The 65,441-nt window shown below is 47.7% G+C and overlaps 6 protein-coding genes and 1 pseudogene across 6 annotated transcripts; 1 reads left to right on the forward strand and 6 right to left on the reverse strand.

The window, feature by feature from the left end:
- Positions 1-37: 37 nt before the first annotated feature.
- On the reverse strand, positions 38-1,532 carry LOC120694787 (F-box protein At3g07870-like). The gene is made up of 2 exons (XM_039978058.1): positions 443-1,532; positions 38-274 (listed from the first exon to the last, which is right to left on the reverse strand). Exons 1-2 carry the CDS (start codon positions 1,445-1,447, stop codon positions 248-250), a joined length of 1,032 nt encoding a protein of 343 aa, XP_039833992.1. The 5' UTR covers positions 1,448-1,532; the 3' UTR covers positions 38-247.
- Positions 1,533-16,400: 14,868 nt separating this feature from the next.
- LOC120694788 (probable serine/threonine-protein kinase At1g54610) lies at positions 16,401-21,599 on the forward strand. The gene is made up of 7 exons (XM_039978059.1): positions 16,401-17,082; positions 17,184-17,468; positions 17,549-17,866; positions 18,855-19,082; positions 19,715-19,815; positions 20,711-20,825; positions 20,959-21,599. The coding sequence occupies exons 1-7, from the start codon at positions 16,684-16,686 to the stop codon at positions 21,238-21,240; spliced, it is 1,728 nt and encodes a 575-aa protein (XP_039833993.1). The 5' UTR covers positions 16,401-16,683; the 3' UTR covers positions 21,241-21,599.
- On the reverse strand, positions 21,577-24,151 carry LOC120694789 (protein GAMETE EXPRESSED 1-like). The gene is made up of 6 exons (XM_039978060.1): positions 23,640-24,151; positions 22,807-23,521; positions 22,552-22,738; positions 22,275-22,431; positions 22,110-22,189; positions 21,577-21,942 (listed from the first exon to the last, which is right to left on the reverse strand). Exons 1-6 carry the CDS (start codon positions 24,101-24,103, stop codon positions 21,725-21,727), a joined length of 1,821 nt encoding a protein of 606 aa, XP_039833994.1. The 5' UTR covers positions 24,104-24,151; the 3' UTR covers positions 21,577-21,724.
- Positions 24,152-25,441: 1,290 nt separating this feature from the next.
- LOC120694790 lies at positions 25,442-31,204 on the reverse strand. The gene is made up of 11 exons (XM_039978061.1): positions 30,905-31,204; positions 29,757-29,870; positions 28,944-29,095; positions 28,337-28,430; positions 28,038-28,108; positions 27,856-27,962; positions 27,328-27,449; positions 26,909-26,997; positions 26,597-26,656; positions 26,212-26,316; positions 25,442-25,988 (listed from the first exon to the last, which is right to left on the reverse strand). Exons 1-11 carry the CDS (start codon positions 31,107-31,109, stop codon positions 25,872-25,874), a joined length of 1,236 nt encoding a protein of 411 aa, XP_039833995.1. The 5' UTR covers positions 31,110-31,204; the 3' UTR covers positions 25,442-25,871.
- Positions 31,205-31,545: 341 nt separating this feature from the next.
- LOC120694791 (GDSL esterase/lipase At2g23540-like) lies at positions 31,546-33,435 on the reverse strand. Its single transcript, XM_039978062.1, has 3 exons — positions 32,446-33,435; positions 32,101-32,356; positions 31,546-31,998 (listed from the first exon to the last, which is right to left on the reverse strand). Exons 1-3 carry the CDS (start codon positions 33,094-33,096, stop codon positions 31,775-31,777), a joined length of 1,131 nt encoding a protein of 376 aa, XP_039833996.1. The 5' UTR covers positions 33,097-33,435; the 3' UTR covers positions 31,546-31,774.
- Positions 33,436-33,916: 481 nt separating this feature from the next.
- LOC120695609 (cysteine-rich receptor-like protein kinase 19) lies at positions 33,917-37,127 on the reverse strand. The gene is made up of 7 exons (XM_039978812.1): positions 36,308-37,127; positions 35,781-35,882; positions 35,528-35,709; positions 35,202-35,415; positions 34,774-35,011; positions 34,507-34,660; positions 33,917-34,390 (listed from the first exon to the last, which is right to left on the reverse strand). Exons 1-7 carry the CDS (start codon positions 37,125-37,127, stop codon positions 34,097-34,099), a joined length of 2,004 nt encoding a protein of 667 aa, XP_039834746.1. The 3' UTR covers positions 33,917-34,096.
- A 15,711-nt stretch (positions 37,128-52,838) lies between these two features.
- On the reverse strand, positions 52,839-60,739 carry LOC120695610 (annotated as a pseudogene).
- Positions 60,740-65,441: the final 4,702 nt, after the last annotated feature.

Here is a 65,441-nt window from a genome sequence, read left to right on the forward strand (position 1 = left end):
GACGATTCTAGTTGCAACATCTTAAGCAAACACTGAATGAAATGAAATACGAAAGTGTGACGCCTGCACTAGGCTATTTATGCTGCACTTGATCTCACATGATTTTTCAGGTACAATGATAAACATCCAATGCAAATTGCCACGTCTTTTTAAAGGAAACAAAAGTTGCAATATGCTCAAGGAAGTGACAATAATATCAATTACACATATCCAGGATAGCACTGCACTAACAACACCCAGTAATTACTTAGCTCCAAGAATGGATCAACGGGAAGTCGTCGGAATTCGGCGCGGAGAAGCACGGGTGTTGCACAAGGCTCCCCTTGAACACATGCATCGACACGAACACCCTGTTCTTCCGCTGCACCGCCGAGTCGACCGTCCTCAAAGTCTTCTTCATCCTCGTGCTGTAGACTACTAACGCGTCGTTGTTGCCGACAATGACGTTGCCTTCCTCGTCGCCCGCCACGGCCACAGACTGCATACCCCAATGATTACGCGGCCTCCCTTGGCTGCCATGTTTCCACGGTGCGAGGGCCCGGTAGCGGTGCGCCCACCTCTCGCCGACGTAGTCCTCGAGGAACCACAAGTCGACGAGCTTCTCCTCCCCAAAGTCGGCCACCGCGAGCAGCCCCTCCATCTCGAACAGCTTCACCATCCTGGGCGCCCTCGACTTGGGCCCGGCAATTTGGAGGAACGTCTCCGACACGGTGTTGAAAGCCATGATCCTCGATTCGCCGCCGGCGCAGAGCCACAGCGGCGGCCAGTGCAAGTTGCCGTGGAGAGGCACGGGTATCGCCGCCGTCGTGAGCAGGGGGCGTACAAATTCGTTGATGAGATCCGGGTCGGGGTTCGCTTCCAGGTGCCGGGGCCCGGCGGCGCCGGTGGAGACGATGTACCAGACGCGGCGCGTGAGGCTGCAGCAGAGGATCCGGAACTCGCCGGACGGCTGGTGGAAGTAGAAGCCGTACTCCGGGTCGCGGTCCCGGCAGTAGTCGTCGGGCAGGCGCGGCAGCTCGGCCCACCGCCGCGCGACGGGGTTGCAGAGGAGGTAGAGCCCCGCGGCCTTCCTGAAGAGCAGCACGCCGGCGCACGAGGCGAGCAGGCGGCCGCAGTGCGCGGGGATGGTCGCGGGGTAGCGGACGAGGCGCCGGCGGTCGTCCTCGGGGGAGGCGACCGGGAGCGCTTCCAGCGCGGTGTCCTCCTCGGAGCCGAAGCCGCCGGGCAGGCCGCGAGCCCATGGTGCCGAGGGCAGGTACGCGTGCGCGAGGATCGAGACCGGCTGGTGGCGGCGCGCGCGCTCGGCGAGGAAGTGCGGGGAGGTGGTGATGCGGCGCCAGGCCCTGCAGACGGCGCCGGAGCGGAGGATGTACTTGGACGGCAGGCGGAGGAGGATGTCGGCGATGGCGTCCTCGGGAAGCCGGCGGAGCGGCGTCGTGTCCTCCATCCCCGCCGCCGCCGCCGCCGCCGCTTCGATTCAGATGCGTGCGGGTGACTAGGGTTTGGTGTCCGGGTCAAGCACGGCTTGATGATTTTTTTTGGTTTTTTTATTCTTGCCATTACAATTTTTCGACTTTGGAAGAATACCATTACAATTCAACTATTTTGAAACTTGTCATTACAATTCTTCACTTCTTTGAATCGTGCCATTTTATACGTCTTTGATGCCATTGGACCCACTTGCAGACAAACGTATTTCCGTATGACCCAAAATACCCCTGCAGCTTCTCTACCTTCAACTCACTGACGTGTGGGACCCACACGTCAGCTTTTTCTTCAACCTCCTTCCTCCTCTCTCCACCAGACCACCGTTCTCGTTCACCGGGAGCGGGCTCGCGGCGGCGGGGACCAAGAGCGGGGTCGGCGCTGCTGTCCGGGATGCGGCTGACGACGCGGAGCGTGCTCCCGCTGTGGGGGCAGGGCGAGCCTGCGGTTCAATTGGGGCCTGCGCGTGCCGCCGGAGCTCCTCGCGGACGGCGGCGGCAGCCGCAGCAGCAAGGGCGCGCGCGCCCGTCAACAAGATGCCGCTGCTGGTCATGAGCAAGCTCTCCATCGAGCAGTCCCCGCGCGCCGACGTGGGCAGCAGGAACCCCTCCCCGCTGTGCGTGGACGCGCCGGACGGCCCGGGAGACGGCGAGGCGGCGGCGTTCTCGCTGGTGAGGCGGCAGCTGGAGTCGTTGAACGTGGACAACATGCTGTTGCGCCGCGCCGTGGAGGACCTCCACGCCGAGATCCGGAGCGGCAGCAGGAGGAGCACGCCCGCGGCTGTCGCCGGCGCCAGAGGCGAGGGTAGGGTGGCGGCGACCGCGCCGCCGCCGCAGCCTTACCACGCGTTCCCCGCGAAGCCGGACCGCCCCGGGGTGCCGCGAGGGAACCCGCGCCCGAGAAGGCGGCCGCGCGCGGACGACGTGGGCGAGGAGCTCAAGAAGGCATTGGAGGCCGCGCCGGACGAGGATGAGGAGGAGGACGTCGAAGGGGAGGCTCTGCAGCTGGGCGCAAGCGTCGAAATACCCGGCGACGGCAGGGGGAGGTGAGCAGCGCGTGGTGGTCTGGTGGAGAGAGGAGGAAGGAGGTTGAAGAAGAAGATGACGTGTGGGTCCCACACGTCAGTGAGTTGAAGGTAGAGAAGCTGCAGGGGTATTTTGGGTCATACGGAAATACGTTTGTCTGCAAGTGGGTCCAAGGGCATCAAAGACGTATAAAATGGCACGATTCAAAGAAGTGAAGAATTGTAATGGCAAGTTTCAAAATAGGTGAATTGTAATGGCATTCTTCCAAAGTCGAAAAATTGTAATGGTAAGAATAAAAAAACCCTTTTTTTTTTAGGAACAGCACGGCTTGATGATCTGAACTTCACTTGGTTTTAGCTGGGCCGAATAGCCAACGGTTTCCTTCTCAACGGGCCGTCTTGCAGAGAACTACAGTACGATCAATGGGCTGCAATTTTTAAGGCCCAGTTTACGTTCTGTACGGCAGAGAACTAGACAGGCCCACGTGGCAGTGGCCCCATGGGCACAGAAGTTTAGTTCAACTGTTCAAGGCCTGACTTGCTAGGAGAGAATGGAATACCCACTTTTAGCACTAGAAAAGGTTGATTGGACCTGGGTGACTGCATGGATCCTATTTAGCAAGTCAAAATTAAAGGGACACCAAACCCTGCTATGGGAATCTAGGACATCTGAATACCACTTCTTTCGGTTTCGGCAGTTGCAGCACGGCAACTACTACTCCATGATGCAAATCCTGCAACCAACCTTGCACCTACACACACCACTGAACCCAACCAGTGATTGAGTTTTCTGTATCCATCCATTGTAACCAACAACAGTTAGCCTGGCAGATCCCTTTCGTTGCAGCAGTTGGCCTGAAAGATGTGGATCCGCGAGGATCTAAAGATGTGGACGACCAGAAGGTGGCCAGAAAACTAGCACCGTTTTGGTGCAAATGGAGGGTGCAGTGTCAGAGACACACGAGGAGGAGCAAGAACATGGAGTATGCGTGTGAGTGGGACCAGCATGTCAGTCGGTTACTGCGCTGCATGCCTCAGTCCAGTTCAGTTGACTCCTTGCCAGTTTGGCTGAAGGTGGCACAGAATATACCCGGGGAGAAAGTGACACGAGAGGAGACGAACAGCCCCTTCACTCAGACGAGTTGATGATTCGCCATTTAGCTTCTTAATAATCAAATTTCGCTGTCAATACAATACACGTGTCATGAAAATTTTAATACTCTTCATGATACCACCAGTGGAATCATCATCCATCGTTTGCGTTTACAACCTTTTTACATGTAAAAATTGATCTCTGCAATTTGATGAATTTCTTACAAATATAAAAGCTGCCGTTAAATCTCTATGAGCCCGCTTAGTTACCAAAAATTTTCACCTCCCCTTTGAACACATGTATGAAGCACTAAATATAATTAAATAACAAAACTAATTACACAGTTTGGATGTACACGACGAGACGAATCTTTTGAGCCTAATTAATGCATGATTAGTCATAAGTGCTACAATAACCCACATGTGCTAATGATGCGGTCAAAGGCCTCAAAAGATTCGTCTCGCGGTTTCCAAGTGAGTTCTGAAATTAATTTTTTAATTAGTGTCTGAAAAACTCTTCCGACATCTGGTTGTTTGACATATAAAACTTTTCGTTTTTGGAACTATATGTTGGGAACAGATCACTGGCAACTGCGTCTAGTACTAGGCCGCTCCATGGATTCAGGCTCCGTGTAGTGTGTACTACCTCCTCCGGCAACGGTTTGCAGTAACTCCAAGAGGTGGCGCTGTACGGCCGGGTAGAAGATGCACAGCCTGCCCCCGGCCGTAAGCGTAAGGTAAGGCTGGCTCCGTGCTCCAATGGACGAGCTGCTGGTATGCGGCGCAGACATGTTGACACAGTGAGGTGGGATTACTTGCAGGAAGTGCTCGAACAGTTTGATTTTGGACAGAGATGGAGGTCCTGGATTACAACTTTGCTGGGAACTTCGAACTCATCAGTTCTTTTGAATGGATCAAGGGGGAATTTTTTCAGCCACAGGACAGGCCTCAGACGGAGCGACCCACTTTCACCAATGCTGTTTATTTTAGCCATAGAGCCACTACAAATTATGCTGTTAAAGGCCACTGAGCAAGGGATGCTGACACCAATTTGCAACAGAAAAGCTAAGTTCAGAATAAGTCTGTTTGCAGATGATGTAGCGATTTTTCTCAACCCAGTGCAGCAGGAGGTAGAGGTGGTGAAGAACATTCTGAATTCATTTGCCAGTGCCTCAGGGCTCATCACTAATACAGTTAAAAGTGCTGCTTATCCGGTGAAGTGTGAGGGACTTGATCTGCAACATATTATGGAACCTTTTAAGTGCCCAGTAAAATCTTTCCCGTGCACATACTTAGGCCTACCTTTACATGTCAAGCAAGTCCGGCGAGTCGACATCCAACCGTTGATAGATAAAGTGGGAAAACGGTTGTCAGCTTGGAAGGGAAGGCTGTTGAATAGAGCAGGCAGGTTAAGACTAATCAACTCTGTGCTGACAGCAATACCAACCTACTACCTCACGGTGTTTAGAATGCAAAAAGGGGCAATCAAGAGAATTGACAAGCTAAGAAGAAATTTCATGTGGAAGGGATCAACCGAGGCTAATGGAGGGCACTGCTTGGTGAAGTGGGCAAAATCAATGAGACCGAAACGTTTTGGAGGACTTGGAATACTGGACCTAGACCTTTTCAGTAGGGCACTATGTCAGACCCGGGACAGCGAGACTGCTTATAGACATAGAATGTTCGAGAGTAAAGAATCGCTCATGGATGTACCTTACCTCTTTTGTAACTACCCGAATAGACATAGAACTAGCTGCAGTACAAAGAAAACTACCCGATTGTGTTGTAGTAGGACTCCAACTGTACTTGGCTATGACTTTCCATGTAACCCTGTCCCACCGGATATATAAGGGCGGGCAGGGACACCCTCCAAACAATCATCAACACCTAAGGCAATACAAACCACACAGGACGTATGGTATTACGCAAACTCGCGGTCCGAACATGTCTAAATCTTTGTGTTCCTTGTACCATCGAGTTCTAGAGCAGTCGATCCCTACCTACAAACCCTACTGCTAAGGGTATCCCTGAGCAGGCTTGGCGGTAAACACCGACAGCTGGTGCACCAGGTAGGGGATTCGGCGAGTTCACCAACAAATTCGATGGCCGGATCAAGTAACGCCAACAGCATGCCAGAAGGCACGACTTTTCGGTTCCTGGGCTTGCACGGCTGATGGAACAGGAGGCTTTTCCAGCTACCTTGTCACGCCTAACTCGCCTAAATCGAAAACTCACTCCCAACTCGCCGACATTCGCGAGTCCGCGGATCTCGACGAAAAAAGAGTTCCACCCGAACTCAACTCGGACAACCCAGGAAACGTGACAACTCAAAACCGAACTCTTGGTTTGGTCGAGTTCGGCACAAATTCTGATTCCGAAAAGCCTTACTTTTCCAAAACTCTTGGAAAATACCTGGCTCATCTGAAGACAATCAAACGCCCTAAGATCAAAAACTCAGAACTACTCGTCGGAGTGGATCAAGTTTCATGATCGATAGAGGGCTGCATCAAACTTGCAGAAACTGCTCTCAGCCCATCTGCGCTACAGCAGAACCCGAAAGCACTAAACCCACCGTAGAAGAGGTCGGGCGACATGCTCTCAGGGATCGATTGGGTAAATTCAAAGCTTGCTAACTGCATCAAGGTGGCTGAAAGCACTCTGCAAAACAAAGAGCAGAAATTGGGAGGAGGAATCTGCGGGGGAGCTGGTGAGACAAACCCCCGGCTTGTTCGGATGGGACCGTCTATCTCCAGGATACCTCAGAGTCCTTCACCGAAACCTGCTCGCACTCGGACTCCGAAACCAGTCGAGTCCAAGTTTGATTAGGACTTTGATCGCTTCATGAACGGTCTCGAGAACTTTGAACCCTTTGACGATCTCGAAGAATGGTCAGATAATGTCGAGCTGTTCATGAACACCATGGCCAAACCAACCGAGCATGCCGACGCTCTTTGGGAACTGGCCAAGCTTAAAAAACAAAAAGCCAAGGTCCCAGAACAATCCAGCGACTCAATCTATGACAAACCCTGGATTAAGGAGCCTGAGGGGCTAACTCCTACTCAATCATGGCTATACTGGATGAACGAGAACGCCCTCCGTGTAGAAATGGGCATACCGCATCTCGCTCACCCAAAGCATATATACTCAAAAATCGGTGGGCTAATAGACTCCGAATCCGAGTACTCCTCCGACCCGGAGGAACAACTGGACGACCTAATCCAGTACAGTAAACAAGTCGAGTCCAACTCGGCTAAGAACCTCAAGTCCAATCAGGACTCCCTCCCTAACCTGATTATATATGCAACGCCGCAAGGACGGACAGTGCACCTCGGGAAGGCACAAGATCCCAACGCTTCTGCCTCACAGCTAGAGGATCTGCCCTACCAGCAGAGCACTCCTTTCGACCCGTCCCCAAGCAAACAAGACCAAGAAGTTCAAGACCTCTGCCGTGAAATCCTCATGGTTCGTATCGCCGAAGAACCTGAGAGCGATCCCACGGAGCGTCTTAACCTCGACGACTACAATTCTGATGATTTCAACGAGTACCTTTCCGACAACATGGAAACTACTCCTCCTACAATCACAGAAGCCCAAGTTACTATCAAGGAGAATCTACCTGCTCCTCCTCCTCCTATTCCAGTGGTGACCGTCACCGTCCAACTGGACGAGCAGCATCTAGCAGAAGATTTCTACTAACGTCATCGCCAGCTCAACCAGAAGAGGGCGTTCAGGCGTCAGCGCCTTTCTAACGGCCTCCAGGAACAGCAAGGTGACGACTGCGACTACTCCAACTGCGATCTCCGCAGTGTGATCAACGTTGGGCGCGATGCGCGAAACGTCATCATCTCAAGAAGAAAGAAACGGGAGAAAGTCGAGGCATACAGCCCTTCTTCCAACTACCGCATCCCGCTAAAGGCTTCCGCATCTTTCAAGAAGTACAAGCCGGCAACCACCAATACCCGTCCTCAAGGTAAACCACGCACCCAGCATCAAGCTGAATTGTCTCAGAGCGGAAACAGGATCAACAAAGTACTACTACGCAAGTGCTTTATCCACCCAAAGAGCTCTCACACGATCTTCCAGTGTGACTCACTCCGCAAAACCCTTGGGGCACCTCTCCTAAAGGAGACACCACCAATAAATCTAGTCGACCTCTGTGTCGACTAGTGGTACTAGTCGACCATCATAGCAACTAAGTTTCTTTTTCGAATAAGCCTTATTCAGTCATGTAAACCATTTCTCACGTCCAACGAGCAAGGGGTAGGTCTTAAGAGTCAGAGTCTGTCACTTTACAGTTATTATAATTTCGACAAATCCAAATAAAGTTGATTTCTCCCATATCGACTACTTGGCTCTCGCTCGCACGACCAATACCCCACCTCGAAAGACCTGCTCAGTATTAGAGCAGCTATCGAGTACTTTTTATGGTTGTCACTCGAGTGCTTTTTTGACATTTACGTCTTGGGCAACCCGATGGGGTTCGTACCTAACAGTTCTGTCCTAAAAGACACTCTTATCCTCCGGTAGGACACCCTACTCGCTCCGCTCGAGTAGGTCTTGGATACTCTTTCGGCACCTTCATCTTAGGCAACCCGACGGGGTTAGTACCTAACAGACTTGCCCTAAGAGATACTCCAGTCCTTGGTTAAAAGGACACCTTACTCGCCTCGCTCGAGTAAGTCTTGGATATCTTTTTGACATTTACGTCTTGGACAACCCGACGGTGTTCGTACCTAACAGTTCTGTCTTAAGGATTACTCCAGTCCTTGGTTAAAAGGACACCTTACTCTCCTCACTCGAGTAAGTTTTGGATATCCCTTCGATATTTACGTCTTGGGCAACCCGACGGGGTTCGTACCTAACAGTTCTGTCTTACGGATTACTCCAGTCCTTGGTTAAAAGGACACCCTATTCGCTGGCTCGAGTAGGTCTTGGATACTCTTTCGGCACCTTCATCATGGACAACTCGACGGGGTTAGTACCTAACAGATTTGCCTTAGAGTTACTCCAGTCCTCAAGTAGGACACTTTACTTGCCTTGCTCGAGTAAGTTTGGGATGTTTCTAAAATATTCACGTCTTGGTTAACTCGACGGAGTTCAATCCTAACAGTCATATTCTAGAAAAATCAATCCAGTCCATTAATAGGATATACTACTCGATATGATCGTGTAGTTTGGGATATTCTCGCAAACAGTTGCATATTATCTAGGCAACCAGACAAGGTCTATCCTAAATGGTCAACTGCGAAAACCCCTCAAGGAGTACAGATAAGTTCTTGATACTCTAAAATAAGTTGACACAAGTTTCCCGCTTGCTTAGTTTACTATGGGAATCTCCGTCACAGAATCTTTTTGCCTCGAGTACTTGATGGGTACTACTCGCTTGCTTGAGATACAAAAAGAACTCCGGTTTTCCCTTAATAATCTAAGTATTTGTCGAGAGCTTCTCGTCTTCTTATCTATCGAGAAACTTCTTAAAACTCCTAAATACTCAATAAGAGTTCTTCCCCCATTTGAACAACAAAGTTCATATTAGCCGCGCGCTAATTGAAAATTTTTCCTCCAAGAAGGAAATTCATACTAAGCTACGGCTTATCACACCTTTAAGTGCTATTCCCACTTGGTTAATCCCGCGGGATTCAATCCTAACCGGTCAGCACTATGGTTACGATTCAGAAACATACAAACTCGATTTGATTCGAGAATATGTTGCCTCCTAAGGCACCCACGGATACAATTCATCGTATCTACTATTATGACTGAGTGGGCCCGATGCTGCCTACACTCAGAACCCACGAGTACAACTACTCGACACATTAAGGGATTCCACAATCCTAACAAGTACTTGACTTTACACAAACATCCAGCATTTGTTTAAAGTACTTCTGGCTCACATGCCAACTCAAATACAAGAAAAGCTTAAGGAGACTCTGCTCTGCTCAAGGCTTCTACAATCTGATAAGCCACCCCGGAAGTTTCCGCCAAGTACTGACGGAACTGATCATCAGTACAATCAGTCTTGGCTCCTCGACCAAGAGCATCCAGACGGGTGGTTGGCCAATAAGATTTCACCAGCCCAAGTACGTGACCTACGTACTGGCGGGTAATGTGGGAAACAAACCTCTCGAAGGCCCCAGGCACCCTGCGAAGCCTCCCGGCCAGCGTGAATGGTTCATCTCCATCTCTAATTGGGATATCCATGGCCTCGGCTACCTCCAGGGTGGCATCTCTGACTTCTTTCAGCTTCACGAGCTCACGCTGCATCGAGTCTCGAGACTATGACAAAGTCTTGAGTTGTTGCAACATCGATGCTGTCTCACGATTAGAGTCCTCCTTGATCTTCTTGAGCTTCTCTATTTCATCTGCGTTTCGGTACATAAGAATCTTTAAATCCAGTACCAAGCTTTCCTGAATCTCTAAAGATTTGGCACAAGCTGCGTACTCGATAGAAAGAAAATCTTGTAAACCCTAAGCAGATCTACTAGTCGAGTGCATATCAAATGCTAAATACTAACCTTTCTTAGATTGGGAAAGCTTTTTTAGCTTCCCCTCAAGAGCAGTCTTCTCAGATGAGAGCGTCTTAACCCTCTCCTTGAGAGCATTTAGCTCTGTCTCATCTGGCATCTGGACCCCCTTTCGTCCCAGTGCCTCCTGCAAAACAAAAAAATCAGCATACTACTCGATCTTCTGTAAAAAGTACTCGAAGCATTCGACTACTTACCCCCAGCAGCTTAAAAGCATGCTCCACCTTTTCTCGCGACAAATCACTTCCCGATGTGACTTGGGAAGTACTCGCCACAACAACAGCCTCCTTGGGCACTCCGTCAATTCTTCCTATAGTATTCCCCGTGTTTTGGGAATCTAAAGGGATAACATGCTACTAATTACATTAAGAGCAAACAAAAGGATACCTTTCTACAAGGCACTACAAGCTTACCTGCAGGGGTCTCCGCAGGCTGTTTATCATCGCCTCCCTCAGGAAGCTTCTTGCCTTCCCTTTCTCTTGGAAGCCTGCCGCTTCCTCCATCCTCTGGGATTTCCTCATTGGCCCTCTCCAAATTCGGCAATGGAGAATCCAGAAGCATAGCATTGGCCATCACCTCCGCATCACGAGTACTCATCTCAGGAGTACTCAGGGGCTTCTCCAGCCCCGGCTGAGAATCCGAGTGGCCCTCAGCCCCCACGTCCTCTCCTAGGACCGCATCTCTGCAAAAAACAAAGTAGTTACAAACTACTAGATTCAAAACAGATCCTATATATACAAGTTCTAAAGAACTTACGCAGGAGCTCTTATTAGGGCAAACTCCTTGATGCCAAATCTGCGGGCAAGCTTTGCGATCATGGCCAGCTTACCCGCATCGACGGTTTTATTTATATCGGAACTACTCGATGAATGAGTAACCCCGATCCCACTTGATGGGTCCACTATGGTGGAGGGGACAGTTTGTCCCACAGCAGTATCATCCCCAGATGGTGAAGTCCGTGGCATCTTAGCCGCCGGACTGGGAAAAGCAAAAACACAAATCAAAACTTGCAAATCGACAACTAGAAAGCACTCGATTGCAAAATAACTAGCTATTTACCTGTCGCTAGTAGTATGGGAGGAGCTGTTACGCTTCCTCGCCACTGATCGAGTACTCCTTGGGCGCTCGGTCTGGGCATCAGCGCTTGGAGTGGGGCTGTGCTCCCCATCACTCCTTTCCCTAGACGTTGCCTCATCTGCATAACCAAATCTGGATATCAGTACTGTTTATATGAAATCTCATATGAGTATACCAAGATTTGGTTAAAAGATCGAGGAACTTAGAATAACAAAAGGGCGAACAAATGCCTGGTAGCGAAGGACTACTCTTAAAGCGATCCACGTCCTCCTACAGAAAGCAAATCCTATCAGTTTTATACTATCAGTTTTTTATTCCACTCGGGCCATTGGATCGGAGGGCCGGGAGTAATAGATGAAAAACTTCTCGACTGGTTCTCGACATAGAACCACTTGGGTTTCCATTCGATTACTTTATTACTAAGGTCATAAGGGATATACACTCTATCCTTCCTTTGCCTAAGTTGGAGTCCCGCGCCCCCTACTACATCTAAGACGAATCTATTGGGATGCGGTTTCAAATGAAAAAGAAAGCGAAAGAGCTCAAAATGGGGCTTGATGCCCAGAAAAGCTTCGCATAAACGCACGAAGATGGAAATATGAACAAAGGAATTTGGGGTCAGATGATGCAATTGGATCTTGTAGTAGCGCAGGAGTCCAGAAAAGAAAGAAGAGCAAGGAAACCCCAATCCGTGTTCCAAGTATCAGGTGAAAGCAATGATTTCCCCCCGTATTTTCATACGGATGATCTTTCCCCAAGGCAGGACGCCATTAGATAACAGATCTGGTAACTAAAAGACCTTGCGACACCAGAGAATCTAAGTCAGATTGAGAACACTTACTTGTGTTCCAACCCTCATCACGAGTTGGCTCTGCAGCCACACTCTTCCCCTTGGTCGCTTTCTTGGGGGCCATTCGGAAATCTACGGATCGCTTCACTCGCATACGCTGGCGGAAATCCTAGGCCGATAGTGGGGAGCAAAGGGAAAAAAGAACTTTGGATCTGGGAGCTCGAGAATGAAAAGATAGATCTGAAGCAAGTGGCGGCCGGGGGGGGGGGGGGTAAAACCTAAGTTACCGCTTCATTTTATAATGACGGTGGCAACATGGTAAAAACACCCAACAGGCTAACAATCCGTTGCAAATCACGGAAATAATGGGATATAAGAGAGACATTCCTTTTTTTGAGATTATATTCTGGAAAAGAAAACACTCACATCCCTAATCGACTACTCGACATCCTTTTCCTTAACTAGGATTACATTCCAAAACAAGGATAAGTACTCGACATAGTACAACTACTCGGCATTATAACTCGTACTTTTTACATAACTTTACAAAACGACTAGGGTCTGCACGCACACTTCTTGGCTTTCTGAGAAGCCTGCTGCAGCTAGATCGGCCCGAGGCCGTGACAAAGTACAAACTTATTATTCCCATTTCGAGAATAAAGATATTTGTATTTAGGGAGATAAGCTACAAGAGTATGGAGGCAGATTACAGTAATCACCTCGCAAGTCCTCTTGTAGCATCTTGCAGAGAAATTTCTCTTTCTCCCTAAACACTTTGTGGCAAGATCAAGCTTTCCCGCTAGAGATGTTTGTTCTTGGGCACCTAGAAACAGGCAACCCCAAGGATGTGACACAATAAGACTCAACCCAGCGACTCCAAAACCGCCTCATTGGAAGATGCAAGGACATGATGTCCAACATGGATCCGACAAAGGCATTAGGAACGCAGGAGGAGACAGCGGAGACTTCTCTTGTCACTCGCAAGTTCTCTTCTAGCATCTTTTGTTGGAAGGAACTACACAAATCTCAGGAGGGCGAGAGCAAGAACACCAAGGAAAAGTCATGGTCACTACACTTTGGTGCTTCTGGCTAAGTCCTCTCCCCTGCCTTTTATAGCCACAAGGAGACTTGCTGAAGGAGAACCCGTGAATCAACAGTGCACGTTTCATTGACGCATTCATGACAGCATTCACGGACGCAGTAAAAGCTACAATAATGCAGATTCTCCAAACAGTAACGTCTCATGTGAGCACTGAATAAAGAGCCGTACATCCCGGGTTTTATTCCTGAAATTATTTCGGGTGCAATCAGTGTGGCGGATCCAATTGTATCATTTTTCTGGGATTTTACCCGAAAAAGAGGTCTTTTCGGATTCCGGATCTAATGAATCCTGCAAATAATCTGAAGGATAAAATCTGATGCCACGACTTAAATCCTTAATTCCAAATCTACGCTTGGGGGCTACTCGCAGCAAAAAGAATTTTGATTTAAGGCTCGGGGGCTGCTGGATATGGGCATCAGAGATTTATTTTTCAATTTTTTTGGAAAATAGACTGAAGTGACCCTCAGCCTGATTCTGCATTCAACCTAAGGTTCGGGGGGCTACTCCATATGGAGCGCGAGTAATTCGCGCACCATATATGATCAAGATTTCAGGGTTTGAGCACCTCACAGCATCGAAGCAAACGGAAGTACTTGAAGGACTACTCGACGTATTTGAAGGAAGGACCAGAAGCAACCAAAAGGATGTTCTAACTACTTGAAGTACTCGAAGACGCCCAGCCAAGTACTCGACGCCTGTAGGACTCGGCTACGAAGAGCTCAGGGGCTTGTCAGACCTAGGACAGCGGGACTGTTTATAGACATAGAATGTTCTAGAGTAAGGAATAGCTCACGGATGTACCTTACCTCTTTTGTAACTACCCGAATAGGCATAGAACTAGCTGCAACACAAAGGAAACTATCCGATTGTGTTGTAGTAGGACTCCAACTGTACTCGGCTAGAACTTTCCATGTAACCCTATCCCCCCGGTTATATAAGGGCGGGCAGGGACCCCCTCCAAACAATCATCAACACCTAAGGCAATACAAACCACACAGAACGTAGGGTATTACGCAAACTCGCGGCCCGAACCTGTCTAAATCTCTGTGTTCCTTGTACCATCGAGTTCTAGAGCAGTCGATCCCTACCTACAAACCCTACTGCTAAGGGTATCCCTGAGCAGGCTTGGAGGTAAACACCGACACACTACGCCTGAGATGGCTTTGGTATGAGTGGACCTCACCAGATAGACCATGGGTCGGTGCAGAACCACCGGTTACTGCTGTTGACAGACAGCTATTTCGAGCAAGCACGGTGGTGACGCTAGGAGATGGAGCTAAAGCTAGCTTTTGGCAATCCTCATGGATGCAAGGGCAGGCGCCAATGGACATCTTCCCCGACTTGTTCAAACTTGCCTGGCGCAAAAACAAATCGGTCAAAGAGAAGGTGCATAACCAAAACTAGGTTAGAGGCTTGTGGAGAATGCAAACAGTAGAGGAAATGGCGAACTTTGTAAAGCTTTGGGACCTGGTGCAAGAGGTGCAGCTTAATAATAAACCAGACAGTATCACATGGAAATGGACTAGTGACGGCAACTACACAGCAAAGTCGGCTTACAATGTGCAATTCCTGGGATCATATAGCCACTTCAATGGGGAATCGATTTGGAAAGCCGAGTCAGAAGGAAAACATAAATTCTTCGCTTGGCTTATGGTGCAATGTAAATTACTAACAACTGATAAACTGCTTGCTAGGCATTGGCCCTGCAATCCGATATGTTCACTTTGCAACCAAGAGCATGAGACAGCGGCACATCTCATCCTCCATTGCCCCCTTTGCACGGTTGGTGTGGGAGAAAATAGAAATCTAGACACAACAGCTCATACGACCACCACAAGATGGCCTAGAGATTATTGTCTGGTGGCAAACGGAACTTGCCCAATTACCAAAGAAGATCATAAGACTCAAAACTGCTTTAATGATGTACTGTGCTTGGAATATTTGGAAAGAGCGTAACAGGGGAGTGTTCGAGCTGAAGCAAGTAACACCATTAGAAGTTCTGCATGTGATCAAGATGGAGATTGAAACGCGAAGTTTGGCCTGTGGAAGGCCAGAGTTACCTAGTTAATTGTTATGTTATTTGTATTGGCGTTTGAGTTTCTTGACTTTTCTGTAATTTCATCCATGTAAGACACTCGCTTTACTTCCCCTATTTTAAATAACAATGTAGTGCTCCTCCAAGTTCTTAAAAAAAGACATGTTCGTCTCTTCCAAGGCATCTCCTCCTCGGGATCCATCTGTGACACAGGAGAGAGAGAGAGGTGATGAGTTGGTGACCTTCTATAGCTCGTCGTTTTCTCCTTGGGCCCTTCTCGCTTTCTGCAATAATATGATATGTACAAGCTACTAATTAATATGAATATTTTGTTTTTCGCATCTTCTTTCGTTATCGTCTAACAAAGCGCCATAATAAACATTGTGTTTTCAAGTCTGAAAGAAAGCGATTTGTTGCGTGCTGAAAGGGATCAGGCATCATGTGTTCAACATTTGAACGCTGACTCCACCATTCAGTTTGAACGGTGACGGTTAAATACATTTTGCAGACGTACTATAGGACGCGTTGCTCACAAGTCTTCATTAATCGAGCATGTCATGACTCATGAGTGCGCCATTTATGTAATAATGTTTGTATTTAATCGTAAATAAAAAAAAGAAGGAGCACAAAACGTATGGAAAATATTTTATGCGAGAAAGAAGCCACTTAGCCCAATTTCGGCGAAAAGGGGCATGTGCTTAAAGTATATGATAATCCTGCTTATTGTTTCCCTTTTGTTCCTTTCGTTGTTTGATAATCCCATGCATTATAGGCACCGTGTCCCCTTGCCCATGAGACAAAACCCAAAAGGATCTACGACCTAGAATATAAATTTCAGGGGGGCCTCCTCTACCCTTTGCTTTCTTCTTTTCATGGCTGTGGTCACATCCCTAGGACAAAGAAATAAAGAGGATAACATCTCTCAAGGACCCAAGAAGCATGCAAAAATAAAAAAAAACATACTTTTTACTTGCATTTCTTATTCATATTTCATTACATGACATTGTTTCCTGGAGACTAAATGCTTGATTATTTTATTATTATTTATTATTAAGAAAACAATGCAGAATTCCTCTAGCTTACTTTTCAGTTGCATCTGTTTCATCTTATACCTGTCCTAGCAGCACTTGCTCACAAGACAAAGAAGGGCCATGGCAGGGGAAAAAACAAAAAGAAAATACTAGCACATGTTTTTTTATTTTTTTTCTTCCAAGACAAAGCAATTACCATCCTGCCCTTGCCGAATTTCCGCATAGGGCGTGGGCACATCAAAGAGGACAGCACGTACAGACCCGTCAGAGTCAAAGCGTTCCCGTTCGTTCCACTGGCCACCAGCCCCGTGCCGTGCAGGCTGCCTCGCCTTGCCTTCGCCTCGCCGTTCCCCTCACTCGCCGAGGCCCAGCGCAGCTTTACTTTACTCGCCCCCACCACCACCACCTCCACCTCCACCCGTCCCCGCGCCGCCGCCTCCGGATCGCGGACTCCCTCCTCCGGCGAGACCTCTCGCGCCAGCCCCGCCCCATGCCCCGCCGCCGGTGACCTCGGCCCCGCGCCATGGGCTGCGTGCACGGCCGCCCGTCCACCACCAGCCCCGCGGCCCCCGTCACCTCCTCCCGCCGCCGGGACCACCCCGTGGTCTCCCTGCCGCAGCAGGAAGGGGTCGACTCCTCCGACGCCGCCGCGGCGCCGGCGGAGGCTGGCGCGGCGCCGGAGCAGCAGGCGGACCAGAAGCCTGAGAAGCCGGCGCAGGTGAAGAGGGAGCGCCGGTCGCGGTCGTCGCGCTCCGCCGCCGCGGCGGCGCACGCGGAGGTACGCCTGGGCGGGAGCTTCGCCAACAAGGCGCGCGGCGAGCAGGTCGCCGCCGGCTGGCCTGCCTGGCTCTCCGCCGTCGCTGGCGAGGCCATCAACGGCTGGACCCCGCGCCGCGCCGACTCCTTCGAGAAGATCGACAAGGTGCGCCCTTTCCTCCGGCCCCTCCGCCTCCCCAGATTCGTGATCCATGCCGCGCGAACGCCGAGGTGAAAAATTGCATCTTTTTTTTTCCTCTCTCCCAGATCGGCCAGGGCACGTACAGCAATGTGTACAAGGCGCGGGACTCACTGAGTGGCAAGATCGTGGCGCTCAAGAAGGTGCGCTTCGACAACTTGGAGCCGGAGAGCGTGCGCTTCATGGCGCGCGAGATCCTCATCCTTCGCCGCCTCGACCACCCCAATGTCGTCAAGCTCGACGGGCTCGTCACCTCCCGCATGTCCTGCAGCCTCTACCTCGTCTTCGACTACATGGTCCACGACCTGGCGGGCCTCGCCGCCAGCCCCGACATCAAGTTCACGCTGCCCCAGGTCAAGATCCCGTCTTGCTGAGACACCATCACACCCGATTATGTGAAATGCGGCTGATTGAGGTGTTTATGTGGGGACAGGTCAAGTGCTATGTGCATCAGTTGTTGTCAGGGCTCGAGCACTGCCACAACCGGGGAGTGCTGCATCGCGACATCAAGGGGTCAAATCTGCTTTTGGACAACAATGGTGTCCTGAAGATTGCAGATTTCGGTCTAGCGTCCTTCTTCGACCCCAACCATAAACAGCCAATGACGAGTCGTGTGGTGACACTCTGGTACCGCCCACCGGAGTTGCTGCTGGGTGCGACGGACTATGGAGTTGGTGTCGACTTGTGGAGTGCTGGATGTATACTTGCTGAATTGCTGGCTGGAAAGCCTATAATGCCTGGACGGACTGAGGTTAGCTGCAGAATGCTTGACTGTTGCATTATATTTTGCCTGAAATACCATATGGCTATCAGTATTCACCATTGAAAATTCAGTTTTCCACGGCTGTGAAATTTTCATTACTAAAGCTATCGTAGTTGATTCTTCCATTTAGTTGTGACCCTGCTGCGATACTGTGGTCCTGTTCATCTTGTGACAAACCTTAGATTTTTCAATCTCTCATCCAAACTGTATTGGTTTTATTATTCGTTATATTATTGGATGAAGTTGTGCGATAACTTAACCTATTCAATGCGGGTGTTATGCAAAATGGTATTGTTGTGAGAATCGTATTTTTGTTGATCAATAGTTGATTCTATTTAGTTGTGACCCTACTGCAGTACTGTAGTAATGTTCATGTGTAGGCAAGCCTTCAAATTTTCAATTTCTCACCCAAGCTATATTGGTGTTAAAATTTTGTTAGATGAAATTGTGCATCAGACCTATTCAAGGCGAGTGCCATGCAAAATGACCTTGTTGATGAAAATCATATTTCAACTTTGACCTAATTTAGATAAGAATTAAAGGATGACCTTGTTGACGACAAAAGGACAGTTTTTTAATCAGGGTTACAAATGTACTGTTTTGGCAATGCAGAACTATACCTGATGCATAGGAATAATGGAACATATCAATCATCTGAAAACTTGATCTGCTTAGTATCACATGGCACCTTTGTTATGCGTTAAAATCCTGTATTCCATGCTTTTCTCCAGATCTCGGATGCTGAATTATTCTTCGTTCACTGGTGAAATCATTTGGAAATACAGCTGCCTTTTCTGTTAAAATTTTAGTGATGATCATATGTTCAGTCACATTCATCTTATTCGACTGCACCTCTCAAATGTTTCTTCTTTGTATCTGTCTTTTAGGTGGAACAGCAGCATAAAATTTTTAAGCTATGTGGCTCTCCAACTCGATTGCACCTCTCAAATGTTTCTTCTTTGTATCTGTCTTTTAGGTGGAACAGCTGCATAAAATTTTTAAGCTATGTGGCTCTCCAACAGAAGAATATTGGAAAAAATCAAAGTTGCCTCATGCAACTATATTTAAGCCTCAACAACCATACAAAAGGAGAATAGCGGATACATTCAAAGATTTCCCTCAATCAGCACTACGACTGATTGAAACACTACTTGCAATTGATCCAGCTGATCGTTTAACAGCAACATCTGCATTACAAAGTGATGTAAGTTGCTTTTGTTATCATTCTGTTCCTATTTTTTTTATATAAATGGAAACAAAGACCTTACTCGATCAATTAATTACCTTTGATGATGACATTAGCAGTGAGGGTACTAAATCACTAAGAATATTTGCACCCAAAAATTGATGGTAGTAACAACCTATTTTCTTTGTAGATCACTTTGGCCTTCTCAAATTGATTTTTAGAAGAGATTATATATAGCAGCTAGTTGACCAGTCAATGCTTCAAGTTAGTCCTTGAGAGGAAAAAAAAGTTCATTGCTTCCAGATTTCCTGAGGGCAGCTATAGTTAATTTTTTACAGGACATGAAACTATATGACTTGTAGGAGCCACGACTTCTAATTGCTACCTTTTGTATCGATCAATATATTGCCATTAAGTAGTTAAGCCACCTTAACCTATGAATTTAATTCCTGACCAAGTCTTTCGCTTTCCCAACCTTGTCCTATTCAATAGGTATATCATGTAGTCAAAATGTTATTCTTGTTTAGACATACAGGATCACTACAAGTTCTTATCTGAATTTATGCGAGTAGCTTATCTATCCTACCGTGTTGTTATCGTGAATAATTCTTTTCAAAAACAAGCATCCCTTATTTTCACTTTGCATGCAGTTCTTTACAACTGAGCCTCATGCATGTGAACCATCAAGTCTTCCCCAATACCCACCGAGTAAAGAGATGGATGCGAAACAAAGAGATGAAGAAGCTAGACGGTTTGTCACGCTAAAACTCACAAAGTTCTCTCTATATTTTGTCTTTGTTGTTCTTGTCTTTGTTGTTCTGGATTCTATGTATTGTCATCTATGCAAGAAAGTGGTGCAAGTAAATATGGGCTGTGTTTAGTTCCAAAATTTCTCTCTCCAAACTTCATTATTCACCTATCACATCAAATCTTTTGCCTCATGCATGGAGCATTAAATGTAGGTAAATAAAAAAACTAATTGTATAGTTTTGATGTACACGACGAGACGAATCTTTTGAGCCTAGTTAGGTCATGGTAGGACAACAATTATCACAAACAAACGAAAAGTGCTACAGTGTCCGATTTGACTCTTTTTACCACCATTTTACGAATCTAAACACAGCCATGAATGTTTTTTTTCCCTTTGCCTGAGAAAGTGTAGAATTCAGAGGTGTCAACTTGAGCTGAAGTTTGGGATTACAGCAGCACCCTGAATTTTTGAGTTTATACTTAGCCTGCTTATGCATCTTAAAATACTTGGGGGCAACACTGCTCATGTTGATCACAGGAGAGGACATAACAAAACAAAAATGTATTCAGCTTATGAAAAATTTATTTCGGGCCTCAAAAGTTACTTTGGTCCACTGCAAGGACATGTACTGATTTATACTAAAGTGAGTCTTGGCTGTTGTGCCAAGATTCCAGGATTTCTGGGAACTTGTTGAGAATAATGCTTAGACATCATCATGGAATCCTGCTTACACATCATGATGAGTCATGCAACAATTTGTCTCCCTACTTTTCTGTTATATTGTCTGTCTTTCCAATTATTCCCCTAGGTGCAAATTTATTGTTTCTTAATACACCGTTCCTTAACATTCTGGTTGCTCTTTGGCTGATTGGCTCATTTATTGGATGAACAACAGCTTAAGGGCTGCTGGTAGAGCTAATGGAGATGGAACAAGGAAGACAAGGACACGAGACCGGCCTAGAGCTATTCCAGCTCCTGAGGCAAATGCTGAACTTCAAGCAAATATTGATGTATGTTAACTAACTCGAGCTGCTCATTATTCATTGGCATAAGCTTGTCTGCATATACTGTGTTGCAAGCATTTGTCTGAAGGGTGCAAATTTTAGTTTATTGGCTAACAAAATTCTTTTTTTTTCTCTACAGAAAAGAAGGTTAATAACACATGCAAATGCAAAGAGCAAGAGTGAAAAGTTCCCTCCACCGCACCAGGATGGTGCACTTGGATATCCCTTGGGCTGTTCAAATCACATGGAACCAGCATTTGAGCCCCCAGATCCTTCTTCCTTCAGCACTGTATTTCCTTATGAAAAAGGCGCCGTGCCTACCTGGTCTGGACCATTGGCTGACTCTGCAGCAGGCAACCAGAAGCGGAAACACAAGTCTGGCCGCTCTTCAAAACAACCGTCAACTGCCCGTGCTAGATGATACATCATATCATGCTTAGTGCAAAAGAAGTATTCAATAAAAAAAATACTTTGGAGCAGCTCCTACAAACTAAGAGATCTGAGTTAAGTCAGGGGGCTGCAACAATGAATGAATTGTTTTTTTTTCTAAGATCCATTCATGTACGGATTTTTTCCAAACATCGGTCATTGTATAGGCTGGAGAGGGAGCTCAATTAGTCAATTCTGTACATTAGGTTCTCTTTTCCATTCTTATAAGCAGCAATATGTTATGTTAGATTTATTTGAGTGAGGAACGGAACGGTTAGGTCTACTTAGCATGTCACTCTACATAGCTTACTTCCAATCAATTGAATATTTTATCTGCTACCTTGTCAATCAGTTACATTGTCTGTTTTCTTTCCATTCATCTAGAAGATCTTCAACTTAACTCAAAAGTTCAGTCTTCAGTCCAGTGTTGATATTTTTACAAGTTCTATGGCAGAACTGCCGTAATCTATATGCTATTAGCACGGTCTAATGCGCGGACGGAGGTTGTATCTCCTTGAGTCTGACTTGGTGATTGAGTTTTCGCCGATTTGTTCCAGTAGAACGCCATTTTTTGACGGCACGAAGTCTGGATCGATCCTGCTGTCCACTTCGTCCTGTAACTCGTCGAAGATCCAGGAGTAGCTGCTCAGGCTTCCATCATTCTCGGAGATGTATGGATTATATGCCATGCCTCCTGGACCAGGAATGTTACAAACATTTTGGTCAGACTTTGTATCACAGTTACACGGTGGTTAGTTGCAAAGGACACAGAAATATGCTGGGAAAAATTCGTCAATTTGTACAAGCACAAGGGCTTTGTCTGCGCCATTGATTGCACTGTCTGGGTGTGAAAGTGCTTACCGCCGCAGGCATTGCCTTCAATAGTCCGAACTTTCTCGACCAGCGTTTGGAGCAGATGATGGTTCAGAACATCATAATCCCTGCAACAAAATGGGTAACGGAATTATTCACAGTAATTTGATGTTTGTTTGAACATTGTGTTTTGATGGCCTGTGAGTGTCATACTTGTATGTGAAGATGGACTGCAAGATCTGGACGACAGCGGCGGCGAGGAACACTGATCTGACCAGCAGCACCTTGGACAGGACCCAGAACTGAGTGTTGAAGTCGTCAGCTCCCAGTTTGATCACTCCAATCTCCAGCATAATCGTAACGCAAAGACCTAAGAGGAATCATGTTAGCAAACGCAAATTTCAGATTTCAGTATGAGTTGTGATGAGAACACGAGTCCGAAATCTGAATGATATGGCAGTCTATCTGAAGTTTGTAGCCTGAATCTCACCGAAATAGAGCTGGCCCCTGATGTCGAACGTCTGCTTGGCGCTGGTGAGCAAGTAGATGAGGAAGGTGATGCAGCAATAGAAGAAGAAGGCCTTGATGAACCGTGACTCCACGAGGATGGCGTTGTGGAGGACGTAGAGCTTGTCCAGTGCCGCGAAGATGTTGGCCTGCTTCGCCCTGAACTCTTCCTGCGATGGCAAACCATAAGGAAATCCCATTTGAACGGTGAAGAAGATGAATGAAGAGATCGAACAACCTGAGCTTGCAGTATCGAGTGAGAATTCTGGATGAGATGATCGTGCGCGCTCCGGATCTCCTCTTGCCGTGCCAGCAGCTCCTCCTGCTGCTTCTGGCCGAAATGCGCGAGCCTCTGAATCGTCTCCCGGCTCTCTTCGAGTGCTCGTGCCTGGAAGCCGTGGAGATCGTTGAGCTCTCGCATCGCCTTGGCCTGCCCATCCAGCAGCCGCATCTGGTTCTCCAGCGACCTGCCGGCCGCGCTCCCGATGTCGTCGGCGGCGCGCTGCAGGCCGTCCATCCTCGACGCCACGGCGTCGCCGACGGCCCTGACCCCCCTCTCGACGGCCGCGGCGTCGTCCCTGAGCCTGTCCATCCCGTCGCCGAGGGTCTTGTAGGACTCCTCCACCCGCGCCATGCCGGCGTCCACCGCGCCCCTCATCGCGGCCTGCCCGGCCCTGAGCTCCGCCTGCGCGGCCGCGATCTCCTTGGACTGCTCGGAGATGGCCCTCGAGTGGTCCAGCACTTGGCCCATCTGAGCCCCGACGGCGGCGGACGCCGCGGTGAGGTGCTTGGTCTGCGCGGCGACGGACGACAGCTCGCCGCGGATGCTCTCGGATTCTTGTAGGAGACGGTGAGACCTCTCCTCGATGGTCTCGAGCTTGTCGTGCGCGGACTTGGACGCCCTGGAGAGGTCGTTCACCAGCCTCTCCGTGCTGCGCTTGAACGCCTCGGCCCTGCAGGAACAGTGGATGATCCAGATCATCAGCAACTAACAATGGCATGCTAATGCTAATCGTCAGAGTAAAAGGAAAAAAAAAAGAAAAATCAGAACAACAGGACGCTTATGCTTACTGCAGCTGGTGGCAGAGGGTGTTGGTCTCGAGGAAGAACTCGAGGAAGACCTTGTCCTCGGAGTCGGAGAGGCGGCTGCGGCAGTGCAGCATGGCGGAGCGGTCCGGGCAGTCGGGGAGCGGCGGGCGGCCGGAGTCCTCCTGGAAGCAGCTGCTGAGGTGCCAGGCGAGCCTGGAGTGGAGCTCCTTGTCGGCCATGATGTCGGCGCAGCTGGCGAAGAGGCGGGTGTAGGCCTGGGCCCAGCAGGCCGCCGGGCCCTCGATCCGGCGCCGCGCGTTGTCCACGAGCCGCGCGCCCCGGGGGTCGATCGAGAAGCCGGGGGCGACCGTCAGCGGCGGCGGCGTTCCGGCCTCGTCTTTGGACGTCCTCCTGGAGAAGATGCTCCACGACGCGGCATTGGGTGCAGAGCGCAAGAGCAGGATCGAGATGGCAAGGAGGCGAAGAATTCCCCCGCTCCTCACCATCGTTCTCCGACGACTACTACGCGAGGATCACTCCGCGTTCTTCTTGACAATGTTTACCTGCACAACCAAATCACCATCAGCGCCGTCGTCGCAAAGATCAATACAATGCAGCTGGTGTTAAAGGGTACTAGTTTTTGACGTGTGTAAACCGGTTATTATTACGAGCGCTGATGAACAAAAGCGGAGAGTTGTGAATGGCGATGAGGAGCATCTAACTGTAAACGCAGGATTATTACACCTAGAAAATTACTAAGCTTATCTAGCAGCATGAATAGACTGTTGATATATATATATGTGCAGACACCCACAGAAATGAATTGAAAACCCAGGCACATATGAGTATATGACATATGCAAACCGGCAAAATTAACCAAATGCATATAGAGAAGTGGATCCCCGGCCTCTGGACCAGCCAGGAACTTAACAGCACGCCAGATCATACTGACAGCTCTTCATTTGCGGCTTTATTTTTGTTGTTATGAAATCGGTCGGGCGTTCAAACTAATCAGGTTCAGCAATGAGTCATCGGCGTCCGTTGGGCTCCTGCCGCCATGACCGTCGTCACCGGCCGGAGCAGCAGCAGGCTATCAGTTTGGGACGACATGCCACCTACGGTTGCGGTTCAGTTGGCCTTGTCTGATCGACGAACCGGCCGGCCTTGTCTGAAACCCTGTTGGCGGGCGCGACGGAAGAGAGAACGGAGGAGGGGCTTGCCCTTGCCCAGGATGTCGACGGCGACGATGTTGCGGGGCGGCTAATTAATCCGGCGATCGATGACAAGCGTGGCGTCGTCCCCGGCGAGAAACAAGGCACAGGAGGTCGGTTGAGGGATCCTTCCAAGCGAGCAAAACTTACGAATGCACGCGGCAAAATCCACGCGGCGGCGGCGGTAGAAATGAGGGGAGGGCAGCGCCGGCCGGGGGGCAAGGAGTGGGTGGTCGTCGGAGTTTATTTATATAGTGGAGACAAGCGGCCGGACGCCTTCTGACTGGGCCGTGTGTTGTGTGGTCGGAGGGACGCCGCCGGTTCGCCGGAGGGCGCGTCCGTCCCACTATCTAGCGGAGCGACACCGCGTCGTCGCCGACTCGCCCGCCGCGTTGATTTTAGACGGGGAATGAGATGACGCCCGTTCATGAGCCCAGCATATAATTAATTGTACAAACAAAAAACATATTGAATTGCACTCCCAAACTGTTCTCTCCAACCAATACACGTATTGCTCGTAACAAAAAAGAAATGATGTAACTTCAGGAGAATTGCACTCCTGAGTCTAGATGTAACACTATCATTAGCACCAATAATTAAAAAAAAAAGAAACTTGCGTGCCATAAAAACATGTTGAATTGATCTGGGCAAATTTTCATTCTCTTCAAAAAACTGGGAACATGATCCTTCGGAGGACCGCGCCTCCATATACAAAAACGATGTACTAGAATACAGGAAACCACATGCCTATAGGAGTAGGAAGAAAATCAATATTGGCACTGACATGGCATTATGACAACAGCTGTTTGTTGCATGTCTCTGCTTTCCGGTTCTAGCTTATAAAAAAAATAGAGAATTGCAGCTCAAAATCAATGTCACAACAGAGTGCGCCATCGCAACACACATGCTATATATTATCGGAGAGGCTAAGCGCTACACGTATCAAGCAAAATACACGGGGATCAATATGGCCGCGCGCTGATCTTGCCTGGCTAGCTGGCTGCCTGCACCCACGCCACAGAGCCCGTACTTGGGGTATCGTCTGCCAACCCGCCCTTCTTATCTACGCTGCTTGGAGCTGAGGGGTCAGCTTCTCCAAATCCACAGGAATGTCGAGTCCTGACTTTGTCAGACAATTGATCATCATAGGGATGTCCTTAATCAAAGCTTCCTCCATCGCCTGATAAATGCAGATACAATTAGTCGGTACACAGTTACATATAACAGATCTGAGGAATATACAGTGCTCAACAATTTTGGTACTAGTAAAAAATTGCCGAACTAGCACTTCCTAGTTAAATTACTGCCAAGTGTAATCCAATCTCACAAGGATATGATAGTTCTGCTGGTAACTACCGAAAGCTGGACTGTGGAGGAAACGAACAAAAGATCAAGTATCTCACCTTCCTATCATCTTTCTTCTGCCTTTTTATCACCTCTGTGGGCCATTCAGCAATCAGTTTTTGGAGTTCATCCTTCACAAATGGTTTCTTCTGATCAGGCAAATGCTACATCCAACCATAAATATTTCATCAGGTTAACATGTCATTTCAAGGCTTTATATGTAAAAAGCTGGCTACAGATTTTTTCTAGAATAAAATATTTGTGCAATTTTGGATAACATTTTAACATTTAAAATGTCAAAAATAGCATGAGCTGGAACAATACAGCCAGCAGAGATGCAGCAGGACATTCAGAGTAAGTAACAACCAGTTTTTATCCAGAAACAAGTTTGAATATACTGCTGGTGTTTAGCTATTCCAATATTTCAGTAATCCTGTGCCAAACCTTGTAAAGGAGTTTAGTCATGGCAGCGGCATTTTCTGGCTTCCAATCAAGCAGAGACCCCTGCAGCAAGATAACCATAGCGAGTCTGCAATCAGAAATCTGAAGCAAAGGACATAATCTTAAACAAATTACCAACAACACCCATTGGTCATGACTTAATTGATACAGTAAAAATACTGATAAATGTACTATTGCAGCTTAACATGGCACGTTGAAAAGCACAGACCGTTAGTCGATCTCACACCAAATAACATACGAAGTAATACTACAGTTGGCTTATTGAGTGATAATGTCCATTCCGGGAATAATTACCTTTGCACAAGCAAAACCTGTTGCAAGAGTGTAGTGTTTGACAGACTTGCCTCTTAGACTATTGATGTTCCAAATAGATTGAGAGTCACCTGCAGAAGCAGAAATAATATATTGAGAAAGCCTAAAAAAACTACACTATGTCACAACTACAAAAAACAATATATATGATTTGCCAAAAAAACAGACCATTTCATAAACAAAAAAAAAAAGATTTAACAACATCGTGACCCCTCCTTGATTAATCATAAAGATCAAACCATGCCACCGGGAATGAGCAATGATGCATATTCTGTCCATCCCTAACTATTTGGCTGAGGTACAAAATGGCAATGCACCTCCAACATACTTACACACCAGAATCTAGCCTTAGGCCGGCTGTCTAATTTGGCTGAGGCCCATAAAAGAATCAAACTGCTTACCAACTTTGGCGGCAAATTCCATCCAAATGTCAAATGCAGTACGATGCAGCTTGATGCCAGCCTTAACAAATCTTTCAGCATATTTCGAGAGTAAATCCCATCTATCAGCATTGTAGCAGATGCTGCATAAGGCAGTATAAACCCACGAGATCAACAACTGAAAGGAGAATGGGATCTAAAATCAAGGTAAAATGAATTATAAATCAATCACAATTCACAACAAATTCTTGAGGCTCCATTTCTGCAAAATTCACCTAGTTAGTTATAACCCTGGATCTCTAATTAAGTCCACTAATAAAGTTAACATTTCGAGAATATATTTTGTTAAGTACACCAGGACAAAGTGAATCAGAACTATATTGCAGAAAGATAGGCTGATTTTTGTGGTCAAACACTGTTATCGATTTTAATATCTCTAAGCTCTATTTACCATCTTTCACAATTATCTAAAAGGCAATAATATGAAAACAATATATGACCAATAGAATAGATTGTTACAAAACCAATTGAGAACAGATAACAACATACCTGAAGACTATATCAGCAGTGCCTGGTTGCAACGGCAAGGAATTTCTCCTAAGGACTTGCATTATGCTTTCCATTAGTTTAGTATCATTCAGCTCTTTAGCATGTTGCTGCAAAAGGAGAGGATCATAACCTCATAACCAGGTAACTAGGAAACTGTACAAGAGTTAAAATAAAATGAATACCAGTAGATAATGAGCAGAACCAATGGTTGGTGTGATTCCATAAACATTATGCTTCCATAAAGCCTTCAAACCTGCATTCATAAATCATAACATAAAACTGAATTAATGGGGGCCTTAAGTTAGCCTAAATTTTGAAGGCAGAATAGGACGTTTCCAATCAGAAACTAGGTCAAAGAGCTTTAATATGTCCACTATAGAAGAAACAAAATCGAAAAATGATAACACATGAAAGTTGATGTCTTCATGTATCAGACTAGATTCCATACAGAAATAGATCTCTTAGATACTTCAAATCATACCATAGTCAAGGGCGCCCACACGAGCACAAGCCTCAGTCACCTTCATACAGAGATGGTCATTGAAGTTTGCATTGATGCGAAGATTTGATAGTCTCTGAATCAAGGATAAGTACAAGATTAAGACAGGTATAGTGATAGAACAATTTGAGGACAAGAGAACATACTTGGTCATCGATGTCCGGAGACATTAGTCAGATATACTACTAAGTACTAACTATAAGGAACTAGCACAGAAATTATTCTTGTTAAGAATGTTCCAGCATCAACATCTAAATTTGTTTTGACAGTGCAGTCAACAAGTCCAGATCACGCAATCTTATTCCATATGTCAACATGACCAACATATAAAGAATACTCTATGTTAACTCAGATGAATTGACACTTCTTCACAGAATAACGAAGAAAAATTAAGGTACTTGTAACATACCCGCATGGTGGTGATGATACCAATGAATGTGCAAATATACAGACAATTGAACTGTAAGTTATACAATGTACTAAGCTGATTTGTACAGTAGTACACAAAATATACAATGACCACAAGCATAGTCAGCCAGAATAGCACAGAGAAGTATTATACATGTTTGAGGAAAATGAAGGAACTTACAAATACTCTTAGTTTCTGCAAAATTTGAAAAAGAAGTTTAATGTCCTCCTTATTGGAGCAGCTACTGATCATCGACCACAACCAGGCATTTGGAGGCATAGTCTCAGCTTCAACAGATTTTAACATTTTCTGGTACATCTCCTCTACAGCTTCTGTGGCCAACCATGACATCAGCAAATGGAAATACAATATTAAGAAAATAATCCAAGGAGCAGGCTAATGAGCATTAAGAAATCCATTCTATGTGTAGTTATAGTATATCTAATCACTAATTCATATCAAATGAAATACATAGCAAACTCAACCAAAAACCTAGCAGAATGAACAATGCCTTGCTTGTTTTACTCTGTGAAAGGTTTGGAGTTATCTGAAAAATTGTAACTTTACAAGAAACATAAACCTCTACTAGCAAAAACAAATGTCAAATCCACGAATCTAGCAAAGCCAACCAGGGAAAATGACCAGATCATACATAAACTTTAATTAAGCATCAGAGTCAGAAAACAGCTCTGCATTTTCTGCATTACAATCATGAATCACTTGCATGAGAAAAACTTAATTTAAGAAACTGCAAAGACAACAGGAAGATGTAAGGTACATTGATGAGCCAAGGTGGTAAATGTTTGGATACCTATGCAGGGGATCTTTTTGCTGCTAACTTAACAACAGTATGAAAAAGTTGCTACTTAATTTTGATAATGTTTTCTTCAAAAAACTGAATACGTTAACAAATCTAGCACAGTTTACAGGGCCAATGGGAGAACAGGAACTATGTAATGGCAAGAACAGTGCATAACAGTGTTCCAAAATGACCTGTAGGGTGATCCACGTCACTTGCTTCTGTTGAGAAATGAGCTGTTGCCATATGACGATGTACTGATTTCTCACTCAACCATTGTGAAGCCATGGTTGGCAATATAAGGTTACCTGGATTATTGAAAAACAATTTAGTAAAGATAGTTTCAATCCAAATTAATTTAATCAATGATATAATTAATTACCCCCATAAAGAATTATTTCACTGCAATAAATAAAGCAACTTAATGGTCAAGCTGGGGTACTTCAGAAGGTGTTTGTAACATCCTCTTTTCTTGAAGAAAAGTTCAATATAATCCAAACCACCCAAAACAATGCTCAAGATGGAAAAGAAGACAAGGAAGGATGAATGCCAAGCCATGACTCTGTACAGTTGATAGATGCTTCTATGTAACTAGCTGCCCCCACAAACAAGTGGAGATTGTTTAGAAATATAATAATCTTTTGTGGCAACAAATGCAGTGACACTCCAACTAGCTAAACTCACATCATCATTTCAATTCCCTAGTTATCCAAATTATTCAATGGCACGACGTCATATGATCGAAGCCAGGACACATATAACACAATGATTTAAATACTTAGTTCACTATTGGTCCCAGACTCACTTATGGTAGGGATTATCAAAGAAATGCTGATGAATTATTCAAGGAAATATATACTACATTCAGTGGCCTCACTATGAAAGGCAAGCATATAGTAGTGCAAGCAAATTAGTGCACTGTGAGGCAGTTGGGAGTCATAGTCAACCCAATTTTCAGCATATTGTCCACAAAGAGCTCACTGAAAATATCTCCCATCAAATCCGGCCTCTAAATGGAAACCACCATACAAATCAGCTAACTCCACAGAACGTCGCACGGACGAACATCTCTGCCCTCTACGCCCTTGAAACCCTCGCAAGCCCCTTGAATCAGCCAATCCCCAACCTTCACCACTTCCCGAGTGAGCATGAACACTCTTAAGTCTTAACATGAAACCCATGCGATGCGAGAGAGAACATCAACAACAAGGTTAGCACGCTGCTCTGCGCGCTCCCCACCAGTTCGACGAAATGCCGCGGCAGGCAAACCCGCGAGCAGTGCATCATCTGGATCACAACAACAAGACGATACAGTTGAGGTATTCGTGGTAAGAGAGCTCACCAGGCGATTGGGGGGCAAAGCAGGAAGAGAAGTCCCTGGCATGATGCCGAGAGGACGCCGAGGAGGGGACGCCGTGGAGATGGAGCAGGAGGGCACCCTCAGCGCCTGATGCGCTCGCGAGGCGAGGGCCCCAGAGAATGCCGGGGAGTCCGGAGGCCGCCGGGGACGCGATGACACGACGCGCGCGCGCGGCGGCGGCCTGCATGGCGGCGGCGGCTTCTCTCCGTGCGGCGGCCGGAGGGGAGCGAGCGAACTGGGGGGAGAAGGGGGAAGCGCACCAAGTTGGGCTGCGTCGAGTTTGATTGGGTTCGTATCAAGCGGGTAAATTGGGCTCGCCTGGGCCGTGAATTTTGTGTTTTGGGCCTAAACTGGCCCAACAAACTAGCCCATAATCAAATTTGTTTCAGAACAAAAAAAATTATTTCGGAATAATTTTTTAATTGTTCTAGCAATACAAAAAAATTGTTCAGGAATAAAAAAAAATATTCCGGAACAAAAAATAATTATTGGACCTTATGCGATGGTTTGACTGCCAGTAGTCCGGACTACTCCTAACGTTTGTTGTACGTTCTGGCCTAATCGTCCTTCATTTTATTTTTGTGCCGTAGAATCTAATTTTGTGGTATCTATAAAGTGATAAATGTCCCCAATAATGAGTCTCAATGTTTTTTTATAAAATGAAAGAAAAAATCGTATCTGCAATGAGCGAGGAACTGGCTTACAAAATTACACACACGCACACTCTGAAGTCTGAAAATTACATGGCAAAAGATTAGTTGAGCACTTGTCCCAGATGATACAGATGCAGGCGGGAATGGTGGAAGGGAAGCTTGACGTGGACGGCCAGCTTGATGGGCCGGGAAACCCAAGCTAGAGGGAGAAGAGCTTCCTGAGATTCATGGGCGAGATGTACTTGCTATCGCCGTCGACGATGTACTTGGCGAGCAGCACGTTGGCGGCCTCGCATGGGTGGTAGGGGTCCCAGAACACGTGCTTGTCCCGGGCGTCGCACATGCTCGTCGTCGGCCCGCACGGCACCAGGCCGTCGTAGGACCCGCCGTTGCCGCAGCACGCCACGCTCGCCGTCTCAAACCCTGCAAACAATAAGAAGCAAAGAAAAATTAGCATCTCATCATCCTGATCCTGACCTAGATCCGGCGATCGATTCCCCTTCATTCGACTGCGTGCGTGCTCACCGTAGTTGGGGTAGTTGGTGATGAGCTCCATGACGAGGTCGTAGACGTTGGCGAGGCAGAACCTGGCGCCGGGGAGGTTCCCGTTGAGCTCGATCAGCAGCTCCCGGAGCCTGCCATTGTACTGAGCGGCGAGCTGGTTGGGCAGCTTCACGCACTCGTCCTCGCCCACCCGGTTGATCGTCTTCTGGTACGGGATGCACCCCAGCGGGCCCACGTTCGCCACCACGAACTTGCGGGCGTCCAGCGAGTACAGCCTCTGCATGCAACCATCAGTTAGTTAAGGATCGATCGATCGATCGATCCGCCATTGCTGATGCTGAGCGAGTGATCAATTGAAGCACGCACCGTGAGCTGGTCCCGCAGGTGGAAGATGAGGTCGTTGATGAAGCTGTCGGGCGACTCGGAGATGCGCGTGCCCGTGGAGAGGACCGGCATCAGGTAGTTGTTGAGGAAGTCGTTGGAGCCGACGGTGACGGAGAAGATGGCCTTTTTTCGCAGGAACTCCTTGGCCCTGTCCCCGCCCAGCAGCTCGTCCAGCTGCCGCTTCGTCGCGTTGAAGTAGTCCACCTGCAGGTCCATGCCGATCCTGTTGACGAAGATCTTGCCCGTCGCGTTCAGTATCCCCGCGCCCCCCGACGCGTAGTTGACGCCGTTCAGGATCGCGCCGCCGCTGGTGTTGGGGGCCAGGAACGGCGGCGAGTAGTCCGCCTGCCCCAGCATCTCGCCGATGATGTCGGCGATGGTCCGGCCGTTGGTGAACCGCCCCGTGGGCATGCCGCCCGACGCCGCGAAGTCGATGCCGTTGGGGGTCATGTTGGCCTTGGACAGCGACGGGATGTAGTTGTTGTTCCCGGCGTCCACCAGCGAGTCCCCGAAGATGAAGGACGCGCCGCCACCGAACTCGTCCACCACCTCCCCTAAGTCTCTCGCCAGCGCCGCCGCCGCGCAGAGCGCCGCCGCCACGACGATGGCCATTGCCGCCGCCCTGCAACCCATGCTTCTGGACTTGTGCTGGTTGCAGTCAGTCAGAGCAAGCTAGCACTGAGCTGCTGCACAACACAGCATCAACAACATATATAACTCGATCGACGATCGTTGCAGGCAAGGTACGGGAGGAAGCAGGGGCGTGGCCAACGATGGAATGGAAGTAATTGATCGGATGAGGGCACCCTGGCTGGCTTATCAGCTCAAGATCTCCAAGGAACGAGGAGAGAATGAAAAACTCGATCGATCGCCGGACAATATAATGGAGGAAATGTTCTCGATCGATCGGCCGTGGCATCATATGCTTGTTGATATGGGGAGGAGAGTCAGAGACATGAGACTCGGGGAGTGAGCGGGTGCAGGTGTTTGGTTTGACGGATGCGCTGCGGGCAGTGAGCTAGATATGGTAGGTAAACGAACAAGAGTCCTATCATCGATCGGTGGTCATGTCGCCGTCGCAGCTCCGACGTGTGACGGTCAGCAGGGTTGATGTGAGTTTGGCATCCGATCCACAAAGGAAAGCTGGGCTGGTGGTTAGGTGGCGGTTAGTTTAGGTGGCCTGAAACAACCGAACAGGGTCTGGTCTCTGTTTCCTTGGACAAGAGTCATCTTGGCCCTTCTCTGATACTCCCACGAGATGCAGATGCCCCTTTCATTTCATTTCATTTCATTTCAGGATTTGGTAAGAGTCTCGGCTCTGAAAAAAGAAATCGAACGTGATTCTTGCTGCCTCGTTTCCTGCATATATATCTGCTGCGTCTTCTTGCTTGTTTGGTAGCTCTGTACTCTCTGAAACTCTGATGAGTACGTACTCCAGGCACGATTCCTGAACTGCAACTGCAATGCTCGATTCTGAACTACTACGATGCCGTCAGTCTTCTGGTCCAAGCTGTCCTAAATAATGTTATACACGAGGGAACATATGAACAGAAGAGACTACAGACTACAGGCCACCACGTTGGATGTCAGTATGCTACTGCAACATACAGTATATACAACATGAAAGCAACTGCTATCTCGACAGGGTTATGCTAATGCTCATGTCGCAGGATGCCGACATCTCCGTGCCCACGGGGCGCACGTTGAAGTAGGCCGGCTGCTTCGGCTCCGGGAGGACCGCGCCCTCGCCGCTGCTCAGCATCTTGACGACCTCATTCATGGCAGGGCGGTCCTCCGCGCTTTCCTGAACGCAGAGAAGGGCCACATGGACGTATCTCTCCATCGTGAAGTGGTATTCGTCCTCGTTCCCTAATAAACAGCGATCGACCAGCTCCCGCCATTGCCCGGCTTTCCAGAGCAGCCAAGCCTACAAGAAAAGAAAGTTAGATCGCAAAGAGGTAATTCTTTTGCTTTTTTTTCTGATTAGCTTTTAGTCTTCTATTCTATGAGCAAGGGAAATGATTTATTTTCTAGAGTACTAACATATGCGATGAGCTTGTACAATTTGCCATCGTATCTGTAGGACCCAGTGGTCATCGTCCCGCTGATGATCTCCAGGACCAGGACGCCGAAGCTGAAGACGTCAGATTTGACAGAGCAAACTCCATCCGAGGCATACTCTGGAGCTATGTAGCCACTTGATCATGCCAAACAAAAATATTTAGTGGACCATACACACAAGTAAACTATACAAATTATACTAGTCAACTTGAAAATGTATGCAGACTGCAGTGGGAGCGAGCTGCTTACTGTGTGCCTACAATTCTAGTGGTGTTTGACTCGGCCACGCTGGAGCTGAATATCCTAGCCATCCCAAAATCTGAAATTTTGGGGTTCATCTCGCTGTCCAAGAGAATGTTGCTAGCTTTGAGATCCCTGTGGACCACGCAGAGGCGTGAGTGTATGTGGAGGTAGAGAAGCCCCTGCGAGATCCCATCGATTATATTCAGACGTTTAGGCCAGTCTAGTGACACTCCTTCTTTATTCTCTGCAGAAGCCAACTGCAGTTAGATTAAGAAAAATAAGAATAAAATTCACAGATTTTTATCTTATGAAAATTTGGTCTGCACGGTGTTTTCAAGGGGGGAAGATGATCTTTTGTAGTTTTCAAATGTAAGAATTTTTCAAGGTGAAAATTTTATTATGGAGAAGCTTTCAAGGTAGTCTTGTTGGCATACCGAAGATGATGAGGTCTAGGCTTTTGTTTGGCATGTACTCGTAGACCAGAATCTTCTCGTGCTCCCCTTCAATACAGCAGCCCAGCAGCTTGACTAGATTCCTGTGCTGAAGCTTTGCAATGAGCTGGATCTCGTTCTTGAACTCTAGCAAACCTTGTAAAGAACAGGGACCAAGTCTTTTCACTGCAATTTCAAGCCCATCAGGCAACAGACCCTGACAACGCCAAATATATTTTACTTAGTTATAACAGTTCTTTTTGTTCAAAGATAGAGCCAGGACTTAATGTGATGTTTGAACATCACTACAAACGACTTAAATTAAATACCTTATAGACAGCACCAAAACCACCTTGTCCAAGCTTGTTTTCAATTGAAAAACCATTTGTAGCACCTTTCATCTGAGAAAAGTCGTAGAGCGAAAACCCTGAGTTGCCTTCTTCCATTCTCCATAGATTGACCACACTTTTCACAGCAAGAGACAACCTTCTTAGCTCCAACCTAGCAAGTTCTGATCACAGGTAGAAATTCTATAATTCATGTTCAGCCAAGAAGGGATTTTTGTGGAAGATTCTTTGTTACCTCTTCTCCTTCGTATTTTGATCCATCTATGGAGAAGAAAACTAGCAGCCAACACCAATACAGAGACAACCGCTATGGTCGCCCAGAGCCAAGATTTGCTCGCTGCGTAACGACAGTCAAAACCAAATAAAGAAATTAGAGTTACTAATGAACTGTGGGATAACGTGTTCATGTTGTAGTGAGATGGAGAGGATCCAAGCATAAAGGTCCAGGGGTGCTGTAGTTAATTTTGAAAACTTTGATCCCTAATTTACAAGATAATTCTGCTTTCTAAAAAGCAGAGTTAAAATTATTTTTTAGAAGAAAAAATACACAATATAATTGTTCCGCAACAAAATTACCCGAATAAAAACTAACTTTTGGCACTTACAGAAATGATTTTATTACAAAGAAACACTTTCAAATAATTGCACTTTCGCCTAATCAACATTTATATTTTTTTTGCTAAAGTGTACATTTAGGTTATATATTTTAGTAGAATAACCAAAACAAGGAATAGGAGGGCAAGAAAGGGAGCAAGCACGTACGTTTGGCCGGTTTGGGCTTGTGCAGGTCGACTGACAGGTCGGCTGTGTTGAAGAAGGTGTCGTCCGTCTCGTAGCGCACCGTGCAGCGCGGCACCAGGATTCGGCCGCCATGTTGCCCACTGGGAAACGTCGCCGGGAACGCCGAGATGAGGCCGTCGAGGCACGCCCGGCACCGCTCCGGCGGCATGTCCACGGTGCACTGCACCAGCCCGTACAGCGTCAGGCGCTGCTCCCCGAACCGCGACCGCCCCGTCGCGTACCTGTCCGGCCTCCCCGCGGCGATGCCGGCGATGGTGGTCACCAGCTCCTTGACGAGCCCGTCGAACCGCCGCGCGGCGTCGGCGGGCGCCACGAAGTTGGTGTTGTTCCCCGCCCACCGCGGCACGTCTCCGTTGACGTCGTCGCCGGAGAGGCGCAGCTGGTAGCGGTCGTAGAAGAGCGCCACGTCCCTGACCTGCCGGCCGCAGCCGAAGGCGCTCTCGGAGTCGTTGACGGTGGTGCGCAGGGCGTCGCCGAGCCCCCGGGCGCAGGCGTCGCCCGTGAAGTCCCCGCGGCAGAGCGCGACGCCGTAGGCGGCGTCGGGCGGCGCGCCGACCGCGCCGGCGGCCGAGCCGTTCGCCCTGGCGCCGGCGACGAGGATGGCGGCCAGCGCGTTGAGGTTGGACCTGTAGGCGTCGCTGCTCGCGTTGCCCGCCGCAGGCATGCCGCACTTGTAGCCCAGGATGGTGTCCTCCGCGCTGGCCGGCGGCACCAGTGTCGCCGCGAAGGCAACCAGGGCGACGGCGAGGAGGAGCAAGTGATGGACGACGGCAGCCGACATGCTTCTTCAGGTATGTTGATTGAAGACGTCTAGCTAGCGTAGCAGTAGCTTAAGGTAGTTGCATTGGCATGGAGGTGAGCGATGGAGCTCTTATAAGCAGTAAGCTTGCTGTTGGGCTTCAAATTTGAGAAATTAGTCTGTGGCACATCCCCAAATGGTGAATTTGTGCACAACACACTCCACTCTTTGAAATTGTGCACAACACACTCTATTCTTTGATTTTTGTCTCCAACACACCGCAGCACATAAAAGGTCTTCTTTGCCCTTGCAAAAATCGGGCCCACCCGTCAGCTCTCTCCCTCTCCCCCGTCAGCAAGGCCAGCGCGCGCTCAAGGCCGGCGGCGGCGCCTCCAAGGCCGATGTGGCTGCAGCAGGCCGTCGGGGCAGGCACGGCCGGCATGGCGGCACGAGTGCCTGAGCTCCGGCGTCACGGTCGGGCACGTGCTCCAGCGAGCCGCAGGGCCGCGCCGCCCTTCCTCTGCTCCCTCTCCCCACGAGGCGCGCCAGCCTTGGAGCTCGCCGGGGTAGCGGGTGGGGCGGGGCAGTGGATGGACGGACGGCGCCCCCCTCCATCCTCTCCCTCGCCGGCGCGCCGCCACCGGGCCGGTCCGGACACCGCCGTGTGGGAGGGACGCTAGGGCGGACTGCCGCCGGGATCTGACGCCGCGCCGCCCGCCGTGGACCGCCGAGCGCGCGCCGCCGAGGGAGCAAAGGAGGGGCGGTGTCGTCGTCGCGCGCCTGCCGTGGCTCCCGCGCCGGCCAGCCGAGCGTGCGCCGCCGAGGCAGCAGGGGAGGACCGGTGCCGTCGTCGTCCCGAGCGGGTCCCCGCGACGGCGGGGCCCGAGAGCAGGCGCCCTCGCACGGGTCGTTGGCCGCGGCGGCGAGGTGGCGTGCCTGGGCGTGGAGGAAGGGGCGGCGCGCAGGGAAGGGAGGGAGGGTGCCGCCGCGAGGCCCGCCGCCGGCCCGAGATGGAGGAGGGCGGGCGACGGCGAGTGTGAGCACAGGGGGAGGGAGGAGCAGAGGGCGGCGCGAGCTGGAGGAGGGAGGAGGAGGGAGGGCGGCCGCCGCGACCGCTCGACCACCGCGAGCTCGCAGGCCCGGCCCCGCCGCCGCGTCGGGCTCACGTAGGCCACCGCGCGCCGGCGCTCGCGCAGCCCGCCGCGCGCCCGGGCTCGCGCAGGCCGCCGAGCCGCGAGGAGGGGGCGCGCCGGTGCAGCTTCAACCTTCAAGTGCCACAGCCATGGAGGAAGGAGTGAGGAACGAGGAGGGGAATGGGAAAGAGAATGGGAGGGAGGGGTCGTCGCCTAGTCACAGGATTCGGAGTGGATGCCCGGTGGCGCGGGCAGCAGCAGCTCCGCCCTGCCGGTGGCTCCTTCGGCGCCGATCCGCCCCGGGCTCGAGCTCCCCGGCGACGCGTCGCGGCTCGGATCCGGTGGCCAGAGATCAGGTAGTGTGCTGGCGGGGGAGAGGGAGAGAGCTGACGGGTGGGCCCGGTTTTTGCAAGGGCAAAGAAGACCTTTTATGTGCTGCGGTGTGTTGGAGACAAAAATCAAAGAACGGAGTGTGCTGTGCATAATTTCAAAGAGTGGAGTGTGTTGTGCACAAAATCACCATTTGGGGATGTGCCACAGACCAATTTCCCTTTAAATTTTGGCTACTCCCGCCACTTGATCATCGTCGCCGGGCAATGTAATCCAACAGCATCATCAGCGACGACGACCTTGGCACAGTTGACCAAGATGATAATTTTGTGGAAGAAGCGCTGGTTATTCGGTTGCTTATACTTTTATAACGATAATAACGTACGTAATCATACAGTATGTATAGCTATCACGCGAAGACGAAGATTGAAAATACTGTGGCTGGTTGACAGGATCATGCGTCGATGAAGCTAAGGCCGGCGTCGCGTTGCACAGCACGCCATTGCATTGCCCTCGGAGGCAGCCGCTATCAAGATGAGCTTTCCATTGACTTGACGCCACTAGTCTGATTATAAACTGAGCGCGGTATTTGATTCTGCTTCCATGGTCTCAGTCCGAATCGTCTCTGATGTGGAATACAGTATTAATTAAATTCAAGGAAAACATCACCGTCAGCCGCAGTTGTCGACGAACTGGCAGTTCCTAAAAAAATTTCTACAGTATCCGTCACATTTAATATTCGGACACATGCATAGTGCATTAAATATAGTTAAAAAACAACTAATTACACAGTCTAACTAATTAGCACGAGATGAATCTTTTAAGTTTAATTAATCTATAATTGAATATTATTTATTAAGTAATAACGAAATGTGCTACAGTACCAAAACCAATAACTTTTCACCAACTAAACAAGACCAAGCTGTAAGAAATTGCGCGGCTTGTAATTGGGTCCAAGTGCCCCCGGTGTCGTCAGAAATCTGTACGAACTGAAACAATGTCCCGAGACCCGACAGACCCGCTCCAGTCCAGTCCAGCGATCCGTAGACTGCAGCCGGCGCGGCACTGATCGAGAGGAGCACGCCATTGACCTGACTTGAGGTGCACTGCTCCAGCTGGTCTCGTGGTTTTCTCTATTTTGCTCTGAACAACCACGGTAGGGTGGTGGTTAATTTCCCGGCAGCATCACCATTCACCAGCGAGGAATAATCAAGGTCGCCACTGGCCCTGTCATCCTTCATCGACCATGAAGTTGTTATTGGTTTTTTGAAAGGGACGAAGTTGTGATAGGTGGATAGATAGAACTAGAAGAGGCTTGAGCTGCGAGAGCTAGGACGATCTTGGACTAATCGACAATTTGACAAGATCCATGAACTGCCAACAAGGCCCGAACACCGTCACCGAGGAGGAAGAAATGGAGGCGCCCGCAATGCCACGGAGAAATAATGGAATCTCCGTGGGCCTTCTGCAGCCCAACCCAACTCGCGATGGGCTCCTGGTATTTGGGGCTGGGCTGATGACCAAAAGCCGCGCATTGAAAATTGCTTGGAGGAAGCCGCCGCCTCGGGAGGGAGGGGAAGGGCTGCCGGCATGGAGGGAGAGGATCATAAGAGAGAGGTTTTTAGGTAGGAATTGCCAAACTGGAGAGACCGAGACAGAACGAGGGAAGAGGAGAGATCGAGAGAGTTGCGGCTGCTTCGGTTTTCTCGCAGCTCGTTATAATACAAGCACCATTGTTGCAGAGCAAGTCCAAGACACGTCACAAATCACGCACGCACTACAAGCTGATGAACACAAGCGAAGTGAAGCACACACAAATCGCCAGCCATGGGTGACCTTCCCCTCTACCTACTCGTGATCCCTCTGCTCCTCGCCATCCCACTCCTCTACTTCCGCCACCGGTCGACGCACAGGCATAGCAGCAGCGCGCTACGTCTCCCCCATCGCCGTGGGCGCTGGCCACATCCACCACCTTGCCGGCGGCGCGCTCACGCACCGCGCGATGCGCCGCCTCGCGCGGCGCCTCGGCCCGCTCATGCTGCTCCGCCTCGGCGAGCTCCCGGTCCTCGTGGCCTCGTCGGCCGACGTGGCGCGCGAGATCCTGCAGGCCAACGACCTCGCCTTCGCGACGCGGCCCATGAGCCCCACCGGCAAGATCCTGCTCGGCGAGGGTAGCTACGGCCTCGTGTTCACGCCCTACGGCGACGGGTGGCGGCAGCTCTACAGGATCTGCACCACGGAGCTCTTCAGCGCGCGTCGGGTCCGGTCCTTCCGCGGCGTGCGCGAGGAGGAGGTCTGCCGCCTCCTCCGGTCCATGGCGGCGGCGTCGGCAACAGCCTCGCCGGTGGTGAACCTGAGCGAGATGGTGTCTGTGACGGAACCGCCAAATTAAAACTCTAAATTAAGCGTAATAACCGTCATTTGAACACATCGGGCGCATTAGCTTAATGGTTTAATTTGGCAATCCTTTCGCAACCCACGGCCCGATCGAAACAACACCGGTAGTCCCACGCGAAGGTGGGCGCAGATGGTACAGGCACGACAATTACTAGAAAATACAAAGGAGATACAACCAAATACAAGAGCTTTTACAAACTGAGTTTAGATACACAAATATCTTACATATTTTACATAATTCAACTACTTAACAACCTTTACAATGGTTAGCCATGCCAAATGGAAAAGATCCTACAATCCTACCACTACTCTGGTTCAGCTCCTATTCAACCGGTCAGACCGGTTCTCTCAATCGGTCAGACCGATTGCACTCGGCCTGCCCAAACCTACCGGTCAGACCGGTCCTTCCGATCGGTCAGACCGGTCCAAGCAAAACAGAGGGGCTGCACATACTGTCCTCAAGCGTGCAACCTGCCCATGCCCTAACCTAAGGGTCTCGCTCCACCACCTCCCACCCCTCTGCATCCCGGCGGATGAACTTGATACAGCAGGGGCAGAAGTCAACGTCTGGGTGTCCTAAAATAATTGTGGCAACAAACCCTGAGTATACTAATACTCAGCAAGGCTTACCCGACTATGGGTATACATAGCCCATTATCTAGACATGCACGGCTATTTGGCTAGTGGTTTGTTTTGCAGAAAAAGCATCTATAGGTGGATCCTTACTTTCAATGTTTTAGCCACATATTTATATAGATAGACTATCAACAATTGTTTGTATATCTAAAGCAAGCATGTCGGAGCATTCAATAATGATTCAAATTAGTATCCTCATATATCACTAACATTCTAACTCATTTCTACGAGGCGACAAAGAGATCAAGGCCCTCATATCTGCGAGACACAGCGAATCGATCCGATTTAACCTTGCAAGGTGGACCTAACCAACACGGCACGCATAAGCCCCGTCGGACCACACGCACCAGCCATTCCCCTCCCTACCTCGAACTACAGGACCGCCCCACCATCATATGGTCAGCCGAGCTCAACGAGAGACCACCAAAAGTAAAAATATGCATCTCACTTCTCTGCGACTACTCGACTACCCCAGGAGGTGAGATGGAGTCCTGTACTTTCGAAGCAAGGCAGTACTAGGCTTACCGGTTTTGACTATCTCCTACTCCCGGCATGCGGTTAGTACAATTCAATCCCCGATCAGCACTGCCACAACGACCGGTCCTTAATCGACACAGACGGGGCTAAGACAACCAGGAACCCTGTCCTGCCGCCATACCTATACACCATCATCATTTCCCGTTCGGTCTCAAGTTTACATCAATTCCACATTGCATTACACAACTCAATACTGAAGTACATAAATAATTAAACGTCTCGCGAGTAACCGGCAATTACCCGACTTCTGAAACATCCTATATCTCGCGAGTGCCAAGAAGTCACTCGGCTTCTACCGAGTCCTATTAAGCATGACATCGCTATCGACCTATACACACTAGTATAAACTCAAGGAAACATAGGGATCATGCAACTAGGATTCCAGACAACTCCTAAAACCTAATGCACAAGTAATTAAATAAGCATATATATATAGTGGATTATAAGTTAAAATAATAGGACATGCACTGGGGCTTGCCTTCGGGCTGCTGCTCGCTACTGGAGTCGACTGGGCCTCAGGCCGGGTGCTCGTGAACCTCCTGCTGGGCTTGCTCCAGGTGCTCCTGCGGCTTTGCGATCACCTCGTATACGACTCCTTCGGCGGCGGTGTCTACACGTATGCACATGACATGAGAATGCATGCAGTATGATTTGTAACTTTGAAACAAGCCTAAACCGTATACACACACCACTACCCGAGACAACCTGACATCCACAATTCTGCAAATCCCGGAATATCCGGATTTTATATCCAAAATATCCGGATTTTCTGGAGTATCCGGGTTAATATCCGGAGTTTCCGGGTTTCCTACCATTTTGCCCCCAAAAATCAAAATTCTGGTTATGGCAAAACTAACCCCCAAAAACCAAAACCCTTCTAGACCCTAGTAGAGTGACTCATACGGAAACGATTGACCCAAAAGAAACCACTTAACACACCCTAGAACGATCAATCCCTTTAGTCCTAGCTTTTTGTACCTTGAGCAAGCCTCTCTTGCAAGAGAACCTGAGAATGAAACCACCCCAAGGTGGAATACTTGGAGGAGATGATCCCCCGCACCGATTTGAGCTTCTTTGGCCTTGGGAATGGATTTGGAAGGAAGGATTTGGAGTTGACACTTGATGCGCTAAGGAATAGAGTAGATAGTTCGTATGCCCTAATTATGTTCTATAAGTTATGTGGCATCTAAATATCTATTTTATTCCAGCACTTCCAGCATTTACTTCTCGTTAAACCTTACTTTTATGCATAACTACTATTCTGTAACGACGCACCTACGCTGAGGTAAGTAAGGTGAGTATTCTGATAGTCCTTAGAATAGCCCACGTGTTTCATACGTGCGCGGGTCCCGTATGTTGAGCATACGAGGAGGTGATAAGGCTCAATTCAAATGAGCCTGTCGCTATCTGCCGCCTGATATGGAGTGCGGATTTCTGACCGTGTGATTGTGATCACGGCCATCTCGTAAGGCAATGTTACGAGGTGAAGACTCGTTATGCAGTTGGTCATAATCGTGTACCTTGGGACACTTGTACCCTTGGGTGTCCCGTAAGGCGATTTGTACGGGAAGTGAATACGTTGCTTCGGTAATGTATGCAGCGCTGCCCATTCAGCGTCGAACGTTTGGGTGCCATCTCTATAGTGGATGGTAATGTATGTGTGAATATGTGGAAAACTGCATATGCGTTACCCGTGTGGCGTAGGACACATGGGGGCCGTTCGTGTGTGCTGGCACGAAGGGTCCAGAAATAGATATTTATATCTCTCTCTTGTTGTCCTGGTTTGTCTGCAGGAACACTAACTACGTAAGCACGTTATGAATCCTTGATCGTAGGAACGACTAGTATATATAGGGAGAGTACGTAATTGTGCCACTAGTCGTCTTCGTATACCATAATTGGTAATTGTTTGGGTGAGAACGATAGACCGTGCATGCATCTTGCATTTTTGAGTTGGTTGGTCGCTTCGTGGTTAATAATTGTGCAACCTTAAGACTGCAACGTTTTAGCTAGCCGAGTTACCAACTTGTTGTTCAACCCGATTAGACACGGTTTCAACTGAAGCAAACCATTTTGTTCCCTTGGTGAACCATATCGCGAAGGGGACGATTCATGCTGTGTGTTCATATTAATTATGCACATTCTTTATTTGCATGGATTAGTCCCGATAGCGGAATGGCTAACCAAGGGATGGTGCTTTTGCAGATGGGCAATAACAACGCTGCTAACCGTGGAAATGAGGGTCAAGGAGCACAACCACCACCGTCTCCCTCCTTGACTCAGGCTATTGCGGCTCTTATCGCCAACCGCAATGAGCAGATCGAATTGTTGAGGCAACTGGTGCAAAGTAATGCTGGCAGAGGTCGACAAGCACCACCAGCAGAAACTGACTACGTCGGTTTTCTTGCCACCCAACCACCTCTGTTCCACAAGGCCGATGATCCCCTTGAGGCAGATGCATGGATTCGCACCATAGAGGACAAGTTTGGCATTCTGAATTGCACAGAAGTGGACAAGGCTGCCTTTGCAGCGCAACAGCTGAGAGGCCCGGCAAAGATATGGTGGGCCAATCATTTAGCTATGCAACCAACAAAGAGACAGATTCTCTGGTCAGAATTTAGAAAGATTTTTAGGGCACATTATATTCCAGAAGGTTTCATAAAAGTGAAAGTGGAGGAGTTTCTAAATCTAAAACAAGAGAACAAATCAGTGATGGAATATGCCAACATTTTCAATCATCTTGCACAATATGCTGCACATCACGTAGATACCGATGAAAAGAAGCAAGATTGTTTCTAGAAAGGGTTAAATACCGAGTTACTCATGCGTTTAGCAGCGAGAACATTTACCAGCTACAATGACTTGGTCAGTAAAGCTATCCTCCAAGAAGATGCGATGTTGAAGCATGAGAAGGCAAAAAAGAGGAAGAAAACACCTATGGGGTCTTCGGGGAATGTTGTGCAACGCCTACGCCTGGGGTCCACTAGTTTTTCCCAAACTCAACATCAACTACGACAGGGGATTCCTAAACTTGTGGCTCCTCCACAATTGGAGCAAAAGAAACCCGTATTGCATCATGTTTTTCGCTCCCACCCTGACCCGTGCAAGCATCACCTAGCCGAGGGTTGCCATCACTCGGAGAATATCTGTTATACTCCATCCAAGCTGAGAAAAGGCTCTAGCAATACAAATAAGAAAAAGAAGGCGCCGTATATTAAGGATAGGTGTGTGAGTTACACCATTTGTGAGGACGTGCCAGAAGGGGAGAATGTGATGGCAGATATATTTTCCCTCAATGATCATCCAATTAGGGTTCTATTCGACTCTGGTGCTTCGCATACATTTCTTAGTAAGGCTTGTGCAGATAGGCACGGATTGAAAATTGAGTGCATGAACACTTCATATAAAATTCAATTCCCAGGTGGTCAAATAATCACAAACCAAATGGCAAGAAAGGTACCAATCAACTTGGCTGGAAGAATCTTTCCGACCAATCTTATCATTCTCCCACATCAAGGGATTGATATCATATTGGGTATGAATTGGATGAAGGCGCATGGAGTTGTGTTGGATACTCAGGCGCATGCTGTTCAGATCAATTCACGTGCACATGGTTCTACGGTGTTACTTTTGACCAAGTACAAGGCACACAATACAACCATAAATAAATTGGAGGGTAAAAGCTTAGAGGAGATACCTGTAGTGTGCGATTATTCAGATGTCTTTCCAGAGGATTTACCTGGACTGCCACCTGATCGGGATGTTGAGTTTGTTATTGAACTCCAACCGGGTACAACACCTATCTCTAGAAGGTCATATCGGATGCCACCGAATGAATTGGCAGAATTGAAGGTACAATTGCAGGACTTACTGAATAAGGGTTTCATTCGTCCAAGCTCATCACCGTGGGGATGCCCAGCTTTATTTGTGAAAAAGAAAGACCAAAGTTTGAGGTTATGTGTTGATTACCGACCTCTAAATGCGATTACCATCAAGAATAAATACCCATTGCCTCGCATTGACCTTCTCTTTGATCAGTTAGCCGGAGCTAAGGTATTTTCTAAGATAGATCTTCGACCCGGTTATCACCAAATAAAGATCAGACCTCAGGACATACCAAAGACTGCTTTCTCCACTCGCTATGGTTTATTTGAGTACCTAGTCATGTCTTTTGGATTGACTAATGCTCCAGCTTATTTCATGTATCTTATGAATTCGGTTTTCATGCCTGAGTTGGACAAGTTTATTGTGGTATTCATTGATGACATCCTGATATACTCCAAGAATGAAGAAGAGCACGCCAATCACCTTCATATTATTCTTCAACATCTACGAGAGCACAAGCTGTATGCAAAATTCAGCAAATGTGAATTTTGGCTTAAAGAAGTTCCTTTCTTAGGCCATGTCATATCTGCAGAGGGTATTTCAGTTGATCCAGGAAAAGTTCAAGATGTGTTGGATTGGGAGGCTCCGATATCAGTTAAGGAAATCTGCAGCTTTCTAGGATTAGCTGGGTATTATCGTCGATTCATCCCAGAGTTTTCAAAAGTTGCTAAGCCTATGACCGAGCTACTCAAGAAATGTGTCAAATTTCATTGGAATGACAAATGTGAAGGGGCTTTCCATACTTTGAAAAAGTTTTTAACTTCTGCACCTATCCTGGCTCAACCCGATACATCAAAACCATTTGACATATACTGTGATGCATCTGGTACTGGTATTGGTTGTGTCTTGATGCAGGAGAACCGAGTGATTGCATATGCGTCTAGGTCACTCAAACGCCACGAGGAAAACTACTCAACTCATGATTTGGAATTAGCTGCTGTAGTTCATGCTCTGAAGATATGGCGGCATTATCTCTTGGGTAGTCCTTGTCGCATCTACACTGACCACAAGAGTCTTAAGTATCTTTTTACTCAACCTGATTTGAACATGCGCCAAAAGGCGATGGTTGGAACTGATCAAGGATTATGAACTTGAAGTGCATTATCATCCGGGTAAAGCGAATGTAGTTGCGGATGCGCTAAGTCGCAAAGCTCACTATCATTGCATCTCAGCTATACCATTAAGCGATTCTCTTTGCTTTGAAATGGAAAAGCTGAACTTGAGCATTGTACCACATGGCACACTGGCCCATCTAGAACTCACTCCTACTCTTCGTGATCTAATCATAACAGCACAAAAGAAAGATAAAGGAATAAAGGAAATTCGGAGGAGATTATCAGAAGGAGATTCGAAAGTAAGTTGTTTCCACCAAGATAGTGAGAATGTATTATGGTTTACGAACCGATTAGTGGTGCCTAAGGATTTTGCGCTCAGAAAGCAAATTCTTGATGAATCTCATACCTCTCGACTATCAATTCATCCTGGTAGCAACAAAATATATCAAGACTTGAAACAACAGTTTTGGTGGACTCGGATGAAAAGAGAAATTGCCAGGTATGTGTCAGAATGTGACATCTGTCGTAGGGTCAAAGCTAGCCATCTCAAGCCAGCTGGAACGTTGCAACCCTTGAGTATTCCTGAATGGAAATGGGAAGACATCAGCATGGATTTCATTGTCGGTTTACCCCGAACTCAAAAGGGTTATGATTCGATCTGGGTCATTGTAGACCGCCTGACCAAATCCGCACATTTTCTTCCAGTTAAAACAATCTATCGGGCAAGGAAGTATGCTGAGTTGTACATGGATCGCATCCTATGTTTACATGGTGTGCCAAAGACTATCATATCAGATCGATGGACCCAGTTTGTTGCTCGCTTTTGGGAACAATTGCATACTTGTTTAGGAACTCGATTGATCCGCAGCTCAGCCTATCATCCTCAAACAGATGGCCAAATGGAGAGAATTAATTAGATTTTAGAAGATATGCTCCGCGCATGTTTATTAGTCTATCCACAGAAATGGGATCAATGTTTACTATTATCGGAATTTTCTTATAACAATAGCTATCAAGAAAGCATCAAAATGGCACCATTTGAAGCCTTATATGGTTGTCAATGCCGTACGCCTCTGAATTGGTCTGAAGCGGGGGAAAGAACTATCTTTGGACCCGATATGGTTCAAGAAGCTGAAGAACAAGTCCGCCTTATTCAAGAAAATTTGAAAATTGCGCAGTCTCGGCAGAAGAGCTATGCTGACAGAAGGAGAGATCCACTCGTCTTTGAAGTCGGTGACCATGTATACTTAAAAGTATCACCTTGGAAAGGCGTACAAAGATTTGGAGTAAAAGGAAAGTTAGCTCCCCGCTACATTGGTCCATACCCAATTGTGGAGAGGTGTGGTCCTGTAGCTTACCGGTTGAACCTTCCTGCAAAATTATCGGCAATTCATAACATCTTCCATGTGTCCCAATTAAAGAAATGTCTAAGAGTTCCAACTGAATCTATTGACATGGACACCATTCAGTTAGGATCTGATCTCACTTATCCTGAGCATCCTATCAAGATTATTGATCGCAAAGATCGAGTTACTCGTCGCACAACCAACCGATTCTACAAAGTTCAATGGAGCAATCACTCCGAAGAAGAAGCTACTTGGGAGAAAGAGGAATTTCTGAGATCCAAGTATCCGGACTTTTTAAACGCTCATCCAGGTATTTCCTCTTCGAACCTTCTCGCCTTATACATTCTCTCGTGTCTGAATCTCGGGACGAGATTCTTTTAAGGGGGAAGGCTGTAACACCCCGGTGTTAATGTTTACGCTAATGGAGTGTTTAATCGCTAATCATGGCGTAAACACGTCGTTAGCGTTAATCGTGTTCGCATAGTAAACATCATTTTAGCCGTGTTTGACCCCGTTTTTCTTGATGATTCGAGCATCAAATCAACTTTCGCCCAAAAGCAAAGTTGTAGATCTTCTATCCCTCTACAACTTTTATTTTGGCCAAATTTCATGTTCCCATATGAAGTTTGGAGTTTTGGGTGGTCAAACATTGCTCAAAATCTTTTCAAACGAATTCAATCCGGTTACTGGGCTCTCCAGTGAAGCCGTACGCGCACCCATACCGCGACCCCGCGTCGTCGCCGGCGACGCCACGCGTCGGCCGTCGGCAACCCTCGTCCGCCGTGCTCACGCACCGTCCATATCTCCCACAAAGCCGTGTCCGTTTTCTCCTCCTCCTTCTCCTTCGTCCTCGAGCCGTGCCGAGCAGAGCCGAGCAGGCCGCCACCGGCGTCCAATCTGGCCATCCTCGCCACCCCTGCTCGATTCTCCGCGCCCCAAGCCGCACCACCTCGCTCTCCACCTCCACCGCCCCTCACTGAGCCCATTCGTGCCGCACGCCGGCCGAATCAAGCTCCCGACCGCCGTGCCGCCATTGCTGTCATCCCCGAGCTCCGCCCTTCTCCGTCGAACCCCCACCCCGGTCCATCTCCGCCCAAATCAAGCCCCTGGTGAGCTCGGCTGCACTCTCCTCTCCCTTCCCGACCCCTTCCCCGGCCGAATCTCGTGCCATCGCCACCGCAGCACCGCCGCGCCGCCGTGGCCGCACCGCCCCCACTACGCGCACGCCGTGGGGCCGCCCTGCACTGGCCCGCGAGCTGCTGCCGCACGCACTGCAGCCGCCAGCCCCCGCGGACCGCGACCCCGCCGCCTGGCCTCGCCAAAAGGCTCCCGCGCCGGCGGAACGCCGCCGCCGACGCCGCGCCGCCGCTCCTGCCCGCGTGCGCCGCCGCCGCCGCCGTGCGCACCCCTGCGCCCCAGCCCCGCGCGCGCCCCCGCACCCTCGGGCCACCTTGGCCGCGGCTCGGCCCAGCCGCTGGCCGGCCACCGCCGGCGAGGCATGCCGCCGCCGCGGTAGGCCTGGCCGCGCGCCGGCCACGGTTCGAGCGGGCAAAGCAGAGAAGGGAGGGGCGAGCCTGGGCTCCCTTACATGTGGTGCCCCGCTGTCAGCCCCCCTTTTTTTTAGTGTTTTGTTTTGTTTTGTTTTTCTATATTTTTTAGCTGAAAGCTAGGAAAAATTGTAAGAAAATATAGAAAAGTGAGAAAAATGCAAAATAAATTTTTTTAGGTTTGTAAAATTGAGATATTTAGAAGAAAAATGCTCACGCTTGTGAAATGTCACTTTTGCCCCTGCTAAAATTATGGTTTGCGTTTAAGCTAGTTGATTTAATACCGGTTTTTCTGCGGCTCTAAAAATTATGAAATTTATTCAGTAGATTACTTTTTGTATAGGTAGTCCACTGAAAAATTTTTAGGTGCATAGCATATATGCATGTTTGTGGATCTATTGTTGCTCAGTTTCTTTTGCTAGGGCAAAATTAATTGTTTTCCTTTTTGCAATAAAAGTTAATAAATTTTTTCTTGCATGTGTTGTCGTTGTATTTTCATGCTAGTAAATTGTTGCTGCTTTATTCATGTCGGCAAGTTGAGGTCCTACACGTGTTTTGCTCCTAGCCGCAGTTTTCCTTTTTGCGCTGCCAAGTAATCTTTCTTTCGGAGTTACCTTTGCCTCGTGAACACTTGTATCATGTCATTGCACCATTTTAATTATTGCATGGCATCCTTTTTCATACGTGTAGACGTCACGAGCGAAGCCGTCTACGAGTTGGTCGCTGAGCCGATCCAGGAGCCGCAAGCAGGGGAACCGCAAGTCGAAGCAACAATCGAGCCAGATCCAAAAGTCGCTAACCCCGCTGACTTGCAAGGCAAGCCCCGGAGCATAACCTCTATTTTCAGTATTCAACGTTATTATTTAAATATTGTGCATTAAGTTTTATAGGAGTTGAATGAAACCCTAGTCTGCATGTTTCTCCCTAGGTACCTCTGGGTCTCTATTAGTATACAGGCACCGTTAGAACTGCTTTGCTAATTAGGAACCCGGTAGAAGCCGAGTGATTCTTGTCACTCGCGAGATATAGGTCATGTTACTTATGAAAAAGTTGTTGGAGAATGAATCCTTGAGAAAAAGAAAGGAAAAATGGAGACCGGGCGGAGATGGATTTGGTTATGGATATGGAAGTTATGAAAAGTGAGTCTCCGCCTGTGTCGATTGAGGACCGTACCGTTGTTGGCACTATTGATCGAGGATTGAACAGTACTAACCACATGCCGAAAGTAGGAGGTAGTCGAAACCGGTAAGCTCAGTACCATATGTGCACCGGTAGCCGGACTTAATATTGTCTTCACTAGTGGAGCTAGTATACAACTCATGGCTGACCCTTCGATGGTATCGGTGGGGCTAGCAGTCCCGGGTCGCAGGGCAGTTCGGTTATTCGGTGTGCATATGTGAAGAGTTGCCACGTAGGGTCCGACGGGGCCTATATGTGACGTGTGTGTTAGGTCCACCTTGCAAAGTTAAATCGAATCGATTCGCCGTGACTCGCGGATATGAGAACCTTAATCTCTCTGTCACATCGTAGTAAATGATGGAATTGGGAATAAAAACTTGAGAATATGAGTTATGGCTGTGGTGCTCTGAAAAGATAATGTGATCAACCATGTGTGCTCTATATGTTCAGGCAAATCTAGTCGGTTTTTGTATAATAAACTTGAGCTAAAATACTGAAAGTAAAGATCCACTATTAGTAGCTTTTCAGCAAAATAACTCCAGAGCCAAAAAGCCTTACATGTTTAGGAGTCGGCTAAGTATATACCAATAGTCGGGTAAGTCTTGCTGAGTATTAGAATACTCAGGCTTGTTGTGTAATATATTTTAGCAGGATGTGTTCCGGAGGACTTCGAGGAGATCTGCGCCTCGTGGATCGGTCAACCACTTCCTCCCGGTTGGTTGGTCGAGTGGGTCCCGTCTTCTCCGTGAAGTCGGGCAGGTGAGCCTCACATCAGTGGGCAAGATGTGAAGTTCGTCTTCTGTGACATCGACGTTATCTATCGTACTGAATTCTCGAAGCTTGTTTTAAACTTTAAACTACTTTCCGCTGCGTTTGAACTCTGAGTTTTAAATTGTAAAGCTGGCTTGTAACCACTTTTTGTAGTTTAAGTTGGTACTTCTGTTTAACTCGGGTTGTAAATGGTTTTGAACCTTTTGTTGCCGGTAATCATCTGTGCTCGTTTTTTTTGCGAGAGTTCCTATGTAATCGATCCTGGTTACAGCAGACGGTCTGAGTGTACTGGTTGAGTGCAGTAATTCTGGTTCGAGTTTAAGTGTTAATTATTGTACTTGATTGGTATTATTTGGACGTTCTGTGAACTCCTCCAGTCCGTGGCCACGACGGTCGACCTCGCCGGATCCAGATGCTATCGGCGTACGTGTCCGACGCTTCGGTGCGCGCTATCATCCGGCAGCAGGTTCAGGTTCAGGGACAGGGACACGTTCCTGCGGCTCCGAGCCGCCGGCGCTCCGACCTTGTCTTGCCTGTCCCCTGTCGTGAGGGAAGCGAGGTTTGTATCTGTCTCGCCCACGTGACGGTGAGCTTATGCATGATCATGCTGTACCGCCAGGTAAATTTGCCTAGCCTCATCATCAATCAAAGGCCTCAAATAATGGTATAACGAATTTTCATGAAACGATATATATGCATGGACACGCGGGCTGCGGTGCCACAGTGTATGGGTGGTATGGGTGGAGTGGGAGTTTGGAGATTTTCTCGACCTGCATGACAGGTTATCTTCTACCTTAATCACAATGCCTTCAGGAAAGTCTTACCCCGACGGGTCGAGTTTTTGTATATATGTGTGGAGAGTGGTGACATATTTATACATGCATTATTAATGCATGCCAACACTGGCACGCACCAGGACATCGACTGATGATTGATGCTATCTCGGCAAGTTTAGGCTGATGCTCATGTCCCACGAGGCAGACGTTTCTGTGTCCACAGGGCGGCGCACGTTGAAGTACGCCGGCTGCTTCGGCTCCGGGATGACCTCGCCCTCACTGCTGGTGCTCAGCATCCCGACGACCTCATCCATGGCGGGGCGGTCGTCCGCGCTCTCCTGAACGCAGAGAAGGGCCACATGAACGTATCTCTCCATCCTGAGGTGGTCTTCCTCATCCCCTGCTAATAATAATAAACAGCGATCGACCAGCTCGTGCCATTGCCCCTCTTGCCAGAGGAGTCATGCCTACAAGAAATTAAAAGAAAGTTAGTAGATCTTCTTTAATCCTGAATAAGTTTAATCTTCAGCTTCAATGATCAAGCAGAATTATTATCTTCTACAGTACTAACGTACATATGCGATGAGCTTGTACAATTTTCCATCGTATCTGTAGGACCTAGTGGCCATCATCCCGCTTATGATCTCTAAGACCAGGACACCGAAGCTGAAGACGTCAGATTTGACAGAGCAAACTCCATCCGAGGCATACTCTGGAGCTATGTAGCCACTTGATCATGCATGCATGCAAAACAAAAAGTTTAGTGGATCGTAGAAATAATAATATATATACACAAATTTCATATTAAACTCTCCAACATTATTATCAAGTGCTTACAGAGGGAGCTGCTTACAGTGTGCCTACAATTCTAGTGGTATTTGACTCCACGCTAGACCCGAATAACTTAGCCATCCCAAAATCTGAAATTTTGGGGTTCATCTCGTTGTCCAAAAGAATGTTGCTGGCTTTGAGATCCCTGTGGACCACGCGGAGCCGTGAGCGTTTGTGGAGGTAGAGAAGCCCCTGCGATATCCCATCGATTATATTCAGACGTTTTGGCCAGTCTAGTGACACTCCTTTTTTACTGTCTGCAAAACACAACTGCAGTTAGATTAAGAAAGTAAGAGTATCTTTTGCGTATTCGAGAAAAAAGAAAGAGTAAATTCACAGATTCCATCATAGAAACTTTGGTCTACATGGTGTTTCAAGGGTAACATCTTCTTTTGGAGAATATTTCAAGGGTAAGAATTTATCAAGGAGAAAAATTATTTTGGACAAGTTTTCAAGAGGTAGTCTTGTTGGCATACCGAAGATGATAAGGTCCAGACTTTTGTTTGGCATGTACTCGTAGACTAGAATCTTCTCGTGCTCCCCTTCAATACAGCAGCCCAACAGCTTGACTAGATTCCTGTGCTGAAGCTTTGCAATGAGCTGGATCTCATTCTTGAACTCTAGCAAACCTTGTAAGGAACGGGGACCAAGTCTTTTCACTGCAACTTGAAGCCCATCAGGCAACAAACCCTGACAGCGCCAGAAATAATGTATTATTATTGTACGTGTTCGAACAGTTGTTTTAATTCGAATATAGAGACTTTTTGTGATGCCTGAAAATCACTGGAAATGACTTAATAAATACCTTATAGACAGGACCGAAACCACCTTGTCCAAGTTTGTTTTCAATCGAAAAACCATTAGTAGCACCTTCCATCTGTGAGAATTCATAAAGCAAAAAACCTGAATTGCCTTCTTCCATTCTCCAGAGATTGATCACATTTTTCACAGCAACAGATAAATTTTTAGCTCCAACGACCGAACAAGTTCTGATCACAGGTACAAGTCCTGTAATTCATGTTCAGCCAAGAAGGAAAGTTTTTGGAAGAATCTTTGTTAATTAGCTTAAGAGTGACATCACACAGATACCTCTTTTTCTTCGTATTTTGATCCATAAAACTACTAGCAGCCAACACCAATACGGAGACAACCGCTATAGTCGTCCAAAGCCAAGACTTTCTCGCTGCCGTGCCGCAGTCATTTTCAGGATAAGAATCGACAGTTAAAACCAAATGAAGAAATTAGATATACTAATAAATTGTCGAATGTGCTCATACTTGTAAAAATGTCTTCGTAAATAAATATACATCATGATCCTATATATGGTGTTATCCCAATTAATTTGAAAACTTTGATCCCTAATTCACACAAGATATTGTTTTCACAAAAAAGAATCATAAAATGATTAATTAACTTTTGTCACTTACATATAGAAAATGATATCATTATTATCATATTTCATTAATAAAAAATACTTCTACCTTCAGTACTTTATTTTGCCTAACAAACATGTAGAGATATTCTGTTGTTAATTACAAAATAAAGCTGAAGGATTGGAGGGTAAGAAAGGGGATAAGATAATTAAATGGTCCGCAAAACAATACACAAATTAAGTAGCTAAGGACTGCATTATTATTAAAAGCACCTCTAAATATAATTATATTTTTTTTCTAGTGAATATCAATTTAGATATATAGTTTCTCTTAGCTCAAGTGTACTATATAGGAGTAGTAGCATATTTTAAGAATGTCCAAAACAAGGAATATATAATGAAACAGCGGAGGAGTATGTACGTTTGGTCTCATTATTATTATTATTATTATATGCAGGTCGACTGACAGGTTGGCTGTGTCGAAGAAGGTGTCGTCAGTCTCGTAGCGCACCGTGCAGCGCGGCACCAGGATTCGGCCGCCATATCGCCCCTTGGGAAACGTCGCCGGGAACGCCGAGATGAGGCGGTCGAGGCACGCCCCGCACCACTCCGGCGGCATGTCCGCCGTGCACTGCACCAGCCCGTGCGCTCCCATCCATTAATGGCGGCCAGGAGAGAGGAGGCGAGTGGAGAGGATGGTGAGGGGGGTCTCAATCCTTCCAAAATGGCGGCCAGGATAGAGGGGCCGAGCACGACGGATGAGGTGGGACCTCCCTCCTTGCATCAGTGATGGCAGGGCGCAAGAACTCGACGGGCCAAGCTCCCTTGATGCCGCTCGTCACTGGAAACGGTAACTGCACGAGCTCCGCTGCCGATCTACTGTCCCTTCTTTTTGTATCTACTTCGAAATTGTTGGTATGTTCTCTAGATTTATGCATGGGCGCAATATCGATGGAGCATGCAGTGGCTCTTATGGATCCGTCCTTTTTCAATTTCAGGGCTGGAACCAACAAGGTTAGTGAGTTTTGCACTACATTAAATTTAGACTAGGGAGGAGCAACCTAATATGCATGCACTAGACAATTTACTGACCCGTGACTTCTTTGTTTGTGTTAATTTCAGGTTCCCTGGAAAATAAGGAGGTCCTTCAGCAACTACTTCGTTTGTGCATGTTAGTGGTGGCATGGGAGATGAATGCTGCATCCGGGGCTCTGGTGATAATCCAAACTTTGTTCAGTCTTTATTACTTCGGGAAATATAAAACACGAGTACATGCGGTGTACAAAAGGACTTGAGATTTCAGGGATAGGAGCGATGTAGCTTAGCCTGAATGTCCCAAGCGTTAGTTCTGGGCGTGGTTCGTTGGAGTAGGTGCTTTGGTCGTAGCGGATCTTCCCGGTAGCTCAGCTGGTGCTGTTCGTTGGTGGGTCCGTCGTGACTACACCTTGGATTCAGACCAAATTGTTTGTGCAAAGTTGACTGGACAACATTGACATCACTCATCAGCAGGGAACCGACCGCAGAAGAAAATGGCATTTTTGAGGATTATGGACTTATGGTAATGAATCTATAATAATATTAGATTGTGTCAATGAAGTAAAACCTTGGCCGAGTCGTATGTTTTGAGAAAAGAATCTATTACATAGCGTACTTTCTCACAAGGTCATTGTTTGAATTGAAAATCTTGGTACCCGATGCTACTAGTACTGCACTGACTGTAGAGGGCCGGGGGTATCTATGTTCCAGGCATATGCTTTACATGTTAAAACTCGACCAGAGGGAGAGACGTCCCCCTGATTTTCATCTTAAGAAGCTTGTGCCGTGACTCGAACCCGGGCTGGCTCAGTAAACCGCTTCTCTGGTGTGTTCGGTTGACTAGTTGCACCGTGAGAGTGTTGGCATATGCTTTACATGTTGATATCTATGTTTACCGGTGGTTGTCGAATAACTACTTTTTGTGTATTGATCCATCAGATCAAATCTCCAGGAAGTCAATCAGTAGCCTAGGGATGTTGCCGCAATTTATACTCTCTGATGCATTTGTTTATACTCTTTGATGCATACCTGCAGTTCTGAACTTTTGATTGAACTACTCTAATCAGCCTGTCACGCCCTGCGAGACCAATGGTTCCAATCAGTTACCCAGTCCTTTTGTTCCCAATGTTGTCTGATGTTCATATTAATCTTGCCTTGCAAGGAATCAAGAGGTAACGGTTCTGAAACAGATGGTGAATAAAGAGGTAGTTGGGTCTAGTGTGTTGGATATGTTCCAAATTCAATTGCCCATGATAAAGGCCGACTTCTGACGGAGCGTAGCGGAGGCCCGTACGGTACATATACCCTTGTTAGGGTTTTCACCGTGATTATTCTCTTGTAAGCCGTCATACGGTGTTGTAACCCAAACTCTTGAAAATAGTGAGAAGTGTTGCTGGCTGGCGCCCGTGGTTTTTCCCCTTCGCATTGGAGGAGTTTTCCACGTAAAATCATGTGTCTCCGCTGTGATTGATCTTACTTGTTTTATCATTTAGTCGCCGTTACTTGTAACATAGTGCATGTTTAAGTGATTCGGAGCTTCTGAGTCTTAGGGCACCGGAGGTTAAAGTCAGACGTGGCAGACCAAGAATCAACCGATACCGGCCACTCATTGAGATGATTAAAGAGAAGATGCTGAAGAAATCAGGGAAGAATATGCAAAAAATGACCAAGAAAGGGAAAACAAAGAAGAAATGCACCTGTGGTCTCGATGGCCACAAGACTTCAGAATGCTTCAGCAAAAGTGTTGTAATGGCTGCTATTTGAGGAGCATTTCCAGCAGCATTTCAGCTTGTGTGCTTTTGGTATTATATTATGATAGATTGAATTATGGTAGACCAGTTTGGCAGATTATATTTTGTGCTGGCATTTGAGGTACTATCATGCTTCAGCAAAACTGTTGTGATGACTGATATTTGAGGTGCATTTCCAGGATCCTTTTGACTTGCATGATTTTGGTATCATTGTAGTCATATGGTGTATTATGCCAGATTATATTTCGATCTGGGAATTTTTAGTAACCTATTGTGAAATTGACCGTCCAATTGTAAGAGTACCAAGAACATTATATATGATCTGGTAGAACCCTTAGCTGCACGCCCTTAGCTGCACGAGTTTCGATGATGTTGGTAAGGAATTGGAATGGAATTGCTGGTGGAGATGTTGAGTGCATCTCGGTTGGAAAAGGATTTGGGCTTTTTTTTGCTGTAATTCATTGTTTTTTTTCCTGGTCTGAGGTCAACCGAAATCCATCTTTTGAGTGCATCCACAGTTGAAAGAGTTAAGAGGCATGAGGAATGCAAGACTATAAATACAATCAAGATGGTAACACCTCATCCAGCAAGGGAAACACAGTTTGTCACTTAATTAAATGTAGGGAACCATCCTATTAAATTTCAGCACCGCCGTGAAAAGTTCAGTATTTTTGGCGCCATCTCAACAAGGGGTGCTCAAAATAGAATGGATACAAGGTGCCAATAAGTGCCATTTAAACAGATGCACTAAACGCAACAAGTTTGGTACTCGCCAAAATAACAATAGTTAGCCAGCAAAAGTCGCAAAACCAAGGCTACTGCTTTGTTGCAACTTCATAAATGCAAGAGGCAAATCAACAGTTCCGGCATGTCGCCACAATTCCCAGCCATATGCACAGAAGTTGGTACAATAATTCGGCACAATTTATCCCATGCTCCGCCTATACCAAGACACACACAAAAAAAATTGGCAGGTGTAAGCTGCCTAGTAGACTTTTTTGGTGAAAAACAACTACCGACTCCAAGCAAATATCAACTGAGTTGGTGCTGCACAAGTGCACATACCATCTTCAGCCCCCAGAGAATTTTCTCCTCCCAATATGGCCAGTACATTGACAAGTTGGCTTAACTGGAAAGTGCAAACAAGGTACAGAGCATGAGGACTCCAGATAACACCTAACAAACAATCTTTCCTACATGAACTGCTTAGAATGGGTAAATCACGGCAAACATCACCCCCAATGGAAGAAGGGAACATATCTAGTGCAAACCACAACTTCGTAAAAACCCATGCAAATCATATCAAAAAAATCATCTAAATTCACCAAAAAAATTACACATATAGATGATATGATGGTACACAACCTTGTAAAATATTTTGTCCAAACTCGACTTTATCTGTGAGATATAAAAAAACAAATTTCAAGCCGGGAAGTTGTCTAGATGATTTGTTAGAAATTTGTTATTTTTATATCTCACAAACGAAGTCGAGTTTGGACAATATATTTTATAAGGTTGTTTATCATCATATCATCTACATGTGTAATTTTTTGGTGAATTTAGACGATTTTTTTGGCGTGATTTACACGAGTTTTCATGAATTTATGGTTTGCACTAAATATGTGGTCGCTGAAGATAGAAGCCGATTCCAACTTGATGCAGCTTTGACTCTAATTCATGGATGCCAAAAGCCAATTCCAATTCTCTGGCTTCTAGTACTCTGTGCAGAATGACATTGATTCGCGAGTATGCTGTTCATGGGACAATCGGGAGTTGACGCTGCGCAATAATCAAGGCTTGCAAAGCATTGACACGAAATAAAAAAACGATGCAGCAGCTAGTTTTGGTAACTGCATGAGAAACTGCAACAGGGCATACAAGGGTGAGAATCAGATAAGGGACGCCGGAACTTGCGATTGCGAATCCATCCAAGGCTGGAAGTTAAAATCCGGGTGGATAAGTGGATTCAACGCTGGGAGAATGAGAGGAAGACGGCTGCTCGCTACCGCGACGGCGGCGGCGGCGCGCGGAGCCAAGCAACCGCCGCGTGGGCTCGGGCCTCGGGGGCGTCGGAAAGCTCGAGCGGCTTGCTGCAGGGGACAAGGAGTAGTGGACCGCGACGGCGGCGGAGGTCACGGTCGCTGCAGCGCCAAAGCTCGGGACAGCGGCGGCGGAGCCAAGAAGCCGCCGCGCCGAAGCGCGGGCTCGGGCTTCGGGGCGTCGGAAAGCTCAGCGGCTTGCTGCAGGGAGCCAGGGACAAAGGAGCAGTGGGCCGCGATGGCGCGCGGAGGTCGCGGCCGCGGTCGCACCGGATCTCGGGGCAGCGGAGGAGGCGGCGGAGCAAAGAAGCCGCCGCGCCGCAGCGCGGGCTCGGGCCACGGGTTGTCGGGAACGGGAAGCGCAGTAGGCCCGAGGGGGAAGGAATCTCGCCTGGGCTAGGCCACACAACAGCACGAGGCAACGAGCGAGGCACAACATCCACTGGCACGAATCTCAACGCGACCGAAATCGACGGTAAAAAATTTACCGGCCCGAGACGGTGCCGCCGGTTAACTAATGTCCAGCCCGTATAGCGTCAGGCTCTGCTCCTGGAACCGCGACCGCCCCGTCGCGTACCTGTCCGGCCTCCACGCGGCGATGCCGGCGATGGTGGTCACCAGCTCCTTGACGAGCCCGTCGAACCGCACGGCGGCGTCGGCGGGCGTCACGAAGTTGGTTCTGATCCCCGCCCACCGCGGCTCGTCGCCGTCGAGGTCGTCGCCGGAGAGGAAGTCCAAGCCGGAGAACCGCAGCTGGTACCGGTCGTAGAAGACCGTCACGTCCCTCAGCCATGGGCTGCAGCACAAGGATCTCTCGGAGTCGCCGTCCCGACCGCGCCCACGGCCGAGCCTTTCGCCCTCGCGCCCGCGACGAGGATGTCGGCCAGAGCGTTGAGGTTCCACCAGTAGGCGGCGTTGCTCCTGTTGGCCGGCATGCCGCACTTGTGGCCCAGGATGATGTCCTCCGCGCCCGCCGGCGGCAACGTCGCCGCGACGATGGCGAGGAGGAGGAGCTGCACGATTGAAGCCGACATGGATCGGTCGGAGCCGCGCACGTATACTGTTTGAAAGACGTCTAAGCTAGTCCATCTAGTACTGTGTTTAGCACTCTAGCTTAGCAGTAGCTTTGTTGTAAGATAGTTGGCACGGATCGGAGCTTGATCGATCGAGCTCTTATAAGGTGGTGGCTTTGCATTGATCGAGATCCATGTCCATGTGGACCACGCAGAGGCGTGAGTGTATATGGAGGTAGAGAAACCCGTGCGATACGCCCATATCCCATCGATTATACTCAGACGTTTAGGCCAGTCTAGCAATAACACTCTTTTTCTTGTCTGCAAAATACAGCTGCAGTAATAATAAGATTAATAAACAAACAATTACAAGAAACAAAAACTCACAAATTTCAGCATGCAAAATTTTGGTCTGTACGGTGTTTCAAAGGGTATAAGACCTTTCTTCGGAGTTGAAAAGTTTTCAAGGTGAGAACTTTAATTTTCACGGAGAAAATTTCAGTTTGGAGAAGTTTTCAAGGTACTCATGTTGGCAGCCTGAAGATGATCACGGCTAGGGCTTTTATTTGGCATGTACTCAGCTAGCCTACACAGCTACACTACGTCACAGTATACGAATTAGTGTCTGGTATAGAAACTAACTAGTGACAGTAGTTTTTTATGTCACTAAGTTTTTTATGCATGCAGGGGCAACGGGCAAGAGAGCTGGGAGGAGAATCAAACATCGCCGTCATCACCATGTAGAAGATGAAGGAGAGGCATCGGATGTTCATCTGACGGCCGGAACTCGAGTGACGTCTTTTTTGGGAAAGCTATCGCACACTCATTTTTCCTACTCTTTTTGCGTAACGGATATCAATAGTTTCTTCTCAAGATTATATATATGGCTCCTGTGTTTTTCTTCCTCCTAAAGACAGGTGACTGTTCGGGTTGAAGTAGTCTAGTTTGGTAGATTGTATATTTCTTTCCATGGATACTGGAGATTTGATTTTTGCATTGCTAATAAGGGAGAAATCATATAAATTCTCTTTTACCCATATTTTGTATCCTAGCATGTTTTCAGGGAAGGGAAGTTTGTGAGCTTTGTGTGTTCTTTTACTCTTTTGCCGGTTCTGTTGAATTTTTATCCCTTCTTATGGAGCCGGCGTTTGGTTTAAGTTTTCGATTTGCATATGCATTGATGGTTTTTAGCCCTTTCTACTTTTTAGGACCACGTGTTAATATTCTCATCTGAGTTGTGTTGAGCCGTTACCTTCATCTTTAGAAATTGAGACTTATCATTTCGAAATATCTTATGGTTACCTTTTTCACTTGGCCGTCAGTCACTCCACCCTCTCGCCGGTCACTCCACGCTCTCGCCGCGGAGCTCTAGGTAGAAAAATACAATGTTGTGATGTCGCGAGAGAAGGAATTGATTTTTCTGGCCAAGGGGCATCCGCACGCGGCGTGCTTCGGTGCGCGGAGTGCGAGAGCAAGGCAGTGCAGGCGCATATGCTCGGCTCGTTCAGCTAGAGCCAAAGGTAAAATCTACTCATCGCGCACGTATTTTGTCCCGACGCATCGCAAAAGTCTCCGTCTGCCACCGTTCATCTTCTTCCTCGAGTAGGGGAGAGGGGAGCGGCCGCTGGCGGGGTTGCGAGCTAGGCAAAGGGGAGGTGTGGTAGGTGGGGGGCGGAGCAGCCGACGGCCGGGGTGGTGGAGGGCAGTGGCGAACTTCAGGTTCAAGGGTTGTTGGAGTTCCAATGGCCACCGGACATAGAGGAGAGGGCCGGGGGCGGTGGTGGCCTGGCGGTGGAGACGGGTTGGCCGGTGGAGGGCAAGGGGAGCGCCGCCGGCCGAGCGGGGTAGGACCCCGATGGGCGGTTGGCAGTGAGCTTGGTTAGAGTTGGCGGCAGCAGAGCCAAAGAAGGCGGGGGAGCAACGGCAAAAGCGCTTCTGCCAGGCGTCCCTCCCCTATACATATGCCCCCCTGCAGGAGGGGCATCGTGAGCGGGTTCCTATGCAAGGTGCCACTCAATGTGATCCATAACATCATCCAGCTCAAGGTTCAGATCATGGATCTGCTCCTCCAAGTCTGCAATCGTGGCATTCCTCTCACCCATGAGAGTGTCACGCTCCTGAACTTGGCCCTGAAGTTGGCCAATCTGAGTATCCCTATGCTCAATCTCCTTCTCGAGCTCCTGAATCTGCTCATCCCTGTTGGTTGCCATAGTATGATATGCCCCGGCAAGGTCAGCGAGCTGTGTAAGCACCTTGTTCTGGAGAGCCTGGAGGTGGTACAATGCATTCATGCACCGTATAGAAGTCCATATAGTCTCGTGGGCACGAAAGTCTGCAAGGTAGTCTCTACTCTGAACCCAGTCCTGCCACCTGGGATCATTGCCCTGAACAGTCAAAAACAAACCAATAGAAGCAAGCGTGATAACCACAGGGTGCCAATCACAGAAGGTGGTGAGCGCCCTTATGGCAACAAGCTCCCAAGTATCTGCCAAACGGTGGCCAATGGCTTCAATATCCAGCAGAGGCCACTCCGGGTGCACGGGGTGCACAATGAGAGTTAGGTTCACCTGGCACCTTGTCACCCCCATCTCCTCAAACTCATGGTCCACGTACTGCGGGGATAGACATAGCCAACTGTGCCTAGAACGTCCATAGGATGGAGGGAAAGCCCTCCCAGTGAAGGCACTCGGAGGCAAAGTTCCCATGCTCATCCACCACCAGCCATCTGAACAAAAGATCAAATGGTGAGATAACAGAAAGAAAACTAGTGGGCAAGATAATAAGCCGAATCTAGACGTGCAATGTAAAAAATACAAGTCCAAAGTTCGGTGTCAAAAGATTCTCAAATTTTACCAGAACATTACTAAGGTATTTGTGTACAATTTTGCTAGTCAACACTTTGGCTAGAACAAACTCTAAGATGGTCATAAGTTTTTCAATGACTATCCATCCAGAAGTTTCAAAGGACAGAGAACTAGTATTTGGTGTACTAGGAAAAATCTATTTGGCCAAAAATTACCAAATACTAGCTCTCTTTCCTCTAAAATTTCTGGGCAAGCAGTAAAGGAAAACTTTAAGGATAAGACTACTTTAAACTCTGATCTGCCCCATAGGTTGACGAGCAAAGCTGTGCATATGCCCCCCCCCCCCCCCCCATGATTCCCTTCAGACGATGGCAACTGGATTTGTAGCGCGGGCGATACATAGTCTTCACGAGACATGCAGGCCTGTAAGAAAGTCTCGAAGTCTTAGACGTGTTTATTTGTTCTTTCCTTTTTTTCTATTTTCATTTTTCTTTCCTTTCTAATTCTTTGTGTCTATTTATTTGTTCCTTGTTTATATTTTCTTGTTATTTATTTTTCTTGCGACGACTAGACTAGTTGATTATTTTGTATTTTCTTGTCTTTTTTTAACTTTTGTATTTGTATTTTTCCTTTTCTATTTTTATAATTCTTTGATGTATATATCTATGTTTATTTCTGTTGACTTTATTTATTTTAAATCTTATGTGGATATTTATTCATCTGATGGAAACTTTTTTATCATATTCTAAGCTAACTTGTTTCGATTTGTAAATTGATTAGTTAGTGTGGAAAATAATTTATTTACTTTATATACTAACACGTTCAGGTGAGCGATGTATAATCGCGCCCAAAAAAAATAGAAGAAAGAATAGAATTCATGGTGCATACGCTTTGTAGAATAAATTACAAGCTCATAAAATTTTCTTTTACTACATAGCTGCATTTGTTCTTCATATAAAATTATTCTTTTATGTGTAACTAATTTGTTCACAATGCTAAATTATTTGTTCACTTTGTCTATTAAATTATTCCGTGATGTTGATTCATTTGTGTTCGTTATGTTTTATTTTTTGTTTGTAGAAAATAATTATTTGTTCGTGTTGTTAGAATATTTGTTCCCAGTAGCTGAAATTAATTATTTAGCATTAAAAAATTATTTTTAAAAAAATATCGTGGAAACATAGGAAAGTGTGGTCTTGTTTTGAAGATCTTGTCATAAAAAAGATAATGGTGCAATCGGAATTCAATTTTAATGCACTGTTTAGGATTTATATATATTTTTAGTATGAATTGCCTTTGTATATAAATGATGTCTTCAATTTTGTCTTCACCTGCATGCATGCATGTGGCAAAGACGCTACACAGAAAAACAGTCGAGCAAACCGCTGTGGGCCTAAAGTTTATTGGGTCTACGTGTGCTCTTTTAAATCGGGAGGAATTAATCTAGCTTCAGGTGACGGTTCGCGCTAACATCGCCTGAAGTGACACATAACCGCGTCCTGCATGTCCGTCACGAGTGGTTACTTTTTCATGTCTTTCTATAAAATTGTGGGATGGACTGGTATTAATCAATATATTACTAAATATGTTGTCATTTTTTTTATAGGCCAACATACTTCTCTTCGTGGGCGGAAAATAGGCGCCAACCCTCATGATTCCCTTCGGGCGATGGCTTCGGATTTGTAGCGCGGGCGCCGCCCGGGGCGGCATCATCTCCGTCTGGCCGCCTGACCCGTGGCCGGTCAGAGTTCGACCTGCGTGGGCAGAGCAGCCCAGGCGTAGCAAGCCCGGGACGGCCCACCAGAAGGGCGCGTGGCCCCTGGGCACAGGCCGGCAGCTGTCCAGCTGCAGGCTCGGCTCTTCCCACGGCCCACGAGGGCATCTGCTCCCCAACAAGGTATAATGGCTTTGAAGTATTT

Source organism: Panicum virgatum, chromosome 2K (assembly GCF_016808335.1).
Source record: "Panicum virgatum strain AP13 chromosome 2K, P.virgatum_v5, whole genome shotgun sequence".
NCBI lineage: Eukaryota > Viridiplantae > Streptophyta > Magnoliopsida > Poales > Poaceae > Panicum > Panicum virgatum.

Excerpts from the sequence above, each read along its gene's own strand:
- LOC120694788 (XM_039978059.1), top strand. The coding sequence starts at position 16,684 with ATGGGCTGCGTGCACGGCCGCCCGTCCACCACCAGCCCCGCGGCCCCC. Across the intron at positions 17,469-17,548 it reads TCAAGTTCACGCTGCCCCAG|GTCAAGTGCTATGTGCATCA; the intron begins GTCAAGATCCCG and ends ATGTGGGGACAG. Across the intron at positions 20,826-20,958 it reads AACTTCAAGCAAATATTGAT|AAAAGAAGGTTAATAACACA; the intron begins GTATGTTAACTA and ends TTTTCTCTACAG.
- LOC120695609 (XM_039978812.1), bottom strand. The coding sequence starts at position 37,127 with ATGTCGGCTGCCGTCGTCCATCACTTGCTCCTCCTCGCCGTCGCCCTG. Across the intron at positions 35,710-35,780 it reads CAAAATACGAAGGAGAAGAG|AACTTGCTAGGTTGGAGCTA; the intron begins GTAACAAAGAAT and ends ACCTGTGATCAG. Across the intron at positions 34,391-34,506 it reads TGTACAAGCTCATCGCATAT|GCTTGGCTGCTCTGGAAAGC; the intron begins GTTAGTACTCTA and ends CTTTTCTTGTAG.
- LOC120694791 (XM_039978062.1), bottom strand. The coding sequence starts at position 33,096 with ATGGGTTGCAGGGCGGCGGCAATGGCCATCGTCGTGGCGGCGGCGCTC. Across the intron at positions 32,357-32,445 it reads ACCTGCGGGACCAGCTCACG|AGGCTGTACTCGCTGGACGC; the intron begins GTGCGTGCTTCA and ends GGTTGCATGCAG. Across the intron at positions 31,999-32,100 it reads CACCAACTACCCCAACTACG|GGTTTGAGACGGCGAGCGTG; the intron begins GTGAGCACGCAC and ends TATTGTTTGCAG.
- LOC120694789 (XM_039978060.1), bottom strand. The coding sequence starts at position 24,103 with ATGGTGAGGAGCGGGGGAATTCTTCGCCTCCTTGCCATCTCGATCCTG. Across the intron at positions 22,739-22,806 it reads ACTCGATACTGCAAGCTCAG|GAAGAGTTCAGGGCGAAGCA; the intron begins GTTGTTCGATCT and ends TTGCCATCGCAG. Across the intron at positions 22,190-22,274 it reads CAGTCCATCTTCACATACAA|GGATTATGATGTTCTGAACC; the intron begins GTATGACACTCA and ends ATTTTGTTGCAG.
- LOC120694790 (XM_039978061.1), bottom strand. The coding sequence starts at position 31,109 with ATGCAGGCCGCCGCCGCGCGCGCGCGTCGTGTCATCGCGTCCCCGGCG. Across the intron at positions 29,096-29,756 it reads TGACGTGGATCACCCTACAG|AAGCTGTAGAGGAGATGTAC; the intron begins GTCATTTTGGAA and ends GGTTGGCCACAG. Across the intron at positions 26,317-26,596 it reads TGACTAAACTCCTTTACAAG|CATTTGCCTGATCAGAAGAA; the intron begins GTTTGGCACAGG and ends GGTTGGATGTAG.
- LOC120694787 (XM_039978058.1), bottom strand. The coding sequence starts at position 1,447 with ATGGAGGACACGACGCCGCTCCGCCGGCTTCCCGAGGACGCCATCGCC. Across the intron at positions 275-442 it reads GCGACGAGGAAGGCAACGTC|TTCCCGTTGATCCATTCTTG; the intron begins ATTGTCGGCAAC and ends AATTCCGACGAC.